This window comes from Anabrus simplex, chromosome 3 (genome assembly GCF_040414725.1).
Source record: "Anabrus simplex isolate iqAnaSimp1 chromosome 3, ASM4041472v1, whole genome shotgun sequence".
Taxonomy (NCBI): Eukaryota; Metazoa; Arthropoda; class Insecta; order Orthoptera; family Tettigoniidae; genus Anabrus; species Anabrus simplex.
The window spans coordinates 72,117,954-72,190,042 of record NC_090267.1 but is presented as its reverse complement, the minus strand read 5'-3'; the positions used below and the strand labels follow the sequence as shown (position 1 = coordinate 72,190,042).

Genomic DNA, 72,089 nt, shown 5'->3' with positions numbered 1-72,089 from the left:
GAATCAAAAATGCATAGACAATGCACAGACAATAAAAGAATGTACCTAAATGATGGCTAATACGAGGCAAATAAAAATAACATGTATATTTAATATTAATAATAATAATAATAATCTGTTAAAACCAATAAAATAGTTCCTACTGGCAAGCATTCATACCAGCCCAGTTGCGTGATCCATGTTACCAACTTAACTTTGAAATATCATTTAAATGCGTACTATAACTTTCTCTGAATAGAACGATATTGTCTCACGGCTAAAGCATTTACATGTATCATCTGGTCCTTCTAACTCATATACCTTTTTTAACTGGCTTATTTATTTCCTCACATTTATTCATTTACGACGTCATCATCATTTCTTATCCTGCACGAATCCTATTACCTCTCAGCTATCATGCTGATACTTATATTTCCATTTTTATTGAGAATATGTTCACCACACTCTTTGTTCCCCATAATTTATCTTCAGGTAAATAACCTCATGTGTTACCATATCCTCTCAACTACGGACCTTCAAACATCTCAAATAAATTACCGTTGCTCAATATCGTTCTTATTATTTGACAACATCTTGATTTACATGAACCAAAAATAAATCCTTTTATTTAACATTGTTCACTCAACCGTCTAACCGCGTTACTTGCCATAGCAACCAATATGTTGATGTATCAGTGTTACTGTCGTCCCAACAGAATTCTCGACAGTAACTATTGATTATATATATATATATATTTTATATGTTTTATTATCATTAATTGACTTCATCACTCCTCCATTACGGTAACTGTGCTTGCGTCAAACAAATAAAATTCCACCTAAATAAAATACTAACAATGCTACTAATAATAATAATAAAAGTGCACGTATATGCAAATCACTCATTATAATTGCCTCGAAAATATAACTTGGTCAATACAGAACAAAATAGTACACGCACGACTAATAATAATAATAATAATAATAATAATATTTACACTACTCATAAACAGAATGATCCTAAATTTCTGGCTGTGTACTCGGGTTTATAGTTACATCATCGTCACTCGCATACCTATCTAAATAAAGATACCACTACCAAAGGAAAGCTTTAGATTTTAAATCAAACATGAGATTGTGTACTCACATTTGGCACTTCGGGATCGCCAGGACTAAAGGCAGCCATGTTGTCTTACAGATTCATGACCAACATGTTGATATCACTGACCATTCTTGCTGTATCCGGCATTGGCGTATATTACTACTTTCCACTCTCGCTTGACACTTGCACACGTTTATTTCCTACACATAATATTAAACATGATAACTTGTTTTAAAACTAGACATTACACTGTAATACATATATACACACATACGCAGTACTCAGATCTTTGGAACTTAGGCCGGATTTTTACGTACTCTGCTTAAACACACTGTTGCTTCTCACGTAGCAAAGTCCTTCATCGGCTCAACGGTTTCTTTTGTACAGACCAGCTGAGGGAGAAAGTTTTCACCCCCACACGACCTAAATACTTATAGAAAGGGAGAGTATTTCCTCCGCTCAAATGTTTCAAACATACTACCAGCTGCGCTGCAGCAGGCTAATTGTTCTCCACTATTTACGGCTTACACATATATTTTAACTGTCTGCGTTGCTCTGCAGGCTACATACTCAAACTGCATCACCTAAGATGCAATTACCGCATAATTCAGAGTTTCGTCTTCGCCCTACATAGATTGAACACTCGTAAAATCTGTCAATTTAATACTCCACTCACTTGGGTGGTTTTAAGTACCTTAACAACTCAACTACTGTTTATGAAGCATATTTCCACCTCCACTGTAGTAATAAATACATACAATTCTGGGCCTTTGTACTTGAATACGGAGCAAAATTAAGACACGTCTGACCACCACAAGACTCTTGATGATGACTGACTCGTGAGAAGCCACTAGTCGGGGAATATTGGCGCACTAAATCGGCGTAGGGACACTAATTCTTGCCACTAAAAATCCCAACCAAAGGAATGCTGGGTACCTCCCAAACAAAGTTGCCAAAAACATGAAATGCCTTGTACACACAGACTGCATAAATTCTTGTTATTGCCATGATGCACCCTGACTCTAAAATTGTTCGTAATTTCTTTTACAATACAGTAGGCGTTGGTTGGACTATATCTTCTGCCGCGCTGATAAACCACTCTCCACGCTGGCAAAGGGGTTCCCACTGCCGGTGATAACAAACATCTGGATACACAATATTCCAATCCATTTGCCACAAACCAATAAGTTAGTTCAGAATTATTATAATAATTACTGGCATCTCCTCTTGATATAATCTTCCTTAAATATTGACAGGGATTAATTACAAGCCACATATCATTTGGTCGCGATAATTTTGAAATTATTTAAATGCAGCAATCTGATTGGAGCGCATACTCCGATGTTCATCTGTACAGACGAGTTCATTCCAGAATGAGGGGATTCGGGTATCTAAAACCATGATTCTCCATCTCAGTCACTCCTGCCAGTACTTTTCCACTCTAACTACGCAGTTCCAAAAGATGATGTAATAACAGGTGTCCCAATAATTTATTTTTAGCAGAGAAAGAAGCGTGAGTTCCTATCAAGGCTTCATTCTCACGGGCTAGCTACCAGAAATTTCCACTTCTGTCCCTTTGTATAAGAACGCTAGCTATTACTACTTATTAACAAATACAATTATTAAAATGTTGCCAATCAGACTCATCCGATGGGTGCAGTACAACAAATCAAACAAGCAACACTAAACACTTCTATTTACATTGGATAATGAGAAAGGTCTTACGTGCTACACAGATTCTACGTGAATCGCGGTTCACCACAAAGGATCTAGACAGAACTAGATTGACCAACAATAAAATTTAGCACTCGGGCTATTCCCCATTAAAATAACGAAACAAGGTATTCAAACAACATATAACAATATACAACATCATCCTGAAATGGAAAAACATATAAATAGCCATCAATATCTTGTAGAAAGCAATGGGCAACATTGCCTCCTGCTGCTGCATTTGAGCTCTCAACAGCGCGGTCATCCGTCATGTATTTCCGGTAGGCTGCAAGCTAAAAGGAAATGTTGAACTCAACACTGTGCTAAAGTTTTGATTCTGTCTCCCAAGACTGTCACAAGGAAATAACATCTCACTCGCACGGTCAAATAAAAACACAGCCAACTTATCAGCTTGCAATGAGATAACGTCTGTCACCGTCTTTACGGAAAGTCACGCATAATCCTTCCTTCCTAGCATGCTTTTACCATTTAACACACATCAGACTCATTAGTCTGGAATTAATTCCGTCAATTCTGATATCAATATATACTCAGAAGACAATTGGCAGGCACATCTCCACTGCACAATATTCTCTCGCAGATCAGGCATACAATCGGCCTACACTATAATTCAGCATGCGCTATTTTATCCCATATCACTTATGAATCACATTGGCCTTCTACACTATGAGGCCCGGTTCATTTCCCGTGCAAGTCATTGGGTAAACAGTTTCCAACTTAGTTTTAAAGATCCTATTCTTACAACGCTGTTATGCAGCTACTTCGGACAGCTCCTGTAATACATGCGTCATGCAATTAGCTATATCTGTGTCTCTAAATAACCGAAATAAAATGACAAAATAAGTATTTAACTCTGAATTTAGATGAATTTGTCAATCTAATTCCCCTAGCATATATTCATAAAGAAAAATCGGAATATCCTATACTAAATTAAGCATGCATGAATAAACAACAACTAATCCTAACAAATCCCTCATTATTTCCACTATCTAGTCGTAAATCAGAATGAAGATGAAAAGTACATGCATTATTCTCATATCCTTATTTACAACACCATTAAATTGAATCAAACACATGCCATCAGGCTTACTTTAATAAAAATCCTATCTAAACTGCCCTAGTGTCTTATCATAATTCATATAACATGCCATAATAAATACATGCGTCTTAACTTAGTCTGGCAACTCTCGGCATACATGGTAGCAGTTTACATCCCTGCTGTATGAAGAAATTACACCATGACGATCACAGTTTCAACACGTGGAGATGCACTTCCTTCTTCCATATGCGAAGCCATCTTCTTCCTGAAAAGTTATTTACACTGGAACACAAAACCTTGGGATGAAAATCTCTTCACCGCTCAATGCAATACGTGCCGATCAACCCTTATTGACCAAACCAGCCAAACACACTGACTCCTCAATAATTATAACACCAATTTAAAGGGTATACACAATTTGATAGCGGCACGCGGTACGCTACGATAGTTCCTCACGAACACGACCGACACGAATGTGTGATACAATAACACGTGTCTCCTGCACTTGTTATACTGCGGCTAATGATCACCGTCTATGTTGAAATTACACTGTGCAATAATCTAATTTGCAGTTTTCTCTGGAACAATTATATCTTCCAGCTACGCGACTGAAACACTTGTTTGAAATAATATACTATTACTAATATAACACTCCTGCACTGTCTAAGCAGTCCGATCAAAATACACTTCCACAGTCTCCAAGTTATTCTAACAGAGTCACGTATACAGTCTCCAAGCTATTCTGACAGAGTGACGTCTACAGTCTCCAAGTGATTCTTACAGAGTGACGCTCTTCCGAGCTTGGGTTACTGAGGACGCTTCGGTAACGCCGTTGCAATTCTGGGGTTCCCGGTTGTCTAAACCAACCACCAATCAGAAAGCTTGCTATGTCTGATGACACAATATAAATTACAATACATTTGTAAAACACAGCTCAAATAATCGCAAAACTTTTTCTCTAATTATAATATCATATTTCTGAATTTATATCACTTCTACATCTGTGGAAAACCAACAAATGACAGCAATTAACATGAGCTACTGTACCCGTTTGCCAGCCTGGAACTGAGACTTGGCGCGATGTCGACTCCATGGTTGCCGATTCCTTACATTCTTATTGGCTGAAAATAATGCTTATTCAGCATCTAGTGCAACGTGCCGAATCTTGCCCACGCTTGGTTACGCCAACCTTTTCTCACGGTCAAAATGAAGTGTTAAGCAACGTCCAGCGACACGATTTCTCCATAGACATCCGGTCTCAGCTATCTGGGATTCAATGCTTTAACTTTTCTGACTGTAACTTGTATGAATAAAATTAATACATATTTTGTCAAATAATACTCTAAATATTTCATATGGGCCGGCAGGATACGGCTCAGTAAGATAGTGTCCGTGGCATTAATTAAGGTAAAGCCTCCAGAGCATTTACCTGGTGTGAAAATGGGAATCCGTGAAAAACCATCTTCAGAGCTGTCGACGGTGGGATTCGAACCCACCATCTCCCGGATGCAAGCTCACAGCTACGCGACCCTTACCACACGTCCAACTCGCTCGATATCTGCTGCCTTACAAGGTGAGGGTGGATTCATATGCACTGAAAATAGCAATATGCACCACTGCAAACTCTGCAAAATGCTGTTTTTCCTTGTATGTGTAATGTTGATTCTCTAGTCTATATATTCACTGCTCAAGCAGAATGCTTTTAGGGGTATTTTTTTCTCTCTTTTGGCATGGTTTCTAGTGTTTACAGCGATTACATATATCAATGATATGTGTAAAGAAGTGGAATCAGAGATAAGGCTGTTTGCAGATGATGTTATTCTGTACAGAGTAATAAATAGGTTACAAGATTGCGAGCGGCTGCAGGGTGACCTCGATAGTGTTGTGAGATGGACGGTGGACAATGGTATGATGATAAACGGGGTTAAAAGTCAGGTTGTGACTTTCACAAATAGGAAAAGTCCTCTCAGTTTTAATTACTGCGTTGATGGGGTGAAAGTTCCTTTTGGGGATCATTGTAAGTACCTAGGTGTTAATATAAGAAATGGGGTAATCACATAAATATGAGTGATAATAAAGTGTACAGATCTCTGCACATGGTTATGAGGGTATTTAGGGGTTGTAGTAAGTATGTAAAGGAGAGGGCATATTAGTCTCTTGTAAGACTCCAACTAGAGTATGGTTCCAGTGTATGGGACCCTCACCAGCCTTACTTGATTCAAGCACTGGAAAAAATCCAAAGAAAAGCAGCTCGATTTGTTCTGGGTGATTTCCGACAAAAGAGTAGCGTTACAAAAATGTTGCCAAGTTTGGGCTGGGAAGATTTGGGAGAAAGGAGACGAGCTGCTCGATTAAATGGTATGTTCCGAGCTGTCAGAGGAGAGGTGGCGTGGGAGGACATCAGTAGACGAATAAGTTTGAGTGGTGTCTTTAAAAGTAGAAAAGATCACAATATGAAGATAAAGTTGGAATTCAAGAGGACAAATTGGGGCAATATTCGTTTATAGGAAGGGGATTTTGGGATTGGAATAACTTGCCAAGGGAAATGTTCAATAATTTTCTAATTTCTTTGCGATCATTTAAGAAAAGGCTAGGAAAACAACAGATAGGGAATCTGCCACCTGGGCCACTGCTCTAAATACAGATCAGTAGTGATTGATTGATTGATTGATTGATTGATTGATTGATTGATTGATTGATTGATTGATTGATTGATTGATTGATTGATTGATTGATTGATTGATTGATTGATTGATTGATTGATTGATTGATTGATTGATTGATTGATTGATTGATTGATTGATTGATAGGTTATAGATCCAACATGGTGGCGGCTCCAACAAGCTCACATTGCACCGGAATACAGTAACACGCAAGATGAATGACAACGTTGAAAGATAGGTTAGAGCTTCAAAATATTGGTCTGGACTGGTTCGGTCCGTCTTATGACAAGACCATAGGAACGAAGAAAATGATGGCGTTAATCAGTTTCAGGTTGCCACGGTTATAATTCTTCTATATAATTAAGAACACATTATGCAGCAGATGGATACTTTTTTGGTATGACTCCAATATCCGAGCCGGATACCACCGCCACTGTAATAAACTTACAAATTGTGAAGCTCCTGTTAATATTGTAGGCTGTCAACAACAATGCATTATGAAGGCTTCCGCCGGCGAATGGAATTTTAACATACCGGTATTCATTTCTTTGTACTGTTGTACCGATTTGAATATCAGTATTCAGTATATCTGTTTTACACAAAATAATATTAAAAACTACAGTTATGCATTGATGTGCACGTGTGTTAACTATGTGCACGTATAGTACGAGTGTGGATCTTGAACGGTCACCGAATAAATTACACACAATTTTATTTGTCGTGTAGACTGTCATAACTCTCGCTATTGGTGTGCAGAAAATCCTTATGATGTTTGATACGAAGGGTATTTGGTTTGCTGTTAGTGCAAGACGAATTATCGGGCCTATTTTTTCGAGACGACAGTAAATGCAGAGAGGTACCAAGATGACATTTTGACGCCCCTTCTTCCATCAGTTAACGGAAAAAAGAAAAAATAACGTGGGTGGTTTCAACAAGATTCAGTCACCTGCTCATACAGCAGAAGATTCCCTTCTGAGAATTTCGGCGAAGTGTTTGCAGACAGAGTAACCAGTGCTGGTGTATATCCTCCTCGTTCTCCAGATCTTAACAGTGTGTGTGACTATCTTGTGGGGTAAACTGAAAGAAAATTTCATCGGACAAATCCTCGCACATTGGAGGAACTGAAAGAAAACATTACGAATGAAATCAAAAACATTACAGTAGCAGAACTCACCCGCGTCAGCCAGAATGTGGTTACCAGATCCAGTGCCTGTATAACACTGTGCGTTCGGTCTTAGTGTATATGAGAGACCCTGTATATGCATTTATATGCATTATAAAACTTAGCCAGTCGATTTCTAATACTATGAATCACCTCTATTTCTTATGGGCATATTATATCTTGAAACAAACAGAATAAGCACATATGCCAAAATTCGCCCTCTGCTTGTATGAAAAGTGTGGGACTACTAAAGGCTAAGGGAGTTCACCCTGATAGAAAAACGATCGTCTGTGTTAGACAAAGCAACTCAGCAGAAGAGGAAAATAGAGGGATTGCTTACAACAATAAAGAAACAGGTTCATCCTCACACCCGGCCTGCTGAGTGGGAGGATCGAATATGATGATGATGATGATGATGATTACAATCATGATGATTGATTACCTGAATAAACTTATGCAGAAAATTTCTGGTATAAGAAAGTTCTAGATAATGCACGTCAATCTAGGAGTTGCACTTAAGAAATATGAGTTGTTCACTGTAAAAGGTAATCACCAGCGTATTAATGTAAAGACGGTAATTTATGGCATTACAAACGTCACGCCAGATTTGAAAATAGTAAAATGAAATGCAAACAGAACTCAATTCTTTTTGTTGACAGCATATTAGTTAATGACACATGCAATGCTCTCGCCGACCTACAGTATATTTATTTATTTACGAGGAGTTCTGTAACTTGGCCAGGTCCGTGACATTTCCCCAATGTTAATGTACTGGCCTTCTGACTTTTTCGGATGAATCAAACACTTCTGAAGGCGTAGAGTGGGGATACTAGGTTGGGTGGAGGCGGTCGAATAACATCCATAGTATCCCTGCCTGTCGTAAGAGACTCTAACCTCACGAGTATGGGTTGGCAACCACGGGGCCTTTAGCTGAGTCCTGTCATTTCTTCCACTTGTGCCATGCTCTTCACTTTCATCCAATCCTATCCGACCTCCTTGGTCAACTTATATTCTTTTCCGACCCCGACGGAAGCACTCGAGGCCTAGGGAGTCTTTCACTTTCACGCTCTTCGTGGGCCTTGTCTTCCTTTGGCCGATACCTTCATTTTTCGAAGTGTCTGATCCCTTCCATTTTACCTCTCTGATTAGTGTTATATAGAGGTTGGTTGCCCAGTTGTACTTCCTCTTAAAAAGTAATCACCAATCACGGGACCCTTGGCTGAGTCCTGGCATTGCTTCCTCTTACTTGTGCTAGGCCTTTCCTATCCGACCTTCCGTGGTCAACTCATGTTCTTTTCCGACCCCAACGGTATTAGGTTTGCGAGGTCTAGCGAGTCTTTCATTTTCACGCTGTTCGTGGCCCTTCTGATTTTTAGGCAGATATCTTCATTTTTCGAAATGCTGGACCCTTTCAATTGCACCCCCCTGATTAGCGTTAATAGATGATGTTCGCCCAGTTGTACTTGTTCTTAAAACATGTGACTTCATAAATCGATAAATATACATACGGCATTAAAACTTGTGACCAAGGGATTTTTTTAATGTATAATAAGTTTATAGTTTCGGAACCGTTCTTGAAAGCTTTCTAATCAAAATTATCTCTAGATAGCTCGTGCGACAACAATTTCTTAATTTAAAAGAGCAAGGACCAATGTTTTCTAGCAACAAGAAGCCGACTGCGGTATGTCATCAGGTGATGCAGTATTGCTGCCATCTTGTGGTACTAAAATTGTCGTGCGGCGTGGCTAACAGTTTAACTCTCTACTCGGGTGAGGTAGCACGTCGTGTGAGTACTAAAGTTGGGCCCACGAGAGTTGAAGTCTGACATTTGAGCGGCAAAAGCAGTAACTACGAAGTAAGCTGCGTTGTCATAGTTACCTCAATCTCCGGCATATCACTAGTTTATACAGGCTGAATATTTAATCAGCTGTGTTGGCGTAATGCAATTCAATAAACTTTGACCCATTCCTAAGCTCGTGTTAATAATTCCGGCATTTATGACAGAACACGTCATTGCCGATAAATACGAGATTTCATATTCACTAAGCTGACAATAACCTCAATAACTGTACAACAAGCCACTGATTAACTTACAAAAATATAAAATAACAACGAAAATGATATTCAGGGAACAAACATGTCATTTATTACATAAACCAGCAACAACTAACGCAGCTAACACAGTACTACTCCGAATAATATCACAAAAGCCACTGAGAGCAAGCCAACCCACGTGGCGATGGCGTTCTTAAATGTGGCATCTCTGTTATTGTTGCCATAGCAACAGGGCATTTTCGAGCAGCGTTAGTCAACTTTTTCACACCGGTGGCGCTAAATGACAGACTTCAACTCTCGTGGGCCCTGCTATAGTAGTTTGGTTCCTCTCAGTGAATTAAAGTATACACCGAAAGCAGTTCGAATAGTAAACATTTGAGAAAACTGTAGTGCGAAGATGTGTGAACGCTTTCTTTGTGTAAAATGCCGTGACTTATGGACAATATAAAAATAGATTCAAAATGGTCGAAAACGCTTTCGAGAGAATAGAAAGACGACTTCTCAGAATTCCGGAAACCACAAGTATTGAGCATCAAAGGGCTTATTAGGGCCGTCTGGAAGTTACAGTGCCCTAGCGCCATGAGGAGAAGTCCGCCCTACTGAAGCCCCAGCCGAGCATACCTGCTGCTCCAGTGATGGAAAAGAATTTGGAACTCATGGTCTTGAAGATGTGTAGAAATAAAGTGTCAACAGTAAAATTTCAAACCCATACTGGCTACGTATTTTATTTCCGCAGTAGGCCTACCTATTGCGTGCTAGGTATTGCACGTCTATGACCCCACACAGCCCCGTGCGATATTATTATTATTATTATTATTATTATTATTATTATTATTATTATTATTATTATTTTTATTATTACAGTGATTTTTTTCCGCCGGTACCCAACACGGGCACCTCCTTTTCCGAATTTTTTTAAACTGCGATGTTTTGACACAACAGCTATTAGATACATATTCACGTAGATGGTACTGTGTTCACGAATTGAATTTTCAGTTTTGATTTTCACAAGTTGGTACCACGCGTAAATGTTTCATAGGCTTCATAGGTTGATGATGCAGCCGAAAACAAGAAGTTGTGTTCACTTCCGATTGGTTTCTTTGTCAGACTAACAGTTCTATATCCGCTATGAAACATTGAGGTGTTCACGTAAATTTTGAATAAATTTACGCTTAAGTTAAATCAAAACAAACGCTGTTAAAAATTAGAAAAACAAATAGTTACTTTTAGTCAATGAGCTAAATAGGAAGACTGAAGAAGTAGAAATTGTGAGGTTTACTTGTCATGCTGTAAAAGACAAAACTAGCACGATACCGAAAGTACACATGGTGAAAAGGATCACAAAACCAAGACCGAAGATTCACGGCTTCAGAAGGATATATACTCTGATAATGGCTGGCCAGATCGCCGAACACTATCAAAAAGAAAAGAAAAAAAACTCTTCTGCAAGAGAAAGGAATGGATAACGACGAGTGTATGTTAAGTTGCTTCCACACTTGTATCAGATCACCGTAGCTGTATCATGATTGGCCTTGTGTAAATAAGAGTTCTGTATCAAGATCGTGTATCAAATATGATACAATGATCGGATCGGGGATATTCGCACCGAGAGTCGCTCTTTCGCTATCGCATCAAAGGGATGATACTGTACCGTACCCAGGGGTAAATACCCTCTAGGACGATGCCTCCATTCCTGTATGAACATCCGACTAACTCAGGGTTGGGCAGAGTGTGGGTTGGTTGTCGATTGGGTCAGGATAAACAGTCGAAGTTCTACACTAAAATAGCAATCAATGACAGGAAATGGAGGTATAACACGAATGGGAAACAATCATAGGGAGTAAGATGGATTTATTAATAAATATCCCCGATCATATCACATGAAAATAATTATATCAAGAAAAATAATAATTTGTAAAAAAATGAACTCAAAGTATAGAAATAAGTCGAAATTAAAAACGTTAATTGAATGATTATACCAAATTTGACATTTAAAAAAGCAAGTTCAACAAAGAACATTTATATAAATCAAGACTGAGTTTCTTCTTATAGTCCAATGTTTATATTGTATGGCAACAAGTGTACGCAAACACTGACATGTGGTATTTCCGTATGGAGTTTCACACTATCGCATCCCAACGATACAGTTTCAAAGTTAAGTTAATCCCGAGAGTCGACAAACTATTTCCGTAAAATAAAAGTTACATTATAAAGAAAAGTTACGACGGAAAGAAAAATAATTAAGACGCAATGGACGCTATGTAAGTTATGCAAAATACTAGGGGCAAATCCTACACTATATTTACAACAATTCGAATAATCAAACTAAACATATATATACAACGTATATCGAGTAAAATCTTAAATGCTACACTGCTTCTAATGTGAATCCCGGTTCACTACAAAAGATCTAGACAGAACTAGATAAACCAACAGTATTTCAGCACTCGGGCTGTTCCCTTTAAAAACAACGAGACAAGGTATACAATCACAAATAATAACGTAAAACATCATCCTGTAAGGGAAAAAACATATAAATAACCCTTGATATCATGAAGAAAGCAATGGGCAACATTGCCTCCTTCTGCTGCGTTTGAGCGCTCAACAGCGCGGTCATCCGTCATGTACTTTCGGGTAGATTACGGGCTGAAAAGAAATGTTGAACTCCGCTATGCTAAAGATTGGATTTTGTCTCCCGAGGCCGCCACAAGGAAATACTGTCTCCTCCTTCACACATACAGATAAACACAGGCCAGAAATCAGCTTGCCATGAGATAACGCCTTTCATCGGCTACACGGAAACTCACGTATATTCATTCCTTCTTAGCATGCTTGGGCCATTTAACAACATCAGACTCAATAGTCTGGAATTAACACTGTCCATTCTGATCACAATCTACACTCAGAAGACACTAGGCAGGCACACACATCTGCACAATACTCTTTATCTTGTCAGCCATACAATCAGCCTGCACCAATACATTATAATTCAGCATGCAATTTTTATCTCATTATTTCTCATGAATCCCACTGGCCTTTCCACATAATGAGACGCAGTTCGTGTCCTTGGCAGACCATCAGGCAAACAGAATCCAACTTAACTTCAAAGATCTTATTTTAACAACGACATTCTGCAGCTCCTTCAATCAGCTTCTGTAAAATCATGCATCATGCAGAATAGCTATACCTGCCTCTCTGAATAACCAAAATAAAATGAACTAATACGTGTTTAACGTTGTATAAAAATGAACCTGTCCATCTAGCCCTTCTAGCATTTATTTAAGGAAAACTCGGAATATCCTACGCTAAGTAACATACACAAATAAACAACAACTGATCCTATCAATCCCTCATTTTCCCAAACATCTAATCATAAAGCAAAATGAAAATAAAATAAACATGCATTATTCTCGTATCCGAATCTATCATAGTAACAAAATTAAACAAACACATGCCGTCAGGCTTACTTTACATGAAAATTAAAAATTCTATCTACACTGCCCTAGTACCTTAACATAATTTACATATCATGCCATAAATAACACATGCGCCTTACTGTATTTACATGACGACTCTCGAGATACCAGGATAGCAGCTTACATCCCCACTGATTTAGGGATCTACACCATGTTAATCACAGCATTAACATGTGGGAATGCACTTCCTTCCTCTGCAGGCGTATCCATCATCTTGCTGGAAAATAATCCACTGGAACACAGAAGACTATAGTTGATAATATCTTCGCTGCTTAATGCTGCGAGCCGAAATACCCTTTCTCTTTACAAGATCAGCTAAACACACTGATTCACATATATATATATTACACACTTCACTTAAAGGGTAAAAATACAGTTTGAAAAGCAGCACACGGATCGTTACGGAAGTTCCACGCGAAACGCGCCCGTCGCGGAATAGTGAAACAATAGCACGTTTCCACTACACTTGTTACTCAGCGGTCACTAAACACCGTCTTTATCAATTGAAAGTAAGCTCTGCCAAAATTATACTATTCCCTTCACTCAAGTACAGTAAAATATTGCAACTGCACAATTTAAAGTATCATTGAGAACCAGTTACTGTTACTGGAATAACACCACATTAATCACGGTCACAAATCAAAGTTTGTGCTTCCGCACTATCCAAGCATTTAACACAGAGTGACGCTCTCCAGAGCTTGGGTTACTGAGGAGGCTTCGGTGACGCCATTAATACTGGGGTTCCCGGGTGTCTGAACCAACCACCAATCAGAGAGTTCGTCATATATGATGACACAATACTTATTGTGATATATTTACAAAACACAACTCAAACACTAGCAAATCTCTTCCACCAATTTTTATATTACATTTCCAAATATATCTGACTTCTGAAACTGTGGAAAACCGATTTCCTACAGAAACTGACTTTATTAACTGAGCACGTTGGTCATCCTGGAATTAAGATTTGGCGCGGTGTGGCCTCCAGGTTTGCCAAATCCTTAAGTTCCCATTGGCTGAAATATCTTGCTTGGTCAGCATCTAATACACGTGTCGATCCTTGCCAGCGCTTGGGTACGCTATCCTTTCTCACGGTCATACGGAAATATGAAGCAATATCCAGCGATTCACTGCCTTGCTCAACATCCGGTATCAACTATCTTGGGATATGATGCTTTAACATGTTAGACTGTAACTTTTATGAATAAATTTTACATATTGGGTCAAATAATATTCTAATTATTATTATGGGCCGGCAGGATACGGCTCATCATGGGATACAGAAACGGACAGTGTGGACGGAGCGTTTCCCCATTCAGTACTCCGTATCATCGCCTCGTGTGTTGCGCATGGTCCGAGGCCCCGTTCACCCCTGTCCTATTCACCGTCCTTCACACTTCGTTCAGTTTTGCATGAACATTTGCTTGGGGATCTTCCGATTTGAAGAAAAATTGATTCGGAGTAGTCCATGGAATAAGTTCAACAGTTTATAAGTTATCAACAAAAGGTCGTTTTGTGGAACCCAAAGGATCCGCACCATTGTAATCAGTTGAAAAAGAATGTCGCATTTGAGGGAATCGCGAAAAGACATTGGGAGACCTATCGAACTGTGCAGAAAAAACAGTGTATCTGATCCTTTAGAAGAGCTGGCATCAGCTGGAGAGCCAACTAATGATACAAGACCGATGTGTGGAAAACCAACACATCGCATACACGATACAGATGCGTGATACAAATTGGGCAGCCTTGTCAAAAGACGGCTGTATCACGATCGCGTATCAATTCTTGATACAGATACGCTGATCTGATACAAGTGTAGACGCATCTTTTAGAAGTGTGGAAATTGCTCTAATGGGCACATACATTGCGAGTACCGCCACCTTTTCTCCCAGGAAAAAAGGACTGATTTATTATTATTATTATTATTATTATTATTATTATTATTATTATTATTATTAGTATTATGTCCGACTCGTTGGCTGAATGGTCAGCGTACTGGCCTTCGGTTCAGAGTGTCCGGGGTTCGATTCCCGGCCGGGTCGGGGATTTTAACCTTCATTGGTTAATTCCAATGGCCCGGGGATTGGGTGTTTGTGCTGTCCCCAACATCCCTGCAACTTACACACTACACATAACACTATCCTCCACCACAATAACACGCAGTTATCTACGCATGGCAGATGCCGCCCACCCTCATCGGAGGGTCTGCCTTACAGGGGCTGCACTCGGCTAGAAATAGCCACACGAAATAATAATAATAACGAAACGATTGCTTTGAGTTTGCTTTAGAGGACGTCAATGGATCTTTTCCCATTACTTGCATATTGTAGAATTTGTTTCGGTATCACCCTTTGTCCATTCTCTCTATCTGCCAGTTTTATCTTTAAGTGTCTGCGTTCTGAAGCATAATTTCAGTTCTTGAAGGCAAATTATTTATTCTTCGGTACATTAATGTGAGTGAAATTAACTTAACATATTTAAACTTCTCCTCTGGCCACTTTGTTGACATGGTTATTTTTACGTACGGTATTTCAATTTAATTTAATTTTCTACCACACATCTTAGTTTTTGTAACACTTACTGTAGTTAGAGGACTGTTGTGAATTTTATGCCCACTGACTTAACTTATTCTACATTGTTCTCAAGTGCAAGTGTTTCTGAGAATATTTGCAATAAGAGTGTTTGTTTGTTTGTTTGTTTGTTTGTTTGGAGGTACGCTTTACGGATTCCATAAAAGTGGGGCGCCAGCTGAAAAATTTGGAGAATCATTGCATGAAACCATGTATTTATTTCTATGTATCTGAGGGTTCAAACTTAAGGAGGTGTGTTCTGTTCCAGTGACGAGGATGAGCTGAGGATGGGATGAGGCGACCGCTGGCCCTCATCACCGCCGCCACCGCCGCCGTAAGCCGCCCTCGATCCCGCACCAGTGCCCTCGTCTCTCCAGCGACCATGTTTGTACGCAAGACGTGGTTACTGCGCTTCAGCATCTTCTTGAATGTGGTAGTGTTATTACTGTACGTAGGCCCTCACATAGCCTCCAAGAATGGAGTGGACTTTATCGAGGAGCTGCAGGCTTCCGGTCGGAACCTTGCCCAAATAGCTCCGGAGTCGGCAAGTTTAATGAGTGCGAACACGGAAGGACCTGCTTCAGGCCCTGTCTCGGGTCCTGCTGTATCTAGTAGTGTTAGTGTTAGTAGTCAGCGCAACACACAGCCGGAGACGGTTAGCAATAGGGTCGTGCCAGAAGACGTGGTGGCAGAGCAGTCGACTAAGAAACCCAAAGTGACTACCACCTCGACGCCTCAATCACTGCTCGAGAACTCTGTTGCTAGCTTTCCCTCCACAAGCGAAAATAATCAAGAGGTGAGAAGCATCGAGGAAGTGATAAAGTGTAACGATAAAACAGTGGAACCTCGAACAGCGCAGCGTAGTGATTTTTGGGTTCTCTATAATTATGTGCCTGCAAAAAGAAAATATAGGTGTTTTGAAACTATAACGTATACAACTCACGCAGACTATACCTTTCTAGACAATTTGAAGCCTCTTCTAGAGCGATGGCAAGGCCCAGTGTCTCTAGCCATGCACGCACCGGGGACGGACTTCAAGCCTACGTTGGCTGCTATAAGATATGCGCGCGATTGTTTGTCGCCGCTTGTCGAAGAGTTTGTGACGTTCCACGTGTTCTTCGGTACACGTCACGTGCCTCGAGAAGTGCCGCGGTCGGAGCGTGCCGTACTCGAACGTGCCAACTGTTCGCTGCCTGCGCCTTGGTTCAACGTTTCTGCTAGTTCGCTGTACAAGGCCAAGAACAGGATCTTGTACCCCGTGAACGTGGGACGGAATATAGCCAGGGAGTCGGCTGTCACATATTACATCCTGCCGTCCGACATCGAGCTGTATCCCAGTCCAGGGGTCATCCCGGCCTTCCTGGAGATGGTGAGAAGACAGGACCCACCCCTGCTGCGACCGGGACCAAAGGTCTTCCCGCTCTCCATCTTCGAGCTAGAGAAGGGCATGCCTCTACCAGAGAACAAGACACAGCTGGTAAGTCCACCCTTCCTTAAGAATTGTAGTATTTGCTACACTGATACACATCGCTAGTAGCACACAGTTAATTCAGTAGTGCATTGATGGAAACAGACACGCACTGTGCACTGCACAAGCGTTGATTTTTCTTTAACAAGGGTAGTCTATAGCAAGGGTCTCCAAATTATTGTACCCTGAGGGTCACATATCAAGCTTTCAGTTTCTGTGGGGGCTGGATCCAGGGCTGTAGTCGATGGTATTCGCCGTATGCCCTAACACATTCTGTCACTGAGTTCTAACTCTTCAGCTACGCTGGTAATCGTGAATATCGAAGGTTCAGCTTGATGAGTAACAATATCAATCCTCACTAGAGCCCGGATTATATGTAATTACATGTTCTGTTCCCATGTATGTAGGTAGCTACAAGAAAAACGAAATGTCGGCGAATCACACTAAAAGGACCACTACTCCAGGAGTTTCAAGTTACATATGTTTACATATTTCGATGCATAATAAATATTTTGATTAATATTACATATTTTAAATATTTTGAAGGATATAGCACAATTGAAAGTAAACACAGTTCTTTTTTTTAACCAGTTTTACATCGATTTAAGTTTTTAATTAAACACTTGAATATAGTTTTAAGAGCCTATACGCAAAACATAATTGAATAATTTAAAGTGAGGTATTCTGTCAAAGAATCGCATCATTTAGCTATGTTGACGGTGCAATTCTTGGGTGTCTTGAGCTGTCTTATCAGTCTTCCCTTGCACAAACTTTTGTCACATTGTTCTCCTCTCAGATTGAATGACTTCTTTTGTGATCCCTTCGCCAGTCATCGGTTTAATTACAAAAGTGCCTTTTTCTCTTTCTTTCTTTCTTTCTTACTTTCTTCGGTTCACTTACATAAAGGGCTATACTCCACATAAGTCTTCAGAAACATTTTTATAATAAGCATATGTGTGTTTGATGACATCAAATTTCTTCTCTTTATAAGGACCTTCATTGCTTGAGCTAATCCACAATTAAATATTTCTTTGCCGGGCAATTTGAAATACGCGCCACTGGCTTCATGTGAAGTTGAAAGGTCTTTTTCTATATATAAGAACATCCTAACAGAAAGAAGGGATTCGATGACCGCAGAAAATTAAAAAAAAATAATAATCGTGCCTCCAAATGAAATTTACAGGTTGAATAACATCTGCACTTTTAACTTTTTTCGGTTTTCTTTCCTTCTCTTTGTACAAAAAAATCTTAGATATCCAGTTACATATTTTTATTTATTAGATATTTAACTACATATTTTGTCAATTTTAGCTACATATTTCTCATTTTTATATTACATATAATCCGGGCTCTAGTCATCACTGTTCATTGCTTACATCCCCAGTCTTATGTTCATACGTGCAAATGCCTCACCAGTTGACCGATTTAAGCCTGAGAAGTATATGAAGACGTGGCTGCAAAACCACCGCACTGCAACATGCACCAATTCAAGACACTGAAAAGTGTAATCGCAAATCAAATCAAAAGAAGCATCTTGGATTGTTTTCTAACGAATAGCTGGCACAGTAGAAAACTGCTGTGCAACCAAATTAAGATTTTCAAACTGGTGCATTCAAATATGGATTTCTTCTTCTTTATCATAAAATGTCTTAATATGCGTGATGCATTACACATTGAGGGACGTTTGTTGTAACTGGATGTAACCCACTAATTTTAGGATTTTAAGATTCGAGGACTGGATGTTAGTGTTTGTCTCAATACAGATCTTCATCTGCGCACAGCACATCACGCTACAAACCTCCACAGAAACACGCAATAGTGAATGCCTCCCCCCCCCCCCCCTCCCCAACATTCATTTGGCTTGAGAAAAAGTAGCCGGCCGTAAAATTGGCTAAATCCATACCAAGCGCCGACCCAGGAAAACAAGGAAGAGGAAGAAAATACTGTACTTGCATGCAACACTGCGGGCGAAGGAATGTGACTTGACTTTCCTTGAGTTGGCCTTCGACCAAGAGGCCTCCATGTAAATCACATCGTAACTGTTACTATAATCCCTTCATTATCGTCGCCTATAGATCTATCTGAGTTGGTACGACGTGGAGCAAATTGATTAAATAAATAAATAAATAAATAAATAAATAAATAAATAAATAAATATCTTGATTAAGCGTGCAGTTTTACTGCAAACGATAGATAATGAAATTCTTTATTCACATTGAATAGCTGGAGAAGCTTTCATGTCGTTGGTAGTAAGTGCATTTCTTCATCTTGGGCATCCGGCTTAATCCTCCTCTAGTGCCGATCCGCAAGAAGTTGGGAAAAGGGCAGAAGAAGGAGGAAGGAAAAAGAACATATAACTGCAAGAAAAGAATAGAATAGAATAGAATAGAATACTCCCATCGCCTAGTTCCTGATCGCCTGAAACTGGAGAAAGCACTCATTTATTGCAATCCGTTTGATATATGCATTACATTATCCTTTTTACAACTATTTGTCTATTACTATATTAAATATTATACTTGGACCTAATAATACACATATTTATATCCATTCTACACATCATCAGACTTTTTCTTTTGCACTAGATGGTATACTATGTGACCTATTCTAGGACATGTATCCTATCCAGTGATGGGAAGACATACATTCATCATTATAGACCGTCATGCCTTTCAACGTTCAGTCTGCAAGCCTCTGTGAGTTTACTACACGACGCCACAATCCTCTATTTGCAACTAGTGTTGTGGCCTCATTTAGTTCTATACCTCTTATCTTTAAATCGTTAGAAACTGAGTCTAACCATCGTCGTCTTGATCTCTCTCTACTTCTCTTACCCTCCATAAGAGTCCATTATTCTCCTAGGTAACCTATCCAGCTCCATTCGCATCACATGACCCCATCACCGATGCCGGTTTATGCGTACAGCTTCATCCATCGAGTTCATTCCTAACTTAGCCTTTATCTCCTCATTCCGAGTACCCTCCTGCCATTGTTCCCACCTGTTTGTACCAGCAATCATTCTCGCTACTTTCATGTATGTTACTTCTAACGTATGAATAATATATCCTGAGCCCACCCAGCTTTCACTCCCGTAAAGCACAGTTGGTCTGTAAACAGACCGATGTAAAGATACCGTAGTTTCGTCCGGGAACTGACTTCCTTCTTACAGAATAGTGTTGATCGCAGCTGCGAGCTCACTGCATTAGCTTTACTGCATCTTGATTCAATCTCACTATATTACCATCTTGGGAGAACACACATCCTAAATACTTGGAATTATCTATCTGTTCCAGCTTTGTATCGCCAATCTGATATTCATTTCTGTTGGATTTCTTACCTACTGACATCAATTTTGTCTTCGAAAGGCTAATTTTCATGCCATACTCATTGCACCTGTTTTCAAGTTCCAAGATATGAGACTGCAGGCTTTCGGCACAATCTGCCATTAAGACCAAGTCGTCAGCGTAGGCCAGACTGCTTACTACATTTCCACCTAACTGAATCCCTTCCTGCCATTTTATACCTTGAAGAGTGCAAGAACAAAATGTAATTGGACTCGATAACAGTTATTTCAGAAGATTACAAATTACTTTTTCAAAAGTAATCAGTACAATTACAATTAATTTGCAGAATGCTAGTCTTAAGGAATCCTCTTTTGTTATGCTTGGGTCTGGAATAATAGAAAAGTTTACAAGGAAAAGGAATATTACTTCATTTTATGTGTGTGTGTGTTTTAGCGTGGAGGCATTGAGTAGCTATCATCACTAAGTGAGACTGAATTTTTGAAATGATCTTTTCCTCATCATTTTTATTTTAGTTAATTACTTTCAGGGTTTCCGACTCGTTGGCTGAATGGTCAGCGTACTGGCCTTCGCTTCAGAGGATCCCGGGTTCGATTCCCGGCCGGGTCGGGGATTTTAACCTTCATTGGTTAATTCCAGTGGCTCGGGGGCTGGTTGTTATGCTGTCCCCAACTTCCCTGCAACTTACATACCACAATAACATGCAGTTAGCCACACATGGCAGATGCCGCCCACCCTCATCGGAGAGTCTGCCTTACAAGGGTTGCAGTCGGCTAGAAATAGCCACACGAAAATATACTTTCAGGGTTTGAAATTATTTTCCCTCTGCTTTGCAGATAAATTAATTGGTTCCTAAAATTCTCATCGCTAATCCTCGACGTCTTAACGGGGAAAGTACATCTTTCCATTTAATGAAAAGACACCGTACAGGGTCACTTCAAGGAATACCCGTGTTTAATTTTAAGAACATCGTTGGCATGTGTTTCAAAGTAGGCCTACGGGAGAGGTGAGAAAGTACCTCATCCAGAACTGGCGACGCTACTGGTTCTACCCCCTGCGGGTGGGGGACGCTCATGTAGAATACACCCGCGGTATCCCCTGCCTGTCGTAAGAGGCGACTAACAGGGGCCCAAGGGGCTCTCAACTTGGGAGTGTGGATTGGCGACCACGGGGCCCTTAGCTGAGTCCTGGCATTGCTTCCACTTACTTGTGCCGAGCTCCTCACTTTCGTCTATCCTGTCCGACCTCTCTTGGTCAACACTTGTTCTTTTCCGACCCCGACGGTATTAGAGCATTCGAGGCCTAGGGAGTTTTTCATTTTCACGCCCTTCGTGGCCCTTGCCTTTCTTCGTCCGTTACTTCATTTTTCGAAGTGACGGATCCCTTATTTTTTCTCTTTTTTCTCTCTCTCTACCCCCTGTGGGTGGGGGACCCAGACGAATAATACACCCACGGTATCCCCTGCCTGTCGTGAGAGGCGACTAAAAGGGGCGACCAAGGGATGGTTGAATTAGAACCATGTAACTACTTTTGATTCGTACCATCACGTGGGGAACACCATAGGTTGCCTATATTTGCGAGTAGTCCCACTATGTTAGTACGAAATAGGTTTGTGATTAGTAGCATCATTGGTCTGGTCGGGGGTTTTCCAGTACCCGTGCGTCGTACCCATGTGAGCAACACCGCGGGTCTGGGCGTTGCCTGTGCATTGTACCACTATATGAGCGACACCGTGGGTCAGCGTTGCCTGTGCTTGGTCCCACTATGTTGAGGAACGGCACGGGATAGTGCGATTCCCTGTGGTTAGTACACTCGGTGAGGAGCCTTCTCGGTTTGCGTTGGGTATGAGCGGCGCCGTGGGTCAGCGTTGCCTGTGATTGATCCCCACTATGTTGAGGAACACCACGGGATATGGCGCGTCCCTGTGGTTAGTACACTCGGTGGGGAGCCTTCTCGGTTTGCATTGGCTCTGAGCGGCGCCGTGGGTCAGCGTTGCCTGTGATTGGTCCCCACTATGTTGAGGAACACCACGGGATAGTGCATGTCCCTGTGGTTAGTACACTCGGTGAGTAACCTTATCAGTTTGCGTTGGCTATGAGTGGCGCCATTGTGTTAGGAACAACATAGGTCTGCGTTACCTGTACGAAGTACAATACTTGTGAGTAGTACCATCCTGTGTGGAACACCGTGAGTCTTCGCTACTTTTGATTAGTACCCCAAAATGACAAATACCATGGTTCTACTTTCCTCGCGACATGTACTATTCTGTGGGGCCTTAGTAGTGGATTTTGCACCCCTGTAGACATCAAGCATCATTGTGCTTTATAAATGGTCCCTTGGTCAGTAATACTATTATTCACGACCTTTTTTGTGTCTGATCCACTGTTTTTGTTTGTTTGTTTATTTGTTTTTTGTGTTCTTGTAGGTTTCATGTCCATCCATTCATTCTTCATGACATTTTTATTTTATTTTGTTCAGTGGATTAATTTTTGGTTATTTCTTTTCGTACCATTGGGGCCGATGACCTCGATGTTAGGCCCCTTTAAACAACAAGCATCATCATCATCATCATCATCATCATCATCATCATCATCATCATCATCGCTACTGGTTCTGCTGTAGTAGAACTGAAAAAATTATCTTCATCACAGTATATTTTTTCACATTTCTGCCTCCGTGCGATGCACATCAGTTACTACAACGTAAAAAATCACATTTTGCAAAAAAAGTAACGATTACAGTAAAATGACTAAGAATGCAATAGTAACAAGTTATTCTATTACTTTCCAATTCTAATAGTATTCTTCATTATTTTCGTTAGTGTTTTTTATTTTCCCTTATTTCCCTTTGCCTCATATTTATTTTTAAATACAGAAAAATGTTCTTCCCTGTGCAATCCACTCTTTATTTAATGATTTAAAAATTATATGGAATTTTTCTCTCTATTTTTGATTTATGTTCACTACCCAGATATTTGACCCTATGTGCGTCAGTCTCCCTACATGCTCTCAATAGATGCGACTCTTCCATTGTTTCTCCACAGAATAAACAACGATTTTAGTCATGTTTTTCTCTTTGACCCTTGTTCTCATATATCCCCGCTAGCCATCAGACTATACCTCTTGCTTCTCATTTGTAAGCCTTTCTTTTTTTCTTTCTCTCTTTCTTGAATTTTCTTGAAAAATTTCGCAGAATTCTGATATAATGTTCTTTTGGTCTTACATTCTGACATATCATCTGATTCACAATATCTTTCACTCTAATCGTTACTTTCTTGCTCGTGTTCTGATTCTCTTCATCCCAGTAGTTTCCCATTCCTATCTTGCGAGCATTCTTTTAACATTCATTATCCAGTAATCATCATTTAAATGTTCTATCTGGTGTTGGTATGCTACATAATCAGCCTGGTGGCCATGATCGTTAAGGCGTCAGATCTTTATGGTCTGACCCCGTGCTTAGCCGGATAGAGTCCCGTTGGTCGAAACAAATTCCAGTATCAGAATGTTGGCCGGCAGGATAGGAGAGGTGTTGGTTTTTTTTCTTATGACTAGATTACCAAAAGCCTGGATTAAATTCCAAACCTCTCCGCAGTGTTCATTTGTAGTGAGAGCATATGACGCTGTTGATGGTGATTCGTCCGTCGGATGGGGACGTTAAGCCTTGAGCAGACCACTTGGTGCTAATCGACAGGAGCAGGCCACATACCAGCACAGGATTTCACCCTCTCCCTTCTTACTATCACGTCATTCATTCCATCTCATTAACTCGTCTGACGAGGTTGACCTCAGAAAGGGCATCCTGTCGTAAAATCTGCTACGAAGGTTCATCTCCCTTCATACCCGATCCCGTAGAAAAACGGGATAAAGGTTGGACCTACATTTATCTGGTGTTGGTATGCTAAATTCAATCTTTCGCTCTCGTTTCCTCTTCTTAATCTTAATCGACATTTTATGTCTCTAGCTATATCTGCTTGTATAATCAATATAATTGCTATGGTCTCTTTCTTCGAATAACTACGCTCGTACTCAAGTCTCCGTTTCACTTGGCACGCTTTATATTAACGTCATGTTTGGAACAGAACAAGAGTTGACGAATGATGTCTGGGACGAACGGTGAAAACATGGCGCGAGTGTAAGGACGTGAGCAATGTGGGGACAGGAATTGGCGAACAATGAAATTTGTCTGCAACTGTGGCTCTCTTGCTTCAAGAGGGCTGCCATCTCTAATGCCACATAACGATACCGGTACTACAAAAACTTGATTTTTCTCCAAATGCCGAAGGAGGGTAGATCTTACACGTACAGTAAACTGAAGCTCACCAAACCCAGTATTGTCGGTTTATATGCCTAACATGTGTGAAGAAGACACCTCGACTCAGTTGTATCATCTCCTGCATGACGAAAGAGCGAGATACACAGCTACAATCTGAATTTGGATTGTCAAGTGGGAACTGACTGAGTCAATCACTGCCTTCCGTCTTGTTATCTGGCTCTGATCCAGTGTCAATCATCCAACTGGCCTGGACTAGTAGCCGAGCTGAAGGGAGTGTCATATATCAGAAGTAGTTTACAAACTTAACGACTGAATGAATGGTACCAGGAAGAAGTAAAAAGGCACTGCAGTCATGAAGTACTTCAGTGGCGGTAGGCAATTCCACGCTCCAGCTGAAGGTTAGTATACCTTGCTCCAGCTTAGAGCATACTTTTGTAGATGAGTAGCCAATCAATCAACCAATCAATCATACCGCATTTGCTCAGGTGTCAGATTCCCTATCAGTTGTTTACCTAATCCTTTCTTAAGTGATTTCAAAGAACTCGGGAATGCATCAGTATTTCCCTTGATAAATTATTCCCATCCGTAATGCCTCTTCTTTTAAACGAATCTTCTTTTTCTACCAGCTCCGTGCCTCAGGCGGCAACGCATCGGCCTCTCACCGCTGGGTTCCGTGGTTCATATCCCGGTCACTCCATGCGAGATTTGCTGGATAACGCAGAGGTTTTCCTCCGAGTACTCCGGTTTACCCTGTCATCTTTCATTCCAGCAAAACTCTCCAATTTCAGTTCATTTCATCTGTCAGTCATTTATCATTTCCCCAGAGGGGTGCGACAGGCCTCGGCAGCCGGCACAATTCCTATCCTCGCCGCAATATGGAGCTTCATTCATTCCATTCCTAACCCGGTCAGATGACTGGAAAACAGGGTGAGGATTTTCTTTCTTCCTTTTCTACCGCTTTTCCCACATGTGTACATGTCGTACATGTGGATGGGGCCATGTTTTACTACCGGATGCCCTTACTGACGCCAACTCTATATGGGGGGATGTAAGCACTATTGCTTGTTTCTGTGGTGGTTGGTAGCGTAGTGTGTTGTCTGAATATGAAGAGGAAAGTGTTGGAACAAACACAAATGCCCAGTCCCAGAGTCAGAAGAATTAATCAGACGCGATTAAAATCCCTGACCCGGCCGGGAATCAAACCCGGGTCCCTCTGAACCGAAGGCTTCAATGCTGTCCATTCAGCCAATGAGTCTGAACTTCTTATAAATGAATATTTGACCGAATTTGTCTTCTTGAATTCTAACTTTATGTTCATATTATGATCTTTCCCACCTTTGAAAGCTCTACTCAAGCCTGTTCGACTAATAAAGCCATTTCATGCCATCTCTCCACTAACAGCTCGCAACATACCGCTTAGTCAAACAGCTCATCTCCTTACTCCCAAGTCTTTCCAGCCCAAAATTTGCAACATTTTCGTAACTCTACTCTTTGTCAGAAATCGACCAAAACAAATCGTGGTACTCTCCAATTCTCGAATCAAGTAATCCTGGTGAGGATCCCATACATTCGAATCATACTCTAAATACTTAGTCATCAACAGGTAATTGTGGTCTCCCCAAGGCGGCTTCCTTCGCAAGCCCATTGTCAGTTAATATTTAGAAATGTATAAAGACGTAAATATTTTGAGCGTGATTTGATAGAATCTGATGATGTTCTTTCAATAACGAAATCTATCATTCTTTTATTTTTTTTTTCAGGTATACTGTTACTATATGTTATCTTTTCAGATTGTTTTGAACGTAATTCACTCACTTGATTAAATAACAACATTTATTACATTTACGACACTTATAACACATTATTAATACATAACACTGAGTATTGATGGGCAGATGGCCCCGATAACAGTCAGTCACATGTTTCCGTCTCCTCTCGCACGAGGCACCCAAGCATAACCGTCTCTCATCCCCTTCCATCCACACCACTTCCGGCTGGGTGCTGAAGGGTGCTGCTATCTGTCCTAAAGTGGTAGCGAGTAACTAGGTGGTCTAGCCATAGCTAGGCCGGAACATGCTCCCCACCGTTGAATCACCATGATTCAACCGAATTAAATTGCCTGATATCCCCTCATGAGAGTTCAGTTCAAATATCACAAGGCACTGACATACAGAGTTCATGTACAATAACCAAAATGAGTTGATCATTCAACAAAATATACATATAAACATAAGCAAAACAGAAACACAAGCAACAAAATATTTACACACTGTTAACAGAAGGTACTAAGTAGGTTGACTGTGTCCTCATCCATTATTATGCAGTATGAATTAAGCACACTATAAGTTCTCAGTTCAAATCACACACACAACACCATAATTACACTCTGAAATGAACAAGAAAAAATATTCACATGAAACACATTATGTTTTAGCCACAAAAATACTGTTTAGTTCTCAATAGGTAATGGAATTAACTTGTTAACAGGTCGTTTAAAAAGACCACTGGTTGTTCTGATGGTAGCCACTCGTGCAAGTCCATCCTTCCCAGGGTGAACAGTCTCCACCACAGCCAACTTCCAACAGAGAGGAGGAAGATTGTCCTCCTTCAGAAGAACAACTGTTCCAGTAGCTAGGTTCTTCTTGGGACAGGTCCATTTTTTCCTCTGCTGCAGTGAGTTCAGGTAATCGGCAGACCACCTCTTCCACAACTGCTGCTGCATTGACTGGATACGCTGCCATCGAGACAATCTGTTGATGGGCAGGTCAGTAATGTCAGGCTCAGGGATGGTTGTAAGGAGGGCACCAATTAGGAAGTGAGCAGGTGATAAATAATTAAGGTCACTGGGGTCATTAGATAAGGCAGATAGGGGGCGAGAATTAAGACAGGCTTCTATCTGTGCAGTAAGGGTACATAGCTCCTCAAATGTCAGTAGCGCATTACCCGCAACTCTTCTCAAGTGGTACTTCATGGACTTGACAGCTGCTTCCCACAGTCCGCCAAAGTGTGGAGAGCTGGGAGGTATAAAGTGCCACGTGATGCTTTCCATCGCTAATGAATTCCTTATCTCTTCACAAAAGCTGGTTGAAAGGAATAGTTTTCGGCGATCCTGCATCCTTCTGTTGGCACCAATGAAGTTAGTCCCATTATCACTATGGATGATGGAGCATTTCCCACGTCGAGCTATGAATCTCCTCAGGGCTGCCATAAAGGCATCAGTAGAGAGGTCACTCACCACCTCCAGGTGAAGAGCCTTGGTAGCCAGACAGATGAACAATGCAATGTAGCTCTTCGTTGTCTGTTTGCTTCTCACATTTCCCCTCTTGACGAAGAAAGGACCAGCATAATCAGTTCCTACATTAAGAAATGGGCGACTCTGTTGCACTCTGGTAACAGGGAACTGTCCCATCAGCTGTTCAGCTGTTGACGCCTTGAATCTAAAACAGGTCAGGCACTTGTGGATGACTCTTCGAACAACTGCCCTAGCCGTGGGAATCCAGAATCTTTCTCTTAATGATGCAATTACTAATTGAACACCTGCATGTAAAAGCCTAATGTGTTCTGCCATCACAACAAGGTTTGTGAGAGCATGCTGGGGAGGAAGGATAAGCTGGTGCTTAGTGTCATAAGGTAGTTTTGAATTTACTAGTCTTCCTCCTACCCTTAGCATTCCCTTATCATCTAAGAAAGGATGTAAATCAGCAATTTTACTCTTCCTTGAAATGCAACACTTAGAGTTGAGACTGGCTATCTCTTGAGCGTAACACACTTGTTGTGCAATTTTGATACAGGAGTTCAAGGCCATCTGCAGCTCTTGTGTACTTAATATCCCTAACCTCTTGTCTTGAGGATTGGCACTATTGTGAATAAATCGCCAACAATATGCAGTAACTCAAGTCAGTCGGGACAGTGATGAGTACTTCAGCATAAGTTCAACCCAGTTTGTACCTATCAACATAACTACAGGAAGTGTGCTTCGTGACTCAGGTAGTTCCTCTTCTGCATGGGCTGAGCTTGTGTCTGGCCATGATTCAGTGGGATCAGTTAACCAGGATGGTCCGTGCCACCACAGGTTCATACCTCGTAGTTGTTCTGGAGCAACACCTCTGGATATTAAATCTGCTGGTTTACAACTGGTAGGAACATGTCTCCATTCAGCCTTGTGAGTGTATTCTTGAATTGAAGAGACTCGGTTGGCCACAAATGTTTTCCAGCGAGTAGCAGGAGATGCGATCCAGGCTAAGACAATGGTGGAGTCCGTCCATAGGTACAGCTTGCTGACTGGCAGAGACAAAGCTGGAAGGGTCTTGTGGAGTAGCCGGGCAAGTAGTAGCGCTCCACACAGTTCAAGTCTTGGTAGTGTCAGTTTCTTCACCGGTGCTACTCTGGATTTAGAACATAATAATCTGACACAGGTCTGTCCCCCTTTGTTGACAGACCGTACATAAAGACAAGCTCCATAAGCTTGTTCTGAAGCATCAGAAAAACCATGAATTTGTATATCAACAGGGGGTCCCTTACATGTGACTAACCGCTCAATATAAAATTCTCTTACTGCCTGTGGCTTAAAGTGAAGTTCTTCCCATTCTCTGACTAGTTGAGATGGTAGTCTGTCATCCCAGTTCAGATTGACTAGCCAAAGTTTCTGCATAAAAACCTTGTAATAAATTACCAAAGGGCTGACCAACCCAAGTGGATCAAATATTGATGCAATAACAGATAAGACCTTTCGTTTAGTTACATGAGAGTCAGCATGATAGGGACTGTCTGAATACAGATTGCCACAAATGAGAAAATGATCAGTAACTGGATGCCATAACAGGCCTAAAGATTTCACGCTAGTGCCTTCATCAAGACTTAAAGGCAGCTGGGTTTCCCTGTCCTCTTCTGAAACTGCTTCTAGTAATGCTGGGTGGTTTGAACACCATTTCCTGAGGTGAAATCCTCCACTCTCTAGTAAATTAATAATTTCAGACTGCAACTGAAGAGCATCCTGGATATCGTCACAGCCGCTTAATAAATCGTCAACATAAAAATCTCTGCGAACAACTTGTGCTGCTCTGGGGAACTTCGATTCTTCATCTTCAGCAAGTTGCTGCAGGCATCTGGTAGCTTGGAAGGGTGCTGATGCTGTACCATATGTTACAGTTGTCAGTTCATAGTGAGAGGGTGGGTCCCTAGGTGATTCCCTCCAGATAATCCGCTGAAGTTGCCTATCATCTGCATGAACCATGACTTGCCGATACATTTTAGCAATATCTGCGGTGAAGGCAAAGGTATGCATTCTGAATCTTAGAATGATAGAGTAAAGATCCTGTTGTATTGACATTCCAACCATTAATATATCATTCAATGAAATATTATTAGAAGTTTTAGAAGATGCATCAAATACAACCCTAGTTTTTGTAGTCGAGCTACTAAGCTTAAAAACTGGATGACGGGGTAGATAATAGCTTCCACCTTTATTCCCTGACTGGGTATATGTATCCACCTTAACCATATGCCCCATCGCCTCATACTCGTAAAAAAAGTTAGAGTACTCGTGCTTAAGTGAGGGCTGCCTGCTGAAACGCCGTTCTAATTGAGTTAGTCTTGACATGGCATGATTGAAGGAGTTTCCCAGAACCTCAGGTTTCTGCTTGAGGGGTAAGCGAACTATGAATCTACCTGTAGCATCCTTAGTAGTATTCTCTGTAAAGTGTTTTTCGGTAGCTCTCTCTTCTCTTGTCATGACTCGTGACGTAAGCTCTTCTATTTCCCAGAACCGTTGTAGTTGGGTGTCTAACCTGTCCTCTGACTTCAAGAAACATGTAGTTAGAGTAGGATTTTTCTCTTCCCTACGATGGTAGTGTCCAGCAATAATCCATCCTAGTTCAGTGTCTTGAAGGATAGGATAATCTGGTGATCGAGTTCTGCGCCCAGGTTTCAGTAATGAAAAGAAATGTTCTGCGCCTATTAACAATTCAATGTCACCTGGCTGGAAGAACTTGGGGTCAGCGAGCTTCAAATCAGTGGGCAAGTTCCAGTGCTCGTGCTGAATGTAACTACTGGGCATGTTACCTGTGATACGTGGAAAGACAGAGCAAGTCATACTCACAGTGAAGTTACTTACAGTGGATTGCAATTCTAACTGAACACTGTACCTTGATTGAGAAATGGAATCATTTATGCCGCTGATTGGTATGGGATTCTTCATTTTCTTAAGGCCTAATCGCTGTGCTAGACCTTCAGTGCAAAGATTAACCTGGCTGCCACTGTCAAGAAGTGCCCGGCAGACCTGCATTTGCCCCCTAGAATCTAGTACCTTGACCATGGAAGTGGACAGCAGAACCCCTACAGGGTCTCTTGTATTGCAGTATGTGTGAGGGGAGTTGGATGCAGTTTGATGGGCTGTACCTCCCTCTCTACCTGATCGATTATGTAATGAGGTGTGATGCTTCCTACTACATAATTTACAGCCACGTGATTTGCACTGTTTGGCAGAATGCTGCGTACGCAAACAGTTAAAACATAAGTCCATTTCTTTAACCCTTCTTTGTCTATCTTCCACACTCAGAGCTGCAAACCCTTCACATTTAAATATCGGGTGATTACCATGACAGCAGGGACACTTTATGAGACTGGTAGTGGTGTAAGTGTAACGTGGTTGAGTATCCCCTTGAGGTTTAGGCTTATTTCTATCAGCTTGTTGTCTGTGCGATGGTGCAGTGTGCTGGGAGCTAGGGAAGTTCTCCAGAGCTTGCCGTTTGTGCTCAACAAATGACAGCAAGTCATCAAGTGATGGAACCCGAGTGTCTGCTTGTGATAATTCCCAATCTCGTCTAGTACAAGCATCAAGTCCTTGAGCATACAGTTGAGTCAAAATAACTTCATGCAGTGGAATGTTAAGTTCTAGGGCCTTGACTATTAAAAGCGTTAGAGTATCTTAACAGTTCTGTGGCTGTTTCACTGGAGACTGATTTTAAAGTTAAGAGTGCCTTAACATGAGTAGCTGCTATTAGTTTCTTGTTCTCAAATCTGTCCTTCAACATTTTCCACGCTACCTCATAATTTGCCTCTGTGATGGGTAAATTTTGAATTAATTGGCTGGCTGGGCCATTGAGAACAGATGCTAAGTAGTGAAATTTCTGGACACTTGGCAGATTATTGTTGTTATGAATCATAACTTGAAAACTATCTGCGAATGAGAGCCAGTTTTCGTATTTTCCATCAAAATGTGGAATGTTAATAGCCGGTAACTTTAAACTCGCGACACTGCTGACCTGAGTTCCTCCTGAATCTACCGTGTCGCGTGATGACTCTTCAAGGCTCGCTATTATTTTACTCATTTCGCCCTTTACCTTGTAGTATTTGGCTTCGAATTCGGCACGCACCTGATCATGAGCTTGCTCGTTTTCAGCGTCTCCTAATTCTAATTCTGACTGCACGTCATCAAACTTCGACATTAATGCACTCATGTCTTCGTATCGCAGTTTAATTTCATGCGAATTCGAATGCTGTTGAGCGATGAAATTCTCAACGAAAGTTTCCGAGCGAGTAAGTTGCGCTTTAAATCACGACCTCTGCTTAAGAAGCCTTTGCCTTGTTGAGGATTCCATGATGGAGGGGGTAAGACAATAACAAGGAGAAAAGGAGAGCCTTAAATGAATAGTACTGACCTGCCTTCAGTTTAGTTTACCTCTGGTGCTGGAACATCGAACCTGGGACTGCCAGATGATGTCATTAGTGAACTTCCAAGTATTTCCATGTTACTGTAGAAACTAGTCGTCCATACTACACGCCACGCTGCTTTCACTAGGTCCTCGTGGTGTAGATAATCCAGCCCGGTAATTGGACCATGTTTTGAACGTAATTCACTCACTTGATTAAATAACAACATTTATTACATTTACGACACTTATAACACATTATTAATACATAACACTGAGTATTGATGGGCAGATGGCCCCGATAACAGTCAGTCACATGTTTCCGTCTCCTCACGGCACTGGAGTGTGTATCGTAGAGATAGGATAGGAAAGGTGGGCGGGGGAGTTTTCATTCTGGTGAAAGAAGAATTTGTAAGCTACGGAAAAGTTAAAGATGAGACACATGAAATTCTAGGTGTAAGGCTCATTTCTAAAGATAATAGGCAACTTGATATATTTGGAGTGTACAGATCGGGAAAGGGTAGCACTGATGCGGATTCGGAATTATTTGATAGGATAGTCAGCGATGTGGGAAACGACATGGAAAGAAATGTGTAGCGGGAGATCTGAATTTGCCAGATGTCAATTGGGAAGGAAATGCGAACGACAGGAAGCATGACCAACAAATGGCAAATAAGTTAATATGGGAAGGACAGCTGATTCAGAAAGTGATGGAACCAACCAGAGGGAAAAATATTTTGGATGTGGTGCTGATAAAACCAGATGAGCTCTATAGGGAAACTGAAGTAATAGATGGTATTAGTGATCATGAAGCTGTTTTTGTGGTAGTTAAAAATAAATGTGATAGAAAGGAAGGTCTTAAAAGTAGGACTGTTAGGCAGTACCATATGGCTGATAAAGCAGGTATGAGGCAGTTTCTAAAAAGTAACTATGATCGGTGGAAAACGATAAATAAAAATGTAAACAGACTCTGGGATGGGTTTAAAGAAATTGTTGAGGAAGGCGAAAACAGGTTTGTACCTTTAAGGGTGGTAAGGAATGGTAAAGACCCACCTTATTATAATAGAGAAATAAAGAGACTAAGAAGGAGGTGCAGACTGGAAAGAAATAGAGTTAGAAATGGCTGTGGAAGTAAGGAGAAATTGAAGGAGCTTACTAGAAAATTGAATCTAGCAAAGAAGGCAGCTAAGGATAACATGATGGCAAGCATAATTGGCAGTCATACAAATTTTAGTGAAAAATGGAAGGGTATGTATAGGTATTTTAAGGCAGAAACAGGTTCCAAGAAGGACATTCCAGGAATAATTAATGAACAAGGGGAGTGTGTATGTGAGGATCTTCAAAAGGCAGAAGTATTCAGTCAGCAGTATGTAAAGATGGTTGGTTACAAGGATAATGTCGAGATAGAGGAAGAGACTAAGCCCAAAGAAGTAATAAAATTTACATATGATAACAATGACATTTACAATAAGATACAAAAGTTGAAAACTAGAAAAGCGGCTGGAATTGATCAGATTTCTGGGGATATACTAAAGACAATGGGTTGGGATATAGTACCATATCTGAAGTACTTATTTGATTATTGTTTGGCCGAAGGAGCTATACCAGATGAATGGAGAGTTGCTATAGTAGCCCCTGTGTATAAAGGCAAGGGTGATAGACATAAAGCTGAAAATTACAGGCCAGTAAGTTTGACATGCATTGTATGTAAGCTTTGGGAAGGCATTCTTTCTGATTATATTAGACATGTTTGTGAAATTAATAACTGGTTCGATAGAAGGCAATTCGGTTTTAGGAAAGGTTATTCCACTGAAGCTCAACTTGTAGGATTCCAGCAAGATATAGCAGATATCTTGGATTCTGGAGGTCAAATGGACTGTATCGCGATTGACGTGTCTAAAGCATTTGATAGGGTGGATCATGGGAGACTACTGGCAAAAATGAGTGCAATTGGACTAGACAAAAGAGTGACTGAATGGGTTGCTATATTTCTAGAAAATAGATCTCAGAGAGTTAGAGTAGGTGAAGCTTTGTCTGACCCTGTAATAGTTGAGAGGGGAGTTCCTCAGGGCAGTGTTATCGGACCTTTATGTTTTCTTATATATATATAAATGATTTGAGTAAAGGAGTGGAATCGGAGGTAAGGCTTTTTGCGGATGATGTTATTCTCTATAGAGTGATAAATAAGTTACAAGATTGGGAGCAACTGCAACGTGACCTCGAAAATATTGTGAGATGGACAGCAGGCAATGGTATGTTGATAAACGGGGCTAAAAGTAGAGGTTGTGAGTTTCACAAATAGGAAAAGTCCTCTCAGTTTTAATTACTGCGTTGATGGGGTGAAAGTTCCTTTTGGGGATCATTGTAAGTATCTAGGTGTTAATATAAGGAAAGATCTTCACTGGGGTAATCACATAAATGGGATTGTAAATAAAGGGTACCGATCTCTGCACATGGTTATGAGGGTGTTTAGGGGTTGTAGTAAGGATGTAAAGGAGAGTGCATATAAGTCTCTGGTAAGACCCCAACTAGAGTATGGTTCCAGTGTATGGGACCCTCACCAGGATTACCTGATTCAAGAACTGGAAAAAATCCAAAGAAAAGCAGCTCGATTTGTTCTGGGTGATTTCCGACAAAAGAGTAGCGTTACAAAAATGTTGCAATGTTTGGGTTGGGAAGAATTGAGAGAAAGAAGAAGAGCTGCTCGACTAAGTGGTATGTTCCGAGCTGTCAGCGGAGAGATGGCGTGGATTGACATTAGTAGACGAATAGGTTTGAATGGCGTCTATAAAAGTAGGAAAGATCACAATATGAAGATAAAGTTGGAATTCAAGAGGACAAACTGGGGCAAATATTCATTTATAGGAAGGGGAGTTAGGGATTGGAATAACTTACCAAGGGAGATGTTCAATAAATTTCCAATTTCTTTGAAATCATTTAGGAAAAGGCTAGGAAAGCAACAGATAGGGATTCTGCCACCTGGGCGACTGCCCTAAATGCAGATCAGTATTGATTGATTGATTGATTGATTGAAGCAAATAAAAAATAAAAATAAAAAAATAAACTCTCGCACGAGGCACCCAAGCATAACCGTCTCTCATCCCCTTCCATCCACACCACTTCCGGCTGGGTGCTGAAGGGTGCTGCTATCTGTCCTAAAGTGGTAGCGAGTAATTAGGTGGTCTAGCCATAGCTAGATCGGAACACAGGTAGTTCGTAAATTTTATTCAAAATTAATCTCGGCAGACTGAAGAACCTAAGTCACAAATTGACTGAGTCGGAGCTGATATCAGACATCAACAATTTTAAAAAAGCACAGTGCAAACTCTATAGACACACCTGTTATAAAAACACACAAACAAAATGCTAACCAAACGCTAATTTAAAGTTATCCTTTACACTACTTAATAATAATGTTATTTGTTTTTCGTCCAACTATCAACTTTTACTGTTTCCGGAGACGCCGAGGTGCCGAAAGTTTGTCCCGCAGGAGTTCTTTTACTGACACGAGCCTGGCGTATTTGGGCACCTTCAGATACCACCGGACTGAGCCAAGAGCGACCGTGCCAACTTGCGACTCAGAAGAATAGCGCTCCACCGTCTGAGCTACTCAGACCTTCCATTTCGTTTGTCGTTATCTTAATTCTTCGAAGTATCAGCCTACTTCTTTTTCTTTTTACAAGTTGCTTTACGTCGAGCCGATACAGACAGGTTTTATGGCGACGATGGGACAAGAAAGGGCTAGGAGCGGGAAGGAAGCGGCTGTGGCCTAAGTAAGGTACAGCCCCAGCATTTGCCTGGTGTGAAAATGGGAAACCACGGAAAACCATCTTCAGTGCTGCCGACAGTGTGGTTCGAACCCACTATCTCCCGAATGCCAGATACTGGCCGTACTTAAGCGACTGCAGCTGTCGAGCTCGATCAGACTACTTCCATTTTTCGTCTGATTAGGATGGTTGCCTAGTTATACTTCCTCTTGAAACAATAATAGGGAACATGCATGATCCGGGGTTTTAATTAAAAATGTGCTAATCTGATTCAAAATTTCATGCAGAATTCAAAAATGTGATCAGAATGTACAAATAATAACTCCAAACATGATAAAAATCTAAATCAATGTACGAAACTGTCACGTGACGCAAGTACGCGATCTCATTGGTCTGACGTCATCGTACAGGTTGACTGAATTAGCAGACGAAATAACACATATTGTGCTGTGAGAAGCAGGATACACTTCGCGTATTTCTGGTATGGTTAAATTCGAGGTCTATACATTGGATAATAATCTGAGTGGTATATTTTAGACTTAAAATGAATCCTGCGCAGACAGTGAGACGGAAAACTTACAAATGGTGTAGAGTTCCGATGTGCAATAGCACATCGCATACCATCCCAAACAAATTGTTTATAAATGTTTCAAAGACGGTAAAACTAGGGAGAAATGGATTTTGGCGAGCCGGAGAAATGCTGGTGATATATCGGAAAAGTCTACAGTTTATTTTTTGAAGATTTTAACGTAAGATGAATTTGTTTGAATTTTCAATCACTTTTCCATGTCAGCTGTTCTAGTGGTAAAACTTCAAATTTTAACGTATGATGCTTTATTTAAATGCTTCAATTACATCTTGGAATATGAAAGTAATAAACAGTGCATTAATTAATGTTCATTATTAAAGTATTCTCCAAACCTAACCTATGTTTTGGATGATCCATGTCAAGATAATAAATTCAAGGGGTTATGAACCATTTTGACAGCTCTAATTCTAGCAATTTATCTTGGCATGCGACAGTTATTTATGTCTTTATTGAAGAGCTTAATCTGTAAAGAAATTTAGGCTATATCTAAATACTCTATAATATAACAAAAAATAGGCGTGTACATCATGAAAGGAAACAACGTGAATTTAACAAATGTATAACTCTACACAAAACAAATGCTTGTCTGTTGGGGTCTTATAAGTTAACAATGCTCAGTTATAATAATTATCATAATATTAATGAAATAAATAACATAATTGCACACAGGTGAAAATAGTGATGTTGGTGTTTAAAATATTATCCAACTTAGCATAAGTTTTAGGTTATACAAGCCAAGTCAATAAACCGAAGGGTAAAAGTACCGGGCGAGTTGGCCGTGCGGTTAGGAGCGCACAGCTGTGAGCTCGCATCCGGGAGATAGTGGGTTTCGAACCCCACTGTCGGCAGCCCTGAAGATGGTTTTCCGTGGTTTCCTATTTTCACACCAGGCAAATGCTGAGCCTGTACCTAAGGCCACGGCCGCTTCGTTCCCATTCTTAGGCCTTTCCTGTCCCATCGTCGCCATAAGACCTATATGTGACGGTGTGACGTAAAGCAAATAGAAAAAAACAAACAGTAAAAGTCACAGCACCCAAAGACATTCCTGTATTATCGACTAAAATGTCACCAGGACACTTTTCTTGCCTGATATGCTCAGCTTGTTAAAAGCCAAATGTAATTAATGTTATTGGCTTTACGCCCCGCTAACTACTTCTACGGTTTTCGGAGACGCCGATGTGCAGGAATTTAGTCCTGCAGGAGTTCTTTTACGTGCCAATAAATCTACCGACACGAGGCTGACGTATTTGAGCATCTTCAACTACCACCGGACTGAACCAGGATCGAACCTGCCAAGTTGGGGTCAGAAGGCCAGCACCTCAACCGTCTGAACCACTCAGCCCGACTTGTGAAAACTAGATGAGGTCATATTTATCTTTATCGTGTTTAACTTTTTTCCTCCACAAAGATATTTAATGTTTCTCTTTCGTGGGCCCCGGAAGTGGGTAGGCCAGTTGTCCCAACCATAAATATATATATTTTTTGGGAATGATAGATTATAGCCCTATAGTACTATGATCTTTCTTTCTTTCTTTCTTTCTTTCTTTCTTTCTTAATCAGTTTATTCTTCAGGGTTGGTTTTCTCTCGGACTCAGCGAGGGATTTCACCTCTACCGCTTCAAGGACAGTGTCCTGGAACGTGAGACTTTGGGTAAGGTGATGTAACTGGTGAGGAGGGCCATTACCTCGCCCAGGCGGCCTCACCTGTTGTGCTCAACAGGGGACTTGTTGGAGGATGGGAGGATCGGAAGGGATAGACAAGGAAGAGGGAAGGAAACGGCCGTCGCCTTAGGTGCCTAGAGGAGAAGTGGGAAAATACGAAAAACCATTTCGAGGATGGCTGAGGTGGGATTCGAAACCCCTCTACTCAGTTGACTTTCCGAGGCTGAGTAGACCCCGTTTCAGGCCTCGTACTATTTGTTATCAACTTTCTTGGCAGAGCCGGGAATCGAAACCGGGCCTTCGGGAGTGGCAGCTAATCACATTAACCACTACACCACAGAGGCGGACTAGTACTATAATGCTACCTATATGTTTATGTTAGTGCTGAAATCCGATTTCTTACTTTACTAATGCTGAAAGCCCGTAAATGTAATGTTATTCTTTAATATGGGAATCAGTCTAGAAGAAAATGTTGAAAGCGATGTGATATCTATCCAGGTTCGTTGTTATCCTAATACAGCTTACAGTACATTGCACGTATATAAAAGACGCCACTTACAAACTTGCTTTTTTATCCGCGAATTTCTGCGGCCACAAAAGTCACTATTTTTCAAGAATGATGACATCTACACATGGTAGATTGTCTGACTGTGCTGTTTTGAACCTTTTCTCTGTCATTTCGAAGTTATTCGCGATTATGAATAATAAACAATCGGCTTTTAGCAACGGCTGATGCACAACGGCTCGTAGAGCTGCATGCGGTACTGGATCGTGACGTCACAGCGCGCCGCTTACGTCAAAGGCCGTTTCACTCGCCTTGCGGAAAGGCACTATTAAATATGTTTTTAATGGTAGAAAACAAGGCGACTTACCAAAATGTAATACGTTTACGTAGACTACTATTTCATTGGTGTACTTTTCAAAAAAAATTTTTGAAAATTATGCATGTTCCCTATTACCATCACCATCTCAAAATTGCGACACAGAAAAACGAATTTACCGGCGCTACACTCTCACTTTAGTAATATGATGTGAAACTACGTCAGCTAGTAATAAAATACGAAACATCTAACGCAGAGCCCTCACTAAGCCCCACCGTACGTTCTGAATAGATCTGTTCATGTCATGTTGGATGTTCTTTAATCAGCAGCCCGCGTCTTCTGCATGGCCTACGCCTACCGTCTTTCTAAAAAAAAAAAAAAAAATCCTTGGATGAACCTATTCATTAGAAACACAGTATGTCCACGATTATCGTATGTGGACCATGTGGTAATAATTAAATATTTCTATTCATCTTAAGGCCCTTTTTTGTTCATGTCCCACAGAGCAAGTGACTGCGCGGTTTGCGTCACGCACCTGTCAGCTTGTATTGGGGGATAATAATGGGTTCGAACCCCCAGTGTGGCAGCTCCGAAGCTGGTTTTCCGTGGTTTTCCATTTTCACACCAGGTAAATGCTGGGGCTGTACCTTAAGACCATGGTCGCTTCCTTCCTACTCCTAGCCCTTTCCTTTCCTATCCTATTGTCGCCATCAGAGTTATCTGTGTCAGTGCGACGTAAAGCAAATTGAAAAAAAAAAAAAAAAAAAAAAGAAGTCATTCTCATGCGTCCACCTAATTAGTCAATATTCCAAGACTACGCAGACCCCATGGCATGGTTGCAGTCCCAGATATGAATGGGAAAGGAGAAGTTTACAATACGTAAATGTCATAGCTGACTGGAAACGTCCAATCTGAGCATATAAGTCAAAGAACTTTCGACACCTGGAAGTGTATTTGAAATGAGTGCGTAAAAGTACGAAAACTAGCATTCACCACCCTACCAGAGTCAAGCTCGGCTTAGGGTGCCTTATCAGGAGTGTCCTGGTCTACTTGGTCGTCAACATTCTTCGTTTGTGTAACTTTTAATTTTTTAACCTATCGAAACACGAAACACGATTTAAAAATGGTGAATAAATCTTGGTTTATTTTAACAGACTGAAATTATACTCCTCTTCTCTGTTACAATTATGAGCTATTTACGAAGATGACCGTTAGAGAGCAACAAGTAGTTCAAACGTTGGCGAAAATAACAGCTCTCCTGCCATCAAGAACAGGTAGACAACCCTTATTAATCACCGGGATAAAACTAGATTAAGTATGGATATTCAGTTTCTTTGAGCCCATTTCAGAAAACCTGAATTCTACAACACTGTTTACTTTTGATGTATGGACAGAGTCTTGGAGAAGGAGTACAAGATAAGTCCAAAACAAAAGTAATGGAGTGCGGTCGAACGAAGTCAAGTGATGCAGCAAATATTAGATTGAAGTCTTAAAGGAAGTAGATAAATATTGTTACTTCGGCAGTAAAATGACTTAACGATGACAGAAGTAAGGACGACATCAAATGTAGACTAGCAAAAGCAGGGAAGGTCTGTATATAGGAAAATAATTTGCTCACTTCAAACATTGTCGGAATTGGAAAGATGTTTGTGAAGGCTTTCGTATAGAGCGTGGCATTGTATGGAAGTGAAACATGGACAATAATTAGCTTGGAAACAAAGCTTTTGAAATGTGGTGTTACAGAATGCCGAAGATGATATGGGTGGATCGAATCATGAATGAAGTGGTACTGAATCGAATTGGTTACATTTGATGAGAAGAAGAGATAGAATGATAGGACATATCTTAAGACACCCAGGACTTGTTCAGTTGGTTTTTGAGGGAAGTGTAGGCGGTAAGAACGGTAGCGGTGGGCCAAGGTATGAATATGACAGGCAGGTTAGAACAGATGTATGATTTTTACGTAGAAATTAGAAAATTATCACAGGATCGGGTGGCATGGTGAGCTGCGTCAAACCAGTCTGTGGACTGATGACTCAAGGAAGTATCGAAGAGTGTGGAAAGTGGGGGGGGGGGGGGGTTCTTTATCAGAAACTACCTCTCGTGATTCTTCGGCGACTTACCAGGAAATGAGAAATAGGAAATGCCTATGCTATCAGAAGAGAAGTAACTAGCTGATTGATTCTTCGCTCACACTTTCACATTAAATTGTGCTCGCGAATGTAATGTATTAACAGTTACGCATGGTTAAAACATTTCAACGTTTCACAAATTACACAACACTGATTATGTAGCCTAGAGGACATTATAAACTCTGGTTAAGGTTCGAAAATATTCGTTACTTCAATCACGGTGCAAATACGTTTGAGGAGTGTAACTGTCTTCCTAGGGTACCATCAGTCATGTCTCTGGTATGTGAGGTCCTCTCTAGGAATCACAAACTCTTCCACATAGTCAAAAGCCAGTCGCTGGGCTTTGTTCTGCTGAGGAGGGCCCACTCTTGTCTAGCCTTTCCTTTCAGTTTCGAGCCAGAACGGTGAGGGCCTTTTGTGGGCAAGTGGACGCATTGTCAGGCGGTTACATGATGTGACTTCCTGGCTAGTGAAATTGATTCGATGTTCCTTTATGCTGCACTGCTCTGAATTCGGCCAGGAGGTCTCACTTTTGAATAGTTTTGTAAAATATTACAATTTAAATGAAAAGCAAGTTTCAATCTCAATCACGTCAAAACGTGTCTCGATTATCAATTTCCTATCTATGGTTACTTAATAAAACATATTTGTTTTGTCTCTTCTATCATGACTCAAAATTTGAATTTTGACTTTTGTCACACCTGGAGTACGAATGTTGAACTAACGTAAAACGGGTATTCTTTACATCTTCAGCGGTAGGCCTATACTTTGCCTCATCTGCTTGACAGAAAGCTAACTGAAGTAAATTAGTTTTTGCATATACTCCAGTAGATGTAACTTCGAAGCATGCCTTAAACAACTTTCATAGATATTCCCGTCACTCTGATTACTCTGTTTTCATGTGTTCATTCTTCACCGTTTACCCAATCTCCTTGGGAGGTCTATTCCTCCAATAACTTTACGAGGCTCTTTGATTGTTTTAGAATCACATCTGTATTCATAGTAGTTCCCTTTATATTCACCTTTATGTCGTAGTAACAAATGTATTGTTCTTTAATTTGTTGTTGTTTAATTTCCAAGTGTTTAATGCTGTAGACTATGTATTGTGTTATTAATCTTTGACCTTTTTCGAGTTATTTGTCAGATGATGTTAGTGTTCAAATTTTTAAATTATATTTTATGTAGTAATTTTTTTCTCAGTGGCAGTCCAGAATGTCTGGAAAGTCGTTAAATTTCTCAATAAATATATATTCTTATGAACTATAAACATGATGCAATTTATACCCATTTTACGATACTGTATGTGCAGAATTCTATTCGACTTTTAATACCACACTTCTGTTGAAATCCACTGAGTATTTTTTTCCCCTTGTAGGTGAACATGCTAAAGAACGGCACAGCTATCCTGTTCCACAAGAAGCTGTGTCCAGAGTGCCACAATGTGCCCAAATCCAAGGAGTGGATGGCTGCTAACGTCACGGAAGGTCTGCACATATTCCACATTGGGAAGCGAATGGGCTACCATATACACTGGGAGCCCATCTTCATAGGCACCCATCATGATCCGCTGTACGACGAACGGCTCAGTTGGGAAGGAAAGAGAGATAAGATGACGCAGGTAAGTTATCTGATTACTTTATGACTTCATTTTATCTTCTTGCTCTCAGAAACGGATTCATCCAGTGCTGCTAGGTTCCATGAAAGGAAAATCGCCTTAAAGACCTAAAAATTCCTCGTAAAGACAAAATATCCCTCGTTCATTATACTCAATTTAAATAATAATAATAATAATAATAATAATAATAATAATAATAATAATAATAATAATAATAATAATAATAATAATAATAATAATAATAATAATAATAATATATTTGGATAATGGAATGGATAACCCAATAATAGCAATCTTAATAATAACACTAATATATTATTATTGTATAGTCCAGTAGATGGAACTTCGAAGAATGCCTTGAACAACTTTCATAGATATTTTCGCCACTCTGATTACTCTGTTTTCAGGTCTTCATTCTTTCGACCATATATTCAAAAAGTAGTCGGAAAAGTCCATCAGTGATGAACTATTCTATGAATACAAGGATGTTATTGGAGGAATATAACATATTATATATAATATGGCCGGGCTGAGTGGCTCAGACGGTTAAGGCGCTGGCCTTCTAAGCCCAACTTGGCAGGTTCGACCCTGGCTCAGTCTGGTGGTATTTGAAGGTGCTCAAATACGACAGCCTCGTGTCGGTAGATTTCATCCAGTGCTGCTAGGTTCCATGAAAGGAAAATCGCCTTAAAGACCTAAAAATTCCTCTTAAAGACAAAATATCCCTCGTTCATTATGCTCAATTTAAATATTATTATTATTATTATTATTATTATTATTATTATTATTATTATTATTATTATTATTATTATTATCATTGTTATTATTATTATTATTATTATTATTATTATTATTATTATTATTATTATTATTATTATTATTATTATTATTATTATTATTATTATTATTATTATGGAGTTATCCGTGGTAGTTAGAGGTGAAAGAAGGTGCTGGGATGAATAGGTCTCAACTTACGAAATTAAAGTTAATTTAAAACTTTAACAAAGGCTATATTTTCTTTTCAAGATCAAGTAATAACAAGAATAACACGAACACAGTTGTATATCAACAAGCTAAGAATGTACAATTACAGTTTATTAATGTATTTTGGGCTTCGAGCCCCAGATTCACAATCCTTGAGCAATGAGCCCAACTTTACTCATGAACAAGGTTCAACAAAGGGGCAGAACCTCAATCATGCCAAGGAGCACTAGCTCCCAATTACCAGTTAAGCCTGCTCGAGGCACACAAAAACCAAATTTAAGAAAGAGCAGCCCGCTCTCAAAGTTCAAGCCTATTCAAAGGCCACACCAAACTCCACCTTTAAGCTGCCCTCCAGGCACATAAGAACAGGGGTAATACTACCCAATCTACTGAGGCCTATTAAGTAAAGAAACAGGTCAATTACATGGCCCCAAAATACCAACTTGAGTGGAGGCGTAACGTGCACTTCTAATACACCTTTTCTTTTAAAAAACCCATTTGGCTCTAGGCCGCTTATGCAAGGGCTAATCCCATACTACGGAGGTGACACGATAGGAAAATTTATTACATTATGAAACGAAGAAAAACGGTTATGAAAACGTAGTCACCTCAAAAACAATACGAGAGGGAGCTCGAGAGGGTTAGGCACTCTCTATCCCGATTTGTAGTTAAAGAGACGGAATTTTATACCAAGTGTCTTTTACATTTTAAAGGAAGGTTACATGATAAAAGTTTCGAACCTGCCCCGAGGGTTAAACTGCTGAGCTAGCAAGCAAAGAAGTTATTAAAAGGCCATTACCTGATGGATGAACTGCCGCCTGAAGAAAGAGGCGCTTCCCGCCCCCTGCTACATAATCACACTAAGAAAGATGTTACTGAAGTGGCCAGGAGACCAGAAAATCAGCAGTTTATATATCCTCGCGGAAAATTCGAGACGTTTCATGAATGAGAACCCACGCCCCCCTCAACTTTATTGGCTAGGATCAAGCAACATATCCATATCGGAGAAGACACACATTATTGGTTAAACATTAATTAAAGAAATTCGGGATTGTCTAAATTCAAAACAAGCGGAAGGAGAAGGGTTATACTGCCAACCCAAAAAATGACTGAAAGAAATTTAACAAAGAACAAACTTATGAACACAAAATTTCTCAAAAAAAAACCAGTTCCTTCACTTCGCACCAGGGTGCACAATTGTAGTTCCTTAGTAGTGCCATCTAGAAGAGAATGTTCACACTTCTCACTACAGAGAAAACAAATATAAATCGAAAAAGACACAGTTCAGAACTCTTCAAAATTTACAATATAGACATCTTCTGAGAAACTTTAGAATTAATATGGTTGTTAAAGTTCAGGCTTCCTCCAGTAGAGGAGTTTCAACTGGCGCAATGTTTGAATTAGCGGCGTGGAGGTGTACCGCCCGGTACAACAACAACAACAACAATAATAATAATAAAAAATTATTATTATTATTATTATTATTATTATTATTATTATTATTATTATTATTATTATTATTATTATTATAATATATTTAGACAGATGATAAAGGGCTGTCAAGGTTTTAAAATGGAATCAAAATCCATAAGACGGAGAGGATTCATTCCTCGTTCGGTTCGATGTTATTTGAAAGTGCTTAAGTACGCGCAATCCTAAACAGAACAGAACGTAAACAGAACTCCTGCGGGACAAAATTCTAGCACCTCGTCCTCTCCGGAAACCATTAACGCAGTGAGCGGGACGTAAAATAATATTAATAATAATAATAATTATTATTATTATAATTATACGTTTGAGGAGTGTGTCTTTCTAGGGTACCATCAGTTATGTCTGTGGTATGTGATCTATTTGTAGAGTCCTCTCTAGAAACCACAAACTCTTCCACATAGTCAGAAGCCAGTAATTATTATTATTATTATTATTATTATTATTATTATTATTATTATTATTATTATTATTATTATTATTATTATTATTATTATTATTCTCAATTCGCCGACTCGCTGATCGTTTCTATTCCGTGGTTCGTAGCAAAAGGAAAAAATTAACAGTTTGTAGTTTGAATAATTTCCATTTCTAAATGGTAAGGGGTAAAATAATGATGAGAAGGTAGGGAAACAGTAATGGATAACTTAATCATTTGATGCTAACATGTTGTACATGACGTTGATAGCTACAGGGCTCTTTGTTACAGTCTTTCACTATCACTTCCTGGCACATTTAAATTCTCGTTACGGCTGATTGAAGTATCCTTGTGTAGCCTCGAGGCCTGGGATGCTTTATCCTTGGAATTAAACACTTCATGCGTTCAAGTGAATCACTACAGTTTACCAAGCTTATTTAACTGGTATGGCTTGAAGTGACTTAGCATTAGTAATGTTATTCCCGAGTTCTTGTGAACTTTTTAATGTCAGCTGCATTTTACTAGTCAGATAATCTCTGTACACAATGTCATACAAAAGTAGATCGTTAACATGCTACTCATCTTGTGGTTCTCGTAATACATTTCCTGGTCAACTGAACATTTTTACTTGCTATCGATGTGTGCAGGAATGTATTCATCATATTACCTACGTCCTTGATTTTTCTCTCTATTCCCCGATCATTTGGATCAGTACGTCAGAGAATCTCTATTCAAGAAGAAATCAAAACTTTTAAAGATTTGCCGATTGCAGAGGATGTGAGAAAGTTAGTGAATGGCGGAATTTAAAATAAGAGTGATTTACTTGGTAGTGATTTAATGTCGCACTAACCGATCCAGGTTTTTGACGAAGATGAGATGGGAAGGAAGCGGCCGTGACGTTATATAAGGCACAAATAGACTCATCGTTTGGCTGATGTGAAAATGGAAAGGGCTGCCGATGGTGGGATTTGAACCTATCATCTCTCGAATGTAAGTTTATAGTGACACAGCTCATACCGTGAACCTATTTCGTTCAGTCTAATGCCCGGTGATGATGGAGGCTATTTTTACAATTTGGTATACGTCTCACCAACACACATAGGCCCTAGGTCTTATAGCGACAATGGATCAGGAAAGGGCTAGGAGTGGGAAAGAATCTACCTGCCTTGATAAAGGTAGAGCTCCACCATTTGCCTGTTGTGAAAGTGGACAAGCACGGAAAACCAACTTCAGGGCTGCCGACAGTGGGTTTCAAACCCACTATCTCCCGAATGCAATCTGACAGCTACGTGACCCAAACCGCGCAGTCACTCGCCTTAGGAGCCCGGAATCCTTTCTTTGTTAGTCCAATGATTTTAATCCTTGACTGAGTGTAGGAACAACGCCCATTAAGTCTTCAGAGTTCAGAGATTATCTCTGGGTGGGCTTGTAGTCACCTGTCATAGTATCCTCAAATGCCACCGACCTCAGTCGGGCTCGAACCTCCAATCATGTCAGTAGGAGGTCCTTGTTAGTCCCGTGTTCACAACATACTGTTCATCAGGTCATTCAAAGAGAGCGCGGGCTGACAAGCTGGGTGAGAGACGGAGGGGAGTGAGGTGTAGGGACGCTATATTTTAAGATATAGAATTCAAAAATTACACCTGATATTTCTTTGATTTCACCAACTTGTTAATGTCAGAGAAAGTTGTTTGAGCGCGATGAATGCGTGACACCGCTTCCACTGCAGCATCGACAAGCATGACCTAGTTTACTCTTATTCAGGTTCATGGCCAAAGCCCGAATTTTGATGACGTCTCGTATTTTTACTGGTTCATCATACATATTGTTGACTTGTACCGGGTGGGCAAAATTAAGCTGGTCCGGAGAATACTTACAATAGGACTGCCGCGGGATTGACCCTTGTTCATGAACGTCACAGAAGATGCTGGAGAAATGAAAACTGAGGATCCAAAAATCCTGACTCCATTTCACTCAGAAGTCAACGCGTCTGAACGCCTTAACGTACAGTATGCACAACAGTAAATTTGTAAGGATACAGATGCAGGTCCTTTTTGATCATGTTTCGACACGACGACCTCTTAATTCCCACTTGCACTTGAGATTTCGTCGGACTTCCTTTCAGGCGTTCCTTCACTCGAGCAACGTTGTCTGGTGTTAAAACTCTTTTCGGATAGTTCCGGTTTTTATCCGCTACAGAGCCCGTTTCACGTCATTTTGCCACTAAGTTTTGGATTGCAGACTTTGCTGGAGGTTCTGTTAAAACACTTCCAGTCTTAAACTCGTTCGCAAGCAGTTCCGCGCAGGTTTTCCACGAATCGTGCTTCGCATAACACTCGACAATGAACATGCGCTGTTTTATCGTGAACGCTTTTTGTGCTGCATTCTAATGGTCACTAAACACGTCTGCTCCTCTCTCTCTCTCACTCACACTTAATGATACAGCCACGTACTGGGGATATGCGCACACGTAGATATGGGACAGCAACCTATTGGTGCATCAAAATCACGGTTTCTAGCATTTCCCGTGATGCGTAGTTGTTCTTTTCATTAACTAGTGTCAGTTCCGCATCGGTCTTATAAATAATTTCCAGACAGTTTTATCTTGCCCACCATGTACATAAATCCTGAACATGGTCCCCTGATTACAGAAATGAACATTTATTAAGTCCCTTTCTTCATTTTTTAACAAGTGTAGAGAACTAGAGGATGAGTATTGTAACAATAATACATTAGGAAATGAAACAGAAAATGTAGAAAGGAGATGGGAAACTTTTAAAAATGGGATAAAAGAAGCAGCTAAGAAAACGCTTGGAGTCAAGGAGAGGAAAAGGGCAAAGAAGGAATGGATAACATCAGAAATGATAAGTAAAATGGAGGAACGCAGGAAATGGAAAACAGTAAATACAGAAGAAGGAAAGCGTAACTACAGGAAGTTAAATAATGAATTAAGAAGAGAAACAGAAAAGGCAAAGAAGAAATGGTTGACAGAAAAGTGTGATGAGATAGAGCAACTGGAGAAAGAAGGGAAATATGACTTGATGTACAAGGAAGCAACAAATATAGTATTCAGAGAAAAGAGAAGGAACAACAGCAATAAGGAAATAGAGGCTACAGATGGCACAATGATATATGAACCCCAAGAAATAATGAAAAGATGGGAAGAATACATAGAATGGCTATATGATCGGGACAATCGACCAAATGAAGAAGAACTTGAATTAGAGGAGGAAGATATGGTTAAAGAGGATGATAAAGGGGAAACCATACTGAGAAGGGAGATCGAAGCATCACTGAACGAGATGAAAAATAGAAAAGCAATGGGAATAGATGAGATTCCTGTTGAACTGTTAAAAGCGTTAAATAACGAAGGGAGAAAGGAGTTGATTGGATTATGTAATCAAATATACATGACAGGAAAATGGCCAAAGGACTTCAGTGAAATCATCTTAATCCCTATGGAAAAGAAAAAGAACAGCAAAAAATGTGAAGAACATAGGACATTGAGTCTAATTTCACATGCAGCCAAAGTCTTACTGCGGACGCTCAACAGAAGGATATATGGAAAGCTGAATAACTTTATAGGTGAAGAACAGTTTGGTTTCAGGAGAGGAGTTGGAACAAGAGACGCCATTGGACTTCTGAGGGTGATAGGAGAGAGGTACATAGAGAAAAACAGGAAGGTTTATGCTGTATTTATTGACCTTGAGAAGGCTTTTGACTGTGTCAGATGGGACAAATTGATGACAATCCTGAAGAAACATGGAGTTGATTGGAGGGATAGAAGACTAATAAAGAATTTGTATATAAACCAGAGAGCAAGAGTGAGAATAGGAGATGAGTTGAGTGAAGAAATTGAATTAGGAAGAGGTGTAAGACAGGGCTGCTCTTTATCACCGACACTATTCAACATCTATCTCGAAGAAATAATCAATGAAAGTTTTAATGGAAATAGTGGAGTTTGTGTTGGAGGTAGGAGAGTAGAATGTATAAGATTTGCAGATGATATGGTTGTGATGGGAGAAAGCGAACGTGAAATGATACAAATGTTAGATAAACTCAACATGAAACTAGAAAAATATGGAATGAGAATTAATAAGAAGAAGACCAAAAGTATGATAATTGGAGGAAAAGGTAGAAGTTGTCATATTAGTATAGGAGGAGAAGAAATAGAGCAAGTCAGTAACTTCAAGTATTTGGGAAGTATGATCAGAGATGATATGTATTGCACAACAGAAATTAAGAAAAGAATTGCCCTAGCAAAAGAAGGCTTTAGGAAAAAATCAAAATTATTTTGTGGACCACTAAACAAAGATTTGAGGAAAAGACTTGCTAAGTGTTACATTTGGAGCATAGCGCTGTATGGCGCAGAGACTTGGACATTGAGAAAGAAAGATGAGAGAAGATTGGAGGCACTAGAGATGTGGGTATGGAGGAGAATAGAACGAGTGAAATGGGAAGACCGGGTAAGGAATGAGGAGGTATTACGAAGAGTTGGAGAAGAACGAAGTATTTTACAAACCATTAGAAGGAGAAAAATGAATTGGGTCGGACATTGTTTGAGGAGGGACTGTTTACTGAAAGAAGGAATAGAAGGAATGGTGAAAGGCAAACGAGGAAGAGGAAGGAAAAAATATCAAATGTTGGACAATATCCAAGGAAATAAATATTCGGACATGAAAAACTTGGCGCAGGACAGGCAACAGTGGAAGAGGTTCATCCCATGACAAGACCTGCCATAAGGCAGAATACCTAGATAGATAGATTGTAATTTTTAGCAATTCGTTACGTTAATGTTTTAGTTTTTTAGACATGTTTCTTATGCATTTACATTGGGTAATCAGCATATCCGAATATCGATGCAATTATCAAAAAACAAGAACACTCAAACATCAAAAGGTTCATTACTCAGTTCGAAAATTGTGAAATAAAATTACCTTTTACAACTCTTATCCATATTCCTTGGAAATCTACATCCCTAGAGAGCGATGAAACATTGCTTCTAATCTGGATGAGCTTGCCATGAGACAGGGAGGGTACTTATTGTAATGCCTGAGTACTAACATACATACCTACGCTTGTTAGTTTCATTTTACACAGTCATTTTTATTTGTGATTCACTTCAAGTATTAGAATGCCAAAGACATAGCAGTCTAAAGCTTTCCGTTGAAGGAAATTTATTTCACAATTCGGTGAGGATATTTTCTAAGTGATTGCCTATCCATAAGGGAATATGGTATACAGACTACTATACATCCTCTTATTCTGGGAAGTAAGTGGGGAAGGTGTGTAAAATTTCAGCTCAGTATTCATAGGTGGTAAAAAAACCCTGATTTTTATTTACAATTGGCTTTACGTCACACCGACACAGATAGGTCTTATGGTGACGATGGGATAGGAAAGGTCTAGGAGTGGGAAGAAAGCGGCCATGGCCTTAATTAAGGTACAGCCCCAGCATTTGCCTGGTGTGAAAATGGGAAACCACAGGAAACCATGTTCAGGGCTGCTGACATTGGGGTTCTAACCCACTATCTCCCGAATGCAAGCTCACAGCTGCATGCCCCTACCCGCATGGCCAACTTGCCTCTTAAAGAAACTGATTTCCCAGTTATATGTTCGGAAGATAGACCTAGTTATGTTGGGATACATTTTTTATTGTTTCCTCTTGCTTTTTTATTGTTACCATAGTTCTTTTATCTTTTTTTTCCTCTGTTAAATGTATACCTTGTAAAATGTATATAAATGTTTCCTGTTTGTTTACTAGCAGAAGATAATAATATTATGACTTCCACAGGGCTACGTGTTGTGTTTTCTCGACTACGAATTCCAGATCCTGGACAATGCATTTCTAGTTCACAAGCCAGGCATCAAGACATTGAAGAATGATCCTCTACGAGCTATGCTTGCAGGAAAAACCAATGCCCTCATTAAGAAAGTGATCTTCCCCGAACTGAAGGTTCTATACGGCATCAAGAAGGGGTGTGCAGTCTGACCAACATTTGGTGCGAGCTTCAAGCAACTTCTGCTCAGGTATGTAGTATATCTCAAATATATCTCACCTTTGTGCCCCTCAGGCGCTGGGTTTGTGACATGGGCTCTTTTGTATTAAAACTCTAACCTGCATCAAGACATTATTGGATGGTTTTATGTATTACTTAACCAAGCGTCAGAATTGTTTATTGCTCCATGTGGTACCTGAAGTTGTTAACGTTATACAGTTTATTATTTGAAATTTTGCTCTAAACATGGCTTAACGGGGAATAAATTTTGACCAAACGCCAGCCCCTTAATAATTAAATTAAAGTTTTACTTCAAGTGACTAACCACTATTTCTTGTTGTATGTTTACCAGCTGTATGCATAAGTCTTTTCCAGTTTCACTAAGAGATGGCGCCAGCGAACAGTACGTAGCATATGAATTTGACATGTACGTCAGTTTATATGTCTGACTTTAACCTACCAACACACCCAAGTTGAGTCCACCAAACAGTAGCGTCTGTGTTGTATCGTTCAGTGATCATGTCGACGTTTGTGCCTGAAAAGGAACATTTGCGGCATGTATTGCTTTTCTTATTTAATCTAAAGAAAAAGGCTGTGGAAAGTCATCGTTTGCTGGTAGAAACATATGGTAAACGCGCTCCATCGATTAGAACATGTGAGACATGGTTTTGACAATTTAAACGTTGTGATTTCTATGTATAAAACAGTGCGTGCTCTGGTAGACCACAAAAGTGTGAAGACGAGCAATTGCAGACATGGATGATGATCCAACTGAAACTCAACAGCAGTTGGCACAAGCATTAAATATGTCACAAGAAACAATCAGCAGACGTTTACGAGCAATGGGAAAGATCAGTAAACTCTGTAAATGGGTCCTACACTATTTGAATGAACGGCAAATGGAAAACTGCAAAGTCACTTGTGAAATGCTGCTTCAATGCCACGAAAGAAAATCATTTCTGTACCGAATTGTGACGGGTGATGAAAAGTGGATTTATTTTGAAAACCCGAAGCGGAGAAAATCGTGGCTGTCGCCTGGCGATGCCGCTCCTTCAACACAATTGCCAAATTGCTTCAGCAAGAAGACCATGCTTTGTGTCTGGTGGGACCAGAGCGGTATTGTGTATTATGAACTCTTGAGGCCTGGCAAAACCGTTAATGCACAATGCTATCTCAAACAAATTATTAATGAAGTAGCGCAGAATACAAGGCTAGATATGGAGATTAGCAAGAGGGTGCAACAGGGCAATACATTCTACCAGAGTGTAAGAAACCTTGATTGGAAAAAGGAAGTGCAAAGAGATAATGTACAAAATACTTTGTGCACCCATACTGACTTAATACAACTGAGACTGGACCTAGACAATAAAAAGTAGAGAAGAGAGTAGAATTCCAGCCAGCAAAATGAAATACCTAAGAAGTATGATAGGAAAGACAGATTGAGATGATTTGGACATGTAAAGAGGATAGAGGAGGAAAGAATATGAAAACAGATGATGGAGATGATGCTTGAAGGGGGGAAAAGGTACCATATTCTACACTACATTCGATTTTTAAAAGTAAAATCGAATCACTAAATGACAAATTTGTTGGTTAGTCAAGTGATGCAAAACAAGAAGGAAAATTAAAGGAATCTCAAATAAGCCTGGCTAACCTTTGTGAGCTTGTCTTTTATCTTGAGCTCTTCTAGGACAAAGGCGTTTGTCCTGCGCTCGGTCCACAATACTGTTAGAATTCTACTCTCTTCTCTACTTTTTATTGTCTAGGTCCAGTCTCAGCTGCATTAAGTCAGTATGGGTGCACAAAGTATTTTGTACATTATCTCTTTGCACTTCCTTTTTCCAGACAAGGTTTCTTACACTCTGGTAGAATGTATTGCCTTGTTGCACCCTCTTGCTACTTAGGTTCCAAAATGGATAAAATATAAATATGTAAATAAATTCAGTGTTAATTTTAATCTTATACCAGTTGTATAGTATTATTAGAAGTAATTTCACATACCGTACTGTATATGAGTTGACTATGTTCGTAAGATATTATAAGTAGAATTTTGTAAACAATATAAATTTATTAAGGATGATGTGTGTGTTTAATAGAAAAAAATATTAGCGTAAATTGTATAATATTGTACTCTAGGAAAATTTTCTTCGTCTCCTGTTAATTTAAAATTTAGTGCTTGACAATAATGTATTTTAGTGTACCATTTGCCACCGAGGTAGACACCTCATTTGCAAATAAAGAGATTTTGATTTTGATTTTGAACTCGGTGGTATACCCACATTCCTCTCACTTCAGTCTTCCATCCTAAAGTCTGAAATATTTATATTAAATGACTAGAATGGTAATTCTTTGTGTTGCCATACATGTTAATGACACAAATTAGCATAGCAGAACTGTGTGTTACATATTGATGTGGAGAAAGTATTTCTTTTTGAATAGTTGTAAAGTCACTGTTAACATAAATATTTATGTATTTGGCGTATTAGCAAATGTACTAGGCTTTGAATTGTATCTTTAAATAATAACAGTGATATAAGTCAATACAGACCATTGGTGGTCGTTATGGTCAAAATTATAGATAGTTGTTAAATGCTTACATTTTCTGACTAGTACTGTAAATACATTTCACATAAAAATGTGATTTTGATTATAGCATAACACAACAAAACTCGTGAGTTACAGGTTGGCAGCCACCTATTAGATCAGTCTTTAAAAATAATCAGTGCATAAAGCTTTATAAGAACACATGGACACACCAGTTATTCACAGCACAAATGAGTATAAAAGTGCAATAGCCTTATAACATAAAAGTTGTACACTACAATTTAGTAGGTCGTAGGGCTAAATGTACTTCTTTTTTCGGTCTTGCTGTGCTGAAATTTCTTTGGGCAGAAGCACTCATATGGGTTTTAAATAATTAGGCTGTTTCAAGGACACTTCCGTTGTTTTGCCATTAGCGAACTGGATTGGGATTGGCAGCATGGTTACTGCACGATCCAGCAGTGGTGTGATACCATGAATACGAGCTAGCCCAGCTCATTGAAAAATATTGCACATGGTACTTGGAGTGTCGTGATGATGAGCTGTCAGGGTACAAATGCATACCTCTGGTCATATGTCATTAAGTACAATATGTAAATTGTGATAACCACTGAAATTTCCATGGTTGTTGTCTAAAATGAAAACCCTGAGTTTCAATAACAGTTCAAAAATATATATTTTTAAAACTTTAAGTGCTGGGTTGAATACATCAAGCTAAACCAGCTTCTGATTTTCAGTTCAACAGCTAGGCAGAGATCTTGATGGTCGAGCAGGAGGGGTAATCACATGATCACCTGGAGGTTGGTAGGTTCAAATTAGCTTGACCATTTTGAGCCACACCCCCACCCTTACCGACAACACACCTATGCATAAAACGCACACGTTGGAGATTCGAGGCATGGACCTCGACTAGGAAAAGCCAAACACAGGCCTGAACTGGAAATGGGCTTATATCAAAATCATAACAGGAATAACACTACAGCTACTAGCAATAAAATGCCAAGAAAATTTAAATGAGGGTTTATTATAATAATAAAATCAAGAGGAAACAAGAAATGAAGCCAGCAATTAAATAAAGTAAATAAATAATACGTACATGTACACAGTCCATTCAATTGAAGTCGTGATGCTAATGCGTGAACACAAACTTATCAGATACCAACCTCAAATTATTCATAACACCGGCTCGCCGTTATATTCTTAATCACACAGCATAATCTGGTAATGCAAATACAATACGTACGGGTTATTTCGCTCATTCTTTCCGCAAGATTGATAAAATTCATTCTGAACCCGTCTATTTAAGTTCCACATCCACAACAATTACAACACAGATCAAAGCTTCCACGCAGCATGGAGGGCAAAAGTACAGAGAAAAAGATGCGAGAGATCACGACGTAACAATAGAGAAACATCTCTGGACCACGGAAGTAAAATTTAAACTCAAGGAGCATCACAGGCAAGCGCATGCCCTGAATAAGAAAAGAAAATGGCAGCTCCTAGGCAAACAACGGCTGGGATAAAAACCAAGGCAAAACAAATATCATCTGATGGCCAAGCAGGCATCAATTTTTAGTGATGAGACAAAGTCTCTTAGTGCATTGGCACTGCCGGTGGCTCCAGTTAGCCTACGCAGTGGCCTCCACGGTATGCACTAGCCAGCGTATTGGTAGGTGTGCTAGGTACCAACTGATGAGCCCACCCTAGCACACGAGGGCGAAACGCTGGCAACCAAGAATGAGCTAGCTGGAAAATTTATAATGTCCAATAACGGACCATTTATATTGGTATTATAAATATTATTGTGCCGGAAACAGACATAAGGCACAGAAACAAGGTTAAAATATAAAATAACCAGATCGATATGTCATCCCTTCTCCCCATTCACTCACAAGCACACTCCCAAACATTCAGACAATCTCAGAACGGCAAGCAATCTGAGCATTAGCTCTCATAAATAAGTCGAACTCAATCACAAGTAGTATGACTCACACAGTCACAAACCAGGTTCTCGCGTATGACAGAGCAGCGTCCATAGCGCGCACAATTACCAGCAGGATAATATAGACTCAGTTGTCGCACATAAAACCATCATGTCACGCGCTGCGTACGACTCAAATGGATCTCCGCGTCGACACGCAGGGTGTGCATTCATTGACGGCTAGACACAATACCATGAAGTGCACGAAAATAATCAATCAGAGACCCAGTTATTAATACATCGCAATCACATCAACCACAGACACACGACCCATTCATGCAGTAGAGCACGAAGATGCATATCAACTGGCCATCATTAGTAAAGGCAAAGGGCACAATTTTTGCATAGTAATAATATAAATGCAAGATTTACCGTATCTGCCATAACAATACTCAAGACATCAAAAAGAAAGGTAGTACGGATCAAGTTTTTAAATCTGTTAAAGATTCATTTGTGGCACAAAAACGCCACTCCAATTTGCATGGGGTCCATGTTTACATTTCACACACGTAACAATGCAAGGAAGGGCTCCAAAGAGATAAAACTACTCTCTCGCCGAAAGAATGATCTCCCGTGCTCACGACTGAGGGTGATACAAACATGGAAACACTTAAGTGAATTGAGGCGAGGCCGATACAAGTTCTTTGTAATACGGGAAACAAAATCTCAACGAACATGCTATATTAGCATGGTTCACTGTTCAGTTCCAGCATATTCAAATGGAGTTGGCTTGTGCCTGCATTACCTGTGATGACTACTGTCATGGCCATATTCTTGTTAATGAATCTGTTGCAGAACAACATAAATATTCTGGCTACTTTGGTGATTTAAAGGGAACAAGTACTGTTTTAATAAATTGGTTCTCAAGAGCTTAAATTCTGTTCTGTAATTGTAATATTAAAAGAAGCATTCTGACAGCTGGCACAGGGAGAGTCCATTTACTGCCTGCTTGGGTGGGCAGAAGGGAGTACGGGTGCGTTTGCCATGGAAACGCGGGTGGACCCATGGCGGTCGCCATGAAAAAATGTCTGCTGTCTATCTGGAATTGCTTGCAGTTGCCAAAACATTCACTTGTCAGTTAGATCTTGTCGCGAATAGTTCAGTGCAAGTGCTGCTCTATAGATACCACCTCTGTTAAAGAGAATCGTACGTGAGACATAGTCCGTCTTAGTCTCTCCAAGTAGTTTGGCTTGCTACAACAGAATTCAGTAACCTGAACAAACGAACATGAGAGTGGAAAGGTGAAAGGAATGTAGGATTGTGGCGACGCCATGTAATAGCATTACAGTAGGTCCTTCCTCTTGCACTAGCTGTCTGAACACTTCTTTTAATATTAACAACATTGAGAACAAAAGATACCTAGTTACAAGGAAGGACTTACAGATATGATATACGATATATGATACGATACAATATTCTTTAAGTGTTCTTAAGTTACCTACAGTCTATACTAGAAAGTAGTAAAACTGATGGTTAATGATGTACTTACTGAATGTGAATGAAGGCAAGAGATAATGTAATCAAGCAGCAATTCTCAATACAGTGGTGAGAATATTCTTACATAAGGGGATGAAGTACACACACATAAATGATTATTAAAGAGTAAAACTACAGTTAAATATACAAGGAACTAGCACAACTGATAATAATGGATATGACATATTGTGCGAGAGAGAGAGAGAGCAAAACAAACGAGCAACATGTTATTAAATCTACAGGTAATAGAGCAGTTGACTATAAAGTGGATTATTATCTTTATTTGTGAAGAAGAGGAGCAAGTTATTTTTGCAAAACATTGTTTTCCTTCAGCTTGTCTCATTTCATATGTCAGTTCGTAAGATTTCATGACCCACCTGTCTTCATTCTTTGACATTTTGACGTATAGTATAACCTCTTATTCTGTTTTTTTTTCAGTTACTCTATACTGTTGTACTGGCACGGCTTGTAAGTGGTTTCTCCTTTTTTCCAGGTGACGAAAGCACTGAAGTACTTAAGTGAGGTGATCGGCAGCCAACCTTCTGCTTCCTTATGAAGAAGGATCTTCACTGTTTAAAGGATCTTGATTAATATTAATTTTTGCCAGTTTATGCTACATGTGAGCCTTAGAAGATTTCTAGGTTTATATAACAAACCAAAAAGGCAGCTACGTGTCGACTAAGTTTCTTACGAGTAGTCGTACGTGCAGTAAAATGGCATTCCAACAAGATACAGTGACTAAATACTAGATATAGCGGAAACATTTTAATTGGTGCTTAGGAGAGGAAATGTGACTTGATTGTGTAAGTGATATCTTAATCGACTTCCATTTGGACAGCTGAATGTGTGCAACTGCATATGAGGTGAAACTAAAAACTAGTGTGTAAAGTTCTACAGGAATATGCTTAAGTTACCACATGCTGTGCAAGACTACAGATAACTCTTGTTTTATTCAGTTTTATTTTTACGCCTTTCTGGCACGTGTACTGCGGGCGACCCTTCCTAGTTGTTCCTACCAGCGAGTGTAGTGCCATTTTCGTATTCCTCTGCCTAATTCAGAGTTCTCAGTAGAAGTGAGAAGAATGGCAGACCACACTACAGGACAGTCATTTAATTTTCAGACTATTTTTATTCTTTACAGTTGCGTACTTTGTGCCATCGTGTGTTTAACGCAAGAGCTCGGCTTATTGTGTTGGAGTTGTATAGGCAGTCCAAAAATATGTTGTCCAAACAATAAATATCCAGTGCTGTGAGGCAATTGTAGCTTATTTATTTACCAGTGCACATGTATGCATGTAAAATAGCCCATCATATTATGTTGATAAATATTGGAGGAAAATTGTTGTTAGTTTATAACATTGAAGGTGTACATATATTTAGTGAGGAAATGGAGAGGCAGCTGATTATAGTCTGTCACCCTCTGTGTCTGCCTCCAGTTCCATATCACCTGGTTTCGACTTATGTACATTTATTTCCAGGTGTATTGTGTTGACCTCTGTGTTATAAGCACACACTTTAGTTTTGTTTTTAGCTGGTTGAAGATAGAAAATAAAAGGATCATTTGTTCTTTCATTGTTTCTAAAGACCGTGTCCAAAAGTTTTAATATACATAGTTTTATTAGGGCACTCTTGTAAGTTTTAATTTTTACAGTTCATAGAGTTTTGAAGGAAATGACTTTGTTTAGTTTTTATCTTTGAAACATGTCCAATTTTTATTTTGTGAAGTGTTTACGTTAATGTGCTGTCGTAGGTGTCAACTATTCTTAATTTGTGGACATTGTATATATGCATGTGAGAAAATAAACCCAGGTATATGAAGCAGGTTCCTTTGCCACCAGTGTGAGGTCGCGCAGTATTTTCCTCCTATATTTATCAGTACTGTATTAGAATTCCAAATAATACATTCATGTTCTATTTTTTTATCCTCATCCATTTCCTGTTCCAGACTATCTCTGGGTAAGGTAATGAACTAGTGCCTTCCACTTCACTCTGGCCTTCCAATATTCCTCTTCAAATACTCTGTCAATGTTGTTTCCTCTGACTTTCTCAACACACTCCCTCATTGTAACCTTCCATCTAGTTCTGGGTCGGCCTCTAGCTCCCTTCCCTGTAATCCTTTCCTCGTATGTCTGGTATTTGCTCAAACCACTTCAGCTCCTAATTCATCCTATCCTGCAATTTCACAATATCAACTTTCTTGGCACTTCGTTGCTTACCTTGTCTTATCTGCTTTGTTTCTGTGTGATGCTTCTTGGGAACCTCACTTTACTTGCTGGAATCTTACTCTTGCTTGTCTTGGTCATTATCTGGGCTGCTGTAGCATATGTCTGTATCTGTGTAAATTGTGTCATGTTGAGCACCTCCGTGCATTTTAAGAGCCCATCCTTGTCCCATACACAGAGTTTAGTAGCTGTTATCAAAGGCCTGTTTAACTAATGTTGGTGCATCTGCCTAGTCAGTACTGTACCAAATCAACTGTGTCGTTCTTTTCTAGCCTATTTCAATCCACTGCTGGATATAGGCCTCTTCCATATCCTTCCATTGTCTTCGGTCTTGAGTCGCTTGGAACCAGCGTGTTCCAGCCAACAGCTTTGTCATCGAGCCAACTCTTCTGGGGTCTTCCAATGCCTCTCTTGTGTTCTCATGGTCTCCAGTGAACGATCCTAGAGGTCCACCTGTTGTAGTCTTGTCGAGGTTGTCGAGATTTAATTCATTTTACACTCAAGAGTTAGATAGTACATGATTTGAGAATGTATGGATTCTCTTCTTCAGCTATACAAATTAAAATTTACGTACCGGTAAATACCTTATCAGAAAAGGTGGGGCCCCCTTAAAAGTAAAAACTGTAAAGATGTACAATAACACAAATTAAAAGTTGGATCATAATGTCTTTGATCATGTTTCTAATCTTGTCGTGTTCATATAAAATCTACAGTATTGACTAGGCAAATGCACCAACATAACTAGTTAATGTGATTAAGTCAATATGGACCCATCACTGGCCAATATGGTCAGAATTATAAATAAAGGCCTGTTTGTCATTAACAAGGATAGTGCACCTATCATACTTCCTAATATCTTCTCATTATCAAATCTAGTTTTCCTGCTGAAATGTGTGTTGTCTGTGGCCTGTCTGCAGCTATGTGCTTCCTGTACTGGGCTAAGCCATGTCAGTTATCAGTTATACCACAGCTAGTTACTGTTCACTGTTACAAAGGCAAGCTTACTTTCTTTGTGTTGTTATAACTTAGTCTGCAGTTTTCTGTTAAGTTATTGAGTTAATGGAGTTGGATGGATACCAAAACTTTACGTAGAGGCGGCTACAGGTACACCGGATATAGTGTTGTCTAGTGATGAACCTTCAGGTTCGTATACAAAATGAAAGACATCACATAGCTCTATTCTTTCAAAGTTTAATGTTCACAGTTGTATAGTCAGTCAGAAAAAGTCCGACTCGTTGGCTAAATGGTCAGCGTACTGGCCATCAGTTCAGAGGGTCCTGGGTTCGATTCCCGGCCGGTCGGGTATTTTAACTTTCATTGGTTAATTCCAATGACTCGGGTGCTGGGTGTTTGTGCTGCCCCAACATCCCTGCAGCTCACACACCACACAAAACACTACCCTCCACCACAATAACACGCAGTTGCCTACACATCGCAGATGCCGCCCACAGTCTTCGGAGGGTCTGCCTTACAAGGGCTGCACGTGGCTAGAAATAGCCACACGAAATTGTAGTCAGAAAAAAGAATGAACGTATGATATTGTGCAAGTTCCTCGGGTACATTTTTCTCACAAACAAATGTTTGTTGTTGGTATCTACAGGGTTTGTACCTACATGAGAGGCGAATTATATTTTGGAAGAAAAAAAAAACTGGGCGAGTTGGCCGTGCAGTTGGGAGCGCATCTGGAAGATAGTGAGTTCAAACCCCACTGTCGGCAGCCCTGAAAATGGTTTTCCGTGGTTTCCCATTTTCAAACCAGGCAAACACTGGGTCTGTACCTTAATTAAGGCCACGGCCAGTTCCTTCGCATTCCTAGGCCTTTCGTATCCCATCGTCGCCGTAAGACCTATCTGTGTCGGTGCAACGTAAACCAAATAGCAAAAATAATAATAATAATAATAATAATAATAATAATAATAATAATAATAATAATAATAATAATAATAATAATTTGAAAGTAATTCAAACTAAGTCTGTTAGAAATCTTAAATGCAAGGAACGTCCAATACCATGTGCTCATTCTGCTTTTTTGAGCAACTGTACATTGTAAAGAAAGTACACAACTTAAATTATGCCATTCATTTTCATCACTAGAGCCTGGATTTTTATACAGTAATAGGTTAGAATGCAATCTTAATGAAGTGAGTAACAAGTACACTCTAATCTGCACAACAGTTATGCAATGCGTTTTGCATAAACACTAGGGGTTCGGCCCATTTATGTTACTCTTACTACATTACGGTCTGGCTCCATGGCTAAATGGTTAGCGTGCTGGCCTTTGGTCACAGGGTCCCGGGTTTGATTCCCGGCAGGGTCGGAAATTTTAACCATAATTGGTTCATTTCACTGGCAAGGGGACTGGGTGTATGTGTTGCCTACGGGCGTGAAATCAAAAGATCAGCAACAGGCCTCACCGGAGGCCACATGCCATTAATTAATTAATTAATTAATTAATTACATTACGGAATAGTGGCCTAGGCAACACCTCTTAATAACCAAATCAGTTTGCATTCTAACATATTGCTGCATAAAAATCCGGGCTCTAATCGTCACCATTTTCTGCTAGACAATGAGATGCATTCATAAGAGTGTGTTATACCCAATTTGTTTTAATCTTCTAACTCTACCGACCATTGTTTTGGTTCAAATATAGCTGTACTCTGTACAAGTCCCTGTACCACCCTGAGTTGATGGGAGCATCATCATAATCATCTTATTCTTATCCTTAGAGTTGTTTTGCAGGAGCAGGGTCTACTTTCAGAATCTTTGATTGCCACTTTGCTCAGTTCTTGGCACCAGTTGGATGAATGCCACAGAATCTCAGGTCCTCGTTGATAGTGTCGTGCCATCATTGCTTGGGTCTGCTGCGTGGTCGTTGGTCGTCGACGGCAAGGTGATCGGATGTACTGGCAACTGTTCAAGGCGCTACCCGTAAGACGTGGCCAAACCATCATAGTCCCGCTCTTGCATCGGAAGCAACAGAATTTGTTGTATACAATTTCACACATTTATTGCCAGGACTCCTGTCCCTCGTTGTTTCTTGCATTTGAAGGTGTTTTAACGGTACAGCTCCATTTTCATTCAGTTTGAGGTATGGAACCGTGAAGTTAAAATGTTTGAAGAAAATAGGGAGAAGAAATACACGTGGTCGGTGCTTACTTGCCGGAAATTAAGTTTTCTTCCTATGTCAAAGTAGATTAATTTCATATTCCGTATTCATGATAGACGACTATAGCAAAGGTTTTGGTTCCACCTAATCAATACATATTTATTTTACTAACTGTTGTTGTTAGTCATCAGTCCATAGACCGGTTTGATGTAGCTGTCCACACCGCCCTATCCTTTGCTAACCTTTTCATTTCCACGTAACTGCTGCATCCTACATCTGTTCTAATTTGCTTGTCATATTCATACCTTGGTCCACCCCTACCATTCTTACCGCCTGCACTTCCCTCAAAAACCAACTGAACAAGTCCTGGGTGTCTTAAGATATGTCCTATCATTCTATCTCTTCTTCCGGTCAAATTTAGCCAAATCGATCTCCTCTCACCAGTTCCATTCAGTATCTCTTCATTCGTGATTCGATCTGTCTGTCTTACCTTCAGCATTCTTCTGTAACACTACATTTTTAAAGCTTCTATCCTCTTTCTTTCTGAGCTAGTTATCGTCCATGTTTTGCTTCCATACAATGCCACGCTCAAAACGAAAGTCTTCAAAAATATCTTTCTAATTCCTATATCAGTATTCGAAGTGAGCAAATTTCTTTAATTAACAAAGGCCTTCTTTGCTTGTACTTGTCTGCATTGTATGCCTTCCTTACTTCTGCCATTGTTAGTTATTTTACTACCCAAGTAACAATATTAATCTACTTCCTTTAAGACTTAATTTCCTAATCAAATATTTCCTGCATCACCTGACTTTTTTCGACTGCAATCCATTACTTTAGTTTTGGACTTACTTATTTTCATCTTGTACTCCTTACCCAAGTCTCTGTCCATACCATTCAGCAGTTTCTCCAGATCTTCTGCAGTCTCAGATAAAATAACAATATCATCAGCAAACCTCAGGGTTTTGATTTCCTCTCCTTGGATTGTGATTCCCTTCTCAAATTTTGCTTTGATTTCTTTTACTGCCTGCTCTATATAAACATTGAAAAGGTGGGGGGACAAATTGCAACCTTGCCTCACTCCTTTCTGGATTGCTGCTTCTTTTTGAAAGCCCTAGATTCTTATCACTGCAGACTGATTTTTATTCAGATTGTAGATAATTCTTCGTTCTCGGTATCTGATCCTGATTCCCTTCAGAATCTCAAATAGCGTAGTCCAATTATCATTATCAAATGCCTTTTCTAGATCTATGAATGCCATGTATGTGGCTTGTCCTCCTTAATTCGATCTTCTAATATCAGACACAAATTCAGGATTGCTTCACGTTTTCCTAAATTTCTTCTGAATCAGATTGATCTTCTCCCAACTCAGTTTCAACTTGTCTTTCCATTCTTCTGTGAATAATGTTAATATTTTGCAGTCGTGAGATACTAAACTGATGGTGCGGTAGTTTTCACACTAGTCAGCACTGGCTTTCTTGGAATACATATAACATTCTCCCAAAAATCAGATGGCTCTTCTCCTGTCTTATACTTCTTACACACCAAATGGAATAACCTCGCCATGCTGGTTTCTCCTAAGGCAGTTGGTAATTCAGAGGGAATGTTATCAATTCCATGTGCTTTGTTCCTATTTAGGTCTCTTAAAGCTCTGTCAAATTCTGATTTCAAGATTGGGTCTCCCATTTCATCAGCATCAACAGCCTCTTCTTGTCCCAGAACCATATCATCTACGTCTTTACCTTGATACAACTGTTGGATTTGTTCCTGCCATCTTTCTGCCTTGTCTTCTTTCCCTAGAAGTGGTTTCCCATCTGCGCTCTTAATATTCATACACCTAGATTTCCTTTCTCTCAAGGTTTCCTTGATTTCCCTGTATGCAGCATCTACCTTTCCTAAGACCATACAACCTTCAATATTCTTGTGCTTCTCCTTCAGCCATTCTTCCTTAACTGTCCTGCACTTTCTATCCACTTTATTCTTTAATCGCCTGTATTCTTTTCTGAACTCTTCATTTTTTGCAACCAGGTGATTTGGCCGTGCGGCTAAGGGCACGCAGCTGTGAGCTTGCATCTGGGAGATAGTGGGTTCGAACCTCACTGTCAGTAGCCCTGAAAATGGTTTTATGTGGTTTCTCATTTTCACAACAGGCAGATGCTGGGGCTCTTAATTAAGGCTGCGACCGCTTCCTTCCCACTCCTAGCCCTTTCTTATCGCATCGTCGCCATAAGACCTATCTGTGTCGGTGCGATGTAAAGCAACTAGCAAAAAAAGAATGCATTTTTTTGCATTCTTGTACTTTCGTCTAGTATCTCCTGAGTTGTTGATTCTTAGTTGATCTTTCCTTTCATCGTAACATTTCTTCAGCAACACTAGACCTCATTCTTCACAACTGTACATTCTTTCTCTATTGTTTCCTTCAGCCTTTTGATTTAGTCCTTGTGCAATACATTCCTTGAGACAGTCCCTCATGCTCTTTCCTTTCAACTTGTCTAGACCCCATCACCTTGCATTCCTTCCTTCCTTCAATTTATTCAACTTCAGATGGCATTTCATGATCAACAAGTTGTGGTCGGAGTCCGCTTCTGCTCCTGGGAAAGTTTTACAATTCAACACCTGGTTTTTTAATCTCTGCCTGATCATAATGATGTCTATTTGATACCTTCCAGTGTATCCAGATCTCATCCACGTATTCTCACAACATAAAATATGAAGGTCAGAGCGTTTAGCACGACCAGGTATTGTACCAAGTAAACAAGAATAGTAAATACCACATCACTTACCGTGCAATCCCAATAAGAAGGTCGTCGCAATTTGTAGAAGCAACAGAGCCAAGAGGCCAGGAGAATCAATTAACAAGTTAAATTAGCTAAATGGCTGGAATAATAACTACTGAATAAATTTGAAAGAAAAACTTTAATTAATCAAAAGAAAAATACCGACCTCTCCTACTACAATATAAATTTCACAGTAATTCGCCCCCTCAAAAAAAAAAAATTGAAAATTTAAATATTGTAACTGGAGCAATTAAAAGGAAAAGTCAGCTGAACATTAAACCTTCAAGGTCGAGGTACTAATTAAAGAAAATCAAATGACAATTAAAATCTAGAAGTTCACAGTTACAGTCTTGAAGATGAAAACTTCTCTAATGACAATCTCGGTCATAGCCCACCAACCCATGTTACTTCTGTAATCAGCAAGAAATAATCCAAATGAAGATACATGATCCACAAGAAAGATAAAATAAGAGAACATTACACCAGTGACCGAAACTTAAATCACTCGAATATCACCAAACAGCAGCAGGTCATCTACTCGGCGGCAAAAAATGATGACCATCACAGCACACAGTCTAGCCATCAATAATCATATCGGATCCTCGTCTGTCACATGCAACAGGGTAACGCCCACCCACGTGTGCATTCTATTACATCGTACAGTAACAAAACACAGTCACCGTAATTCAAAATGGCTACACCAGTACCGAGTAAACCATAGAAAAGCTTTCATCTAAACAATATTCCAACATTACCTAACACCCTCGAATAGGTTTGAAAAATTTAGTAATCAAATAATTATTATTATTATTATAAGGAAAATAAAGAAACATGGATTAGGTTGCACCGATACTACATACATATTTACCTTAGAGAGGAGTTCCTCAAATATAAAATCTTGCTTCATGCGCATGAAACTTTAAGTAACAGAACCAAAAGTCAAAATTAATATCGTAGTTACAATCGAAATTTGAAACCCCAAACCTACATTGAATCTTACAAGCTCGTAACGAAGACCAGTTGGAAAGTCCTTCACTTTAAATGCTCAAAACAAATGTCCGAAACATCAAATATTCCATTTCTCACATATCGTAGCCCTTAAAATTCTGCATGTCTTCAAATGTCATTAATAGTAGTTTCATCGGCTAGATCAACCCAGTCCAGAAGTACAAATGAATCTACTTACGAGGTCGGAGGGTAGAAGTGGATAAATCATTTAAAAAAAAACCAAACCAAACTTCGAGCTTAACGCTCAGATGGAAATCCATCAACCCGGATCGAAATTCACCAACATCTTCCTTTCTTGAGCAATTAATTTCTCGTTAAACCACAACCAAGAGCTTAGCTTCAGAGTGTCTCTTCAATTCAGTCCCAAGAATCAAAAAACAAAAAACAAACGCTCAGACATGCATTGTCGAGCACGGTCCCTCGCCAGGTAAACTTCACTTCTCGCGGCCAGATCGCAGCACACACTAGCCACCTCGTGTTTCTATAACCAAGTCCACCGCAAGATGGCTCCCCATTCACAAATCAGAGCAAGGACCATGGTATCTCGAACTCTGAATTCGTGGACACGCCACACCATAATATTAAAACATAAATGGAATCCAAAATACATAGTACTAAGGTAATGGAATAATTCAAACTCCATTACAGTATACAGCCTTCATTTGTGTTGTTTGAACCAAGTAATAACAAAGACTAAATTATGATCGGTGCTGAATTCAACCAGCCAACTTCCTCTTTCATTCCTTTGTCCCAATCCAAATACTACTACTGTATTACCTTCTCTTCCTTGGCCTACCACTTCATTCCGGTCTCCCATCACAATTAGATTTTTGTCACTTTTTACATATTTTATTAAATCTTCTATCTCATCAGTACGGTACGGTTCCGTAATTAGGATACGTCTGAAAGTAGTTTAACATTACTGTAGTGTACTGTACAGTAGTATACGAGTAATATCCTATTAGAATTTAGTGTGATTATTTTATTATTGTAAAATATTTGTGTAGTACTGGTGTAGTAGAGGTATCCGTAGAAACTCGTACTAAAATACTGTTGTTGTAATTAGAATAGGCTTAATTGCAGTTCGGAATTGTGTAGTTCTTGTGTACGCTATTACTTTCGATATTCAGTAATTAACAGCAGTTTTTATCCTGTCAGGGATTGTAGGATAAAAAAATAGAGCACGACTAAGTAGTATTGTAGTGTAGTCGTATATTAATTACCTTATTGTTGTGTACTATCCCAGACAATATATCCCTCCGTTCATTTATTTTTTGCAAATAAGTTATTTTATTTTTAATTTCATTTTCCCCCCCGTAAAGAATGGCTAAGGTGCGCGAGTGTACTTATTGTGGGTGTGGTGAGGCATTGAGGGGTATGAGGGAGGAGTTGGAAAGTTTGAGGGAGATAATTAGGATTCTCACAGAAGACAGGAAGGAAGATAGGACTCCCTCAAACAACGTACAGGTTACAGTAGGTGTACAAGAGGGAGGGGAAGGTAAGGGAGGAGTTGTAGAAGACAGGTGGTCTAATGTTCTAAGGGGAAGGAGATTGCAGGCTAAGAGCTCTATTCAGGATCAGAATTCAGGACAGGTGTCTGTGCAAAATCGGTACGAGTCACTCCAGGTAGAACAACAGAGGGAAGATGAGGGACAGGGAACTGTTGCTGAGATGTGTGGGAGTAGGAGGAAGGGAAAAGGTAGGAAAGGAAAATGTAGAGTAGATGATAGGAAAAGACAGGTGGAACAGGGTCATGGGAAGGAGAAAAGGGAGGAGGAAGTAGCTTCTGCAGTTATCAGGAAAGATAGGGCTGACCAGGAGGGGAGGGGATCAAATGAGGTGGGTAGGGTTGAGGCTCTGGTCATGGGAGATTCCATCGTTAGACACGTGGGGAAAGTGTGTGGAGGAAAGGGTACCAGGGTAGAGTGTTATCCAGGAATTAGGTTGAGGCAGATGTTGAGGAAAGTAGAAGAGAGAGAGGAGGGGAAGGAGAAGGTGGTAGTGTTTCACGTGGGTACCAACAACGTAAGGCAAGCTGATATAAGTACCAACATAGTTGGAGATGTGTGGGATCTGGTAAATGCAGCACGGGTGAAGTTTAAGAAAGCGAAGATTGTTATTAGTGGAATACTGTGTAGAAGGGATACTGACTGGAGGGTGATTGGGGATTTAAATGAGACTATGGAGTGGGTATGTGGGAAACTGGGAGTGAAATTTCTAGATCCAAATGGGTGGGTAGGAGATAGGGATCTGCGCTCAGATGGCCTTCATTTAAACCGCAGTGGTACGTATAAGTTAGGAAATTTGTTTGGAAGGGTAATAGGGAGGTACATTCAGGGAAACGGGATGGCCTAGGGAGCGGTGATAAGGGAACAGGGAACTGGAAATCAAGTAGGGATGACATAAAATTGTTAGTGTTGAACTGTAGAAGTATTGTAAGGAAAGGACTAGAATTAAGTAATTTAATAGATATATATTCACCAGATATTGTAATAGGAGTTGAATCATGGCTGAGAAATGATATAATGGATGCAGAAATTTTCTCACGGCACTGGAGTGTGTATCGTAGGGATAGGATAGGAAGGGTGGGAGGCGGAGTGTTCATTCTGGTGAAAGAAGAATTTGTAAGCTACGAAAAAGTTAAAGATGAGACACATGAAATTCTAGGTGTAAGGCTCATTTCTAAAGATAATAGGCAACTTGATATATTTGGAGTGTACAGATCGGGAAAGGGTAGCACTGATGCGGATTCGGAATTATTTGATAGGATAGTCAGCTATGTGGGAAACGACATGGAAAGAAATGTGGTTGTAGCGGGAGATTTGAATTTGCCAGATGTCAATTGGGAAGGAAATGCGAACGACAGAAAGCATGACCAACAAATGGCAAATAAGTTAATATGGGAAGGACAGCTGATTCAGAAAGTGATGGAACCAACCAGAGGGAAAAATATCCTGGATGTCGTGCTGATAAAACCAGATGAGCTCTATAGGGAAACTGAAGTAATAGATGGTATTAGTGATCATGAAGCTGTTTTTGTGGTAGTTAAAAATAAATGTGATAGAAAGGAAGGTCTTAAAAGTAGGACTGTTAGGCAGTACCACATGATAAAGCAGGCATGAGGCAGTTTCTAAAAAGTAGCTATTATCAGTGGAAAACGGTAAATATAAATGTAAACAGACTCTGGGATGGGTTTAAAGAAATTGTTGAGGAATGCGAAAACAGGTTTGTACCATTAAGGGTGGTAAGGAATCGTAATGACCCACCTTATTATAATAGAGAAATCAAGAGACTAAGAAGGAGGTGCAGACTGGAAAGAAATAGAGTTAGAAATGGCTGTGGAAGTAAGGAGAAATTGAAGGAACTTACTAGAAAATTGAATCTAGCAAAGAAGGCAGCTAAGGATAATATGATGGCAAGCATAATTGGCAGTCATACAAATTTTAGTGAAAAATGGAAGGGTATGTATAGGTATTTTAAGGCAGAAACAGGTTCCAAGAAGGGCATTCCAGGAATAATTAATGAACAAGGGGAGTGTGTATGTGAGGATCTTCAAAAGGCAGAAGTATTCAGTCAGCAGTATGTAAAGATTGTTGGTTACAAGGATAATGTCGAGATAGAGGAGGAGACTAAGGCCAAAGAAGTAATAAATTTTACATATGATAACAATGACATTTACAATAAGATACAAAAGTTAAGAACTAGAAAAGCGACTGGAATTGATCAGATTTCTGGGGATATACTAAAGACAATGGGTTGGGATATAGTACCATATCTGAAGTACTTATTTGATTATTGTTTGGTCAGAGGAGCTATACCAGATGAATGGAGAGTTGCTATAGTTGCCCCTGTGTATAAAGGAAAGGGTGATAGACATAAAGCTGAAAATTACAGGCCAGTAAGTTTGACATGCATTGTATGTAAGCTTTGGGAAGGCATTCTTTCTGATTATATTAGACAAGTTTGTGAAATTAATAACTATTTCGATAGAAGGCAATTCGGTTTTAGGAAAGGTTATTCCACTGAAGCTCAACTTGTACGATTCCAGCAAGATATAGCAGATATCTTGGATTCAGGAGGTCAAATGGACTGTATCGCGATTGACCTGTCTAAAGCATTTGATAGGGTGGATCATGGGAGACTACTGGCAAAAATGAGTGCAATTGGACTAGACAAAAGAGTGACTGAATGGATTGCTATATTTCTAGAAAATAGATCTCAGAGAATTAGAGTAGGTGAAGCTTTATCTGACCCTGTAATAATTAAGAGGGGAATTCCTCAAGGCAGTACAGTATTTTTTGACCTTTATGTTTTCTTATATATATAAATGATATGAGTAAAGGAGTGGAATCGGAGGTAAGGCTTTTTGCGGATGATGTTATTCTCTATAGAGTGATAAATAAGTTACAAGATTGGGAGCAACTGCAACGTGACCTCGAAAATGTTGTGAGATGGACAGCAGGCAATGGTATGTTGATAAACGGGGTTAAAAGTCAGGTTGTGAGTTTTACAAATTGGAAAAGTCCTCTCAGTTTTAATTACTGCATTGATGGGGTGAAAGTTCCTTTTGGGGATCATTGTAAGTATCTAGGTGTTAATATAAGGAAAGATCTTCATTGGGGTAATCACATAAATGGGATTGTAAATAAAGGGTACAGATCTCTGCACATGGTTATGAGGGTGTTTAGGGGTTGTAGTAAGGATGTAAAGGAGAGGGCATATAAGTCTCTGGTAAGACCCCAACTACAGTATGGTTCCAGTGTATGGGACCCTCACCAGGATTACCTGATTCAAGAACTGGAAAAAATCCAAAGAAAAGCAGCTCGATTTGTTCTGGGTGATTTCCGACAAAAGAGTAGCGTTACAAAAATGTTGCAATGTTTGGGTTGGGAAGAATTGAGAGAAAGAAGAAGAGCTGCTCGACTAAGTGGTATGTTCCGGGCTGTCAGCGGAGAGATGGCGTGGAATGACATTAGTAGACGAATAAGTTTGAATGGCGTTTATAAAAGTAGGAAAGATCACAATATGAAGAT

At 39.9% G+C, this 72,089-nt stretch overlaps 1 protein-coding gene across 1 annotated transcript; it reads left to right on the top strand.

Annotated features, from left to right (window-relative positions):
• Window positions 1-16,096: 16,096 nt before the first annotated feature.
• On the top strand, window positions 16,097-59,808 carry LOC137498996 (beta-1,4-glucuronyltransferase 1-like). The gene is made up of 4 exons (XM_068226999.1): window positions 16,097-17,256; window positions 42,817-43,059; window positions 51,741-51,976; window positions 58,437-59,808. The coding sequence occupies exons 1-3, from the start codon at window positions 16,162-16,164 to the stop codon at window positions 51,936-51,938; spliced, it is 1,536 nt and encodes a 511-aa protein (XP_068083100.1). The 5' UTR covers window positions 16,097-16,161; the 3' UTR covers window positions 51,939-51,976; window positions 58,437-59,808.
• Window positions 59,809-72,089: the final 12,281 nt, after the last annotated feature.

Bases quoted from the DNA above. Each gene is read 5' to 3' on its own strand.
- LOC137498996 (XM_068226999.1), top strand. From the start codon at position 16,162: ATGTTTGTACGCAAGACGTGGTTACTGCGCTTCAGCATCTTCTTGAAT. The intron at 17,257-42,816 runs GTAAGTCCACCC...TTCCCCTTGTAG, and splicing joins CAGAGAACAAGACACAGCTG to GTGAACATGCTAAAGAACGG. The intron at 43,060-51,740 runs GTAAGTTATCTG...TGACTTCCACAG, and splicing joins AGAGAGATAAGATGACGCAG to GGCTACGTGTTGTGTTTTCT.